This window comes from Sabethes cyaneus, chromosome 2 (assembly GCF_943734655.1).
Source record: "Sabethes cyaneus chromosome 2, idSabCyanKW18_F2, whole genome shotgun sequence".
Classification (NCBI taxonomy): domain Eukaryota; kingdom Metazoa; phylum Arthropoda; class Insecta; order Diptera; family Culicidae; genus Sabethes; species Sabethes cyaneus.
In genome coordinates, this window is record NC_071354.1 from 37864654 (window position 1) to 37924019 (window position 59366).

General features: G+C 39.2%; 7 protein-coding genes and 1 pseudogene across 9 annotated transcripts in view; 3 read left to right on the forward strand and 5 right to left on the reverse strand.

Moving 5' to 3' along the window:
* Positions 1-2811, forward strand: part of LOC128738620 (uncharacterized protein K02A2.6-like) — a 5684-nt gene extending 2873 nt beyond the window's left edge. For 2 of the 3 annotated variants that reach the window (XM_053833906.1, XM_053833907.1), the window contains one exon: positions 1-2811. This exon is cut by the window's left edge and continues 1723 nt beyond it. In XM_053833906.1, coding sequence (XP_053689881.1) covers positions 1-2459 — 2459 coding nt within the window. In that variant the 3' untranslated portion in view covers positions 2460-2811. The other variant, XR_008412124.1, reaches the window with a different exon arrangement.
* LOC128738621 (E3 ubiquitin-protein ligase mind-bomb) overlaps positions 1-3642 on the reverse strand; it is a 21673-nt gene extending 18031 nt beyond the window's left edge. The window contains exon 1 of the mRNA XM_053833908.1: positions 3239-3642. Within this exon, the coding sequence (XP_053689883.1) occupies positions 3239-3385 (147 nt within the window). The 5' untranslated portion in view covers positions 3386-3642. The remainder of the gene's footprint in view (positions 1-3238) is intronic.
* Positions 3643-8937: 5295 nt separating this feature from the next.
* On the forward strand, positions 8938-10291 carry LOC128737371 (28S ribosomal protein S31, mitochondrial). Its single transcript, XM_053831996.1, has 3 exons — positions 8938-9043; positions 9109-9668; positions 9724-10291. Exons 1-3 carry the CDS (start codon positions 9012-9014, stop codon positions 10260-10262), a joined length of 1131 nt encoding a protein of 376 aa, XP_053687971.1. The 5' UTR covers positions 8938-9011; the 3' UTR covers positions 10263-10291.
* Positions 10292-10561: 270 nt separating this feature from the next.
* On the reverse strand, positions 10562-50434 carry LOC128735301 (F-box/LRR-repeat protein fbxl-1-like). The gene is made up of 4 exons (XM_053829791.1): positions 50234-50434; positions 48983-50176; positions 10926-11129; positions 10562-10861 (listed from the first exon to the last, which is right to left on the reverse strand). The coding sequence occupies exons 1-4, from the start codon at positions 50432-50434 to the stop codon at positions 10562-10564; spliced, it is 1899 nt and encodes a 632-aa protein (XP_053685766.1).
* On the reverse strand, positions 23148-23893 carry LOC128734826 (general transcription factor IIF subunit 2-like; annotated as a pseudogene).
* On the forward strand, positions 32246-32995 carry LOC128734825 (general transcription factor IIF subunit 2-like). Its single transcript, XM_053829191.1, has one exon. It carries the CDS (start codon positions 32246-32248, stop codon positions 32993-32995), a length of 750 nt encoding a protein of 249 aa, XP_053685166.1.
* On the reverse strand, positions 39389-40138 carry LOC128734824 (general transcription factor IIF subunit 2-like). The gene has a single exon (XM_053829189.1). The coding sequence runs from the start codon at positions 40136-40138 to the stop codon at positions 39389-39391; it is 750 nt and encodes a 249-aa protein (XP_053685164.1).
* A 505-nt stretch (positions 50435-50939) lies between the features above and the next one.
* On the reverse strand, positions 50940-53049 carry LOC128735302 (F-box/LRR-repeat protein 7-like). The gene is made up of 4 exons (XM_053829792.1): positions 52957-53049; positions 51387-52889; positions 51117-51323; positions 50940-51038 (listed from the first exon to the last, which is right to left on the reverse strand). The coding sequence occupies exons 1-4, from the start codon at positions 53047-53049 to the stop codon at positions 50940-50942; spliced, it is 1902 nt and encodes a 633-aa protein (XP_053685767.1).
* Between the last annotated feature and the right edge of the window lie 6317 nt (positions 53050-59366).

Here is a 59366-nt window from a genome sequence, read left to right on the forward strand (position 1 = left end):
TTAATTTATCGGAGAAATCACGGAAATTTGTCGTTATTAATACATCAAGAGGACTTTTCACTTACAACAGGCTTCCTCAGGGTGCTTCTTCAAGTGCTGCAATTTTTCAGCAAATAATGGACACGGTTTTAAAAGGACTAGATATGGTCTTTTGCTATTTAGACGACGTGTTGGTTGCTGGAAGAGACTTTGAGGATTGCCATAAAAGGCTTCTATTAGTTTTAGACAGATTGCATGAAACTAATATCAAGGTTAACTTTGATAAATGTAAGTTTTTCGTGAAAGAGTTGCCTTATTTGGGACACGTAATATCAGGGGAGGGCCTCAAGCCAAACCCAGAGAAAGTAGCAACTATTCAGCAAGCTAAGAAACCAGAAAATGTTACCCAATTAAAAGCTTTTCTTGGCCTCATAAACTATTATGGCAAATTTCTTCCTAATTTATCTGCAATTTTAAGTCCATTGTATAAGTTATTGCTAAAAGATGTTAAGTATGTGTGGAGTTCTATATGTGACAAAGCCTTTAATGAATGCAAATTACAGCTGCTCAATGCTAGTTTATTAGTTTTGTACGATCCCAAAAAACCAATTATAGTCTGTGCTGATGCTTCATCCTACGGATTAGGAGGAGTGATAGCTCACACTATCGGTGGAGTAGAAAGGCCGATCAGTTTCACCTCTTTTTCGCTGAATACAGCACAAAAAACTTATCCGATCCTGCATTTGGAGGCACTGGCAATAGTATCAACGATAAAGAAGTTCCATAAATACCTGTACGGCCAGAAATTCACGGTATATACTGACCATAAGCCGCTTTTAGGAATTTTCGGTAAATCGGGACGTAATTCAATTTTCGTGACTAGGTTGCAACGTTACATAATGGAGTTGTCCATTTACAATTTCGATATTTTGTACAGACCGTCGGATAAAATGAGCAACGCCGATTTTTGTTCCAGATTTCCTTTAAGCAACGAGGTTCCTAAAGCTGTTGATAGTTATAGCGTGAATAGTTTAAATTTTTCTATTGAACTGCCTCTCGATTCTTCCGTAATAGCTAAAGAGACTCAGAATGACCAATATCTTCAACAGGTAATATATTTTACAAAGCATGGTTGGCCAGAAAGATTAGAGAGAAGTTTCAGAAATATTTATTCACAACATAAGGATTTAGAAATCACGGACGGTTGTTTAGTTTTCCAGAACCGTGTAGTAATACCATTTTCGCTCCAAAATAAGATGTTGAAGCTACTCCATGCAAATCACGTAGGGATTATCAAGATGAAACAATTAGCAAGAAGATATTTATACTGGTTTGGCATTAATAACGACATTGAGCGTTATGTTAAAAAATGTGACGTTTGTGCAAAAATGGTTTCTGTGCCAGGGCAAAACCTTACATTTAAATGGACGCCAACTACTCGACCGTTTAGTAGAATCCATGCGGATTTTTTCTACCATGAAAGAAATGTATTCTTGCTAATTGTAGACAGTTTTTCGAAATGGTTAGAAGTAATATGGATGAAGTATGGAACGGAAGCCGAAAAAGTTATTAAAAACATGCAAAGTTTATTCACTCGTTTTGGTCTACCGGATGTTGTGGTGACGGATAATGGACCACCGTTTAATTCCCAACAATTTATTTCTTTTCTTGAAAGACAAGGGATCAAGGTGATGAAAAGTCCGCCTTACCATCCACAAAGTAATGGTCAAGCGGAACGCTTAGTACGAGTGGCAAAGGATATTTTAAAGAAATTTCTCCTTGATCCCGAGATAAAGAGTTTAAGTATCCAGGATAAACTGGACTACTTTTTGTTTGGTTACCGTAATACTTGTCTGACAGAGGGAGGAGATTTCCCGTCTGAAAGAGTTTTGTGCTATAAACCGAAAACGCTTTTAGATTTGACAAACCCTAATAAAAACTTCAAAAAAATGATTAAGCAATCCAAATTTGACGATGAAGAAAAGCATGTTCAGTTTGAAAAGGCACTTAAAGATCCGTTCAATAAACTAGTTTCAGGAGACAAGGTTTATTACAGAAATCATAATATGAAAGAAACACAGAAATGGTTAGAAGCGACGTTTGTTAAAAGAATCTCTTTGAATACTTTACAGATCTCGATCGGATCAGCCTTGATCTCGGCCCACAGGGGGCAGATTAAGCTCAGTGAAACTGAACGCAGGCGCAATACGGCGCTTCAGTTGGACCGGTTTACACCTACGCTATGCCGGGGTTCAAAAAGGCGACATGAAGGCTCCGATGACGACGAACCATTCCGGGGATTTTCGCCGAACTTGGAACTACCTGTACCAACTAGAAACGAAGTACACCCGAATGTTTTACGATCAAAGGATTCAAGAGTTCAACACGACTCTTCTCGAAGCAACAGTGATAAAGATCTGCGTAGATCTAGCCGAGCTAGAAAAAAGAAGTTCGATGGAAGCTATGTTTATTATAAATGAAATGTTCAATATTCGATTGAATTCTAATGTTATAATTTCAATAATTTCGAATTTATTATGTTGTAAATAGTTGTAAAAATATTAAGCATAAGTTCGATCCTAAGGGTGAAGGCATTGTAATATATATACAGTTCGGTTAATAATCAAGTAGAGTGTAGAAGTTGATCTTTAGTCTAGTGGGCATAGATGTCCGAACCCATTGATGATCCAGCTGTCATTTCGATTGCTATTGATATTGTTCGCTCTTCGGTAAGAATTTAGCTGAAAGCTAAATTGGTTCGATATGTTAGAATAAACTCGATCGTCAAAGTGGAAAGTTTACTTTTCCCTTCGTTCCGCTAAAAAAGAAAGTCCGTGAGTTTTTTGCTAAGTACTTTAAAACATTGAGTACGCAAATAATATTTTTAAACATGGATGGAACTTTTCATTATTGTTTTTATAAATTATCTGATCAGATATCCTTTCATTTATCTTTTCGATAGTTTTTTTTTGTCGGAAGGTTAGACGACTTATCAGTGGTTAAAATGATTTTATGAAAATTTATAAGTCTTTCGGTATGATACGAAGCCTATTTACAATTCTACCGCCAGTAATTTAATTCTACTTGACTAATTAGTTTACAATTGGTATGGACAACGAAGAAACGATGAATCACTTTGCATAATTTGCTCAAGTCCTTAGAATACTGATTAGTCACTGTATCTATATAATTGTATCGGAATTTGCTGCTGGTAGTTTTACCACCGTGTTTCGGCGGACAATTTTAACTGGTCACTAACCTGCTTGCCCCACTTCCAGTCGGGTCCACGGATAACCCGCGATCCAACGCCCTCCATTGTGAATCGAGACGGCCGGGAGGCCACGGAAACGTTTGCTGGCGCTACCACATCCATGTTGCTAGCAGTCGTTGCGCTAGCACAAGCCATTATTCCAGTTTCAGTCTGAACAGTTCATGCAAGCACTTTTTTCTTAGTTCACTTCAATGGCAAAAGATCGTGACCCATCAAACAGGCGACAAATTAAGTCACACAATAATCTGACCAAATGTTTAACACGCTGCTCCGCCCGAAATCAAAAACTTGAGTGACTTGGACCAGGTAGTCGTTTTTGTTAATAAAATTCGCTACCTGAAATCGTCGAGGAAACCTTAACTGAATTTTCACTTCACAGTGAAATCAGCAGGCAAAAACGGAGCCACTGAACGCAACACAGACATCAATTTGAATGAATTTTTCATTGAATGAGTGCGATGTCTGCCCGTGGAACGGCGAAAACCGTGGCAACCAGACAGAAGTTTTAGCAGTTTCTCGCTCTTGCTTGTGCAAGTTGCTATATGTTTGTCTCGCTTCTATTACTCAATTTGCAGCAAGCACTACCACCGATGCAACTTGTAACCATTGAATAATAATGAATGGAGGAATGTCAAAAGAAAATCAGAATCTACACACTTGTCCATTTTTACCCAAACTGGAGTGCCATCCACCCAGTTTGCCGCATTCTCAAAAAATGTAGGGTTATCAACCTATTTGGGACTCCATCTGTAGCACGCAATTTGGATACTTCCATTTGATTTCGCTGTTAGTGTTCAAACTATGTGCATTTGCATTTGTATCCCCGATGACTATCTTTAGTCGTGCCCGCAACAGGATCTACCGCGCGGAACTCGCGCTTTCCCGTCTTTGGCTATCGGATGGCTGCAACTTTTACCTTCATCTGCTGCAGCTCTCTTGCCAGGATACCTGCCCGTGCCGGTTCAAGTAGAGTCCTGACATTTCAAGCACCAAGTTTCCAATAATCCTTGTCCTTTTTCTTTTACCTGGGTCCATACCGATTATTCTGCTCTAGTTTCTTTCCTGAATTTCTCCTAGCCTAAGTTTTTTTTACGCATACCGCCTTACTAGGCCTGCGATGCCTAGTCTCGCGGACAAAGTATAGCTGGCAAGACACAGAGTTTCATAAGTCAGCCGCCCGTTCCGGATCAGTCGCTGTTGTATGCCGCCCCTAACCTGAGATACAGCCGCTTACCTGGTACGGAAGCGGCGATCCACCGTGTAGTGGGATCACTGTCGTGAGTCTCCCCCAACCTAGAGACAGACGCTCACGGCTGGCAAGGCTGTTCCTTTTGCTACCACTCAGCAGAAGCATAAATGCCTCCTTCCCTGTCGGTATACGACCCGTGTTTCCACCGGGGTTGGTTACCCGACCTCCACTAAGGTGGCGCGTACTCCGGCTGGTGTCACGAGGAGGTATAGGGATAGGGCTACTGGTTAAGAGGCTAAAGACCACTGTGGGATCTATTTTATAACTGCAAGTACCTGAGGCATCGATGTTACGCATTACCCTACCATTTACTAGGATACACGTCGGACGTGACTGCCTCCATCCTACCACAAACGACAATGACCTGAGGTTAATCTACTTCGCTGCAACCACAGGAATGGCTATCTGTAGTACCTATTTTGCACGAACACACCTGGAAACACCCTAATGGAGAGGCTTGCTCTCAAACCAACCATGTTCTGGTTGATGGCCGGCACTTGTCTGATGTCGCATATGTGCGAGCCTTCCCGGGACCAAGCGTCGACTCGGATCATTATCTCGTAGTAAGCTAGATCTGCGACCGGTTGTCCAACGTATTCCAATCGATACCAACGAGAGAAAGATACGACTAAACATTCGGCGGTTATCAGCAAAAGGAGTTGCTGCAGAGTACTCTCGGAAGACTAATGAGCGGTTCGGTGAACGACTAGGAGAAATCCTGAACGACACGAGCAGTGGAGGCACATCCACGACGCGATCAGTACTACAGCACGAGAAGTGTTGAGTATTACTGCTGCAGCCCCTCCCGGTAAGTGGTTTGACGCAGAGTGTCAACGAGTGGCTGATGAGAAGAATCGAGCAAGAAATCACCGACATAAGAAACGCTTATTTAAAACGATCAACGGAATCAGGAACCGAACCGTGCCAACTCCTGTTACGTGCAACGATAAGGAGGGGAACCTGAATACCGAAAGATCGGAGGTGGGTAGGAGTTGGAAACAACTTTTCCATGTATTGTTGAACGGTGAACAAAATGAAGGGGTGTCAACAGAAACAGGATAACGATTGAGGATGATGGACAAAGCAGCGTATCCACCAACTTTGGACGAGGTTTGAAAAGAGCGAGAGAGCGGAAAAACGAGCAGCAGGAGAGGGCTGCATCCCCACCGAATTTTTGAAAGTCGAGAGCGAAAGGCTGTATTGTGCAATCCATTAGGTTATACTAAAGGTATGGACTGATTGGAAGGTCTCATATGCCAAAAGCAATGCAAAGCCGTGGGTATAAACGTCTTAAAGAACTTGATTTTTCTTTATCGACAGAGTTCGCAGTTGGTTATTAGAGTACAGAAAAATTACGGGGCTAGTGCAAAGAGCCTATGGATTCTATAGTGGCACCACCCAGTCGAGATTCGAACATGCGACGACTGGTGTGTTAGGGCAGCATCGTACTCCGGAGCTAACAGGGCGGGCAAACTGGTATTTACAAAAAGGGTCATCAACTTGAATGCAGACTACAGCTGTTACAAGAAACCTTTGTTGGTAAATACCAGTGCGGTTTTCCAGAGGAACTCCCCAAGTAACAACGGTAGCTGAATTGCAAGAGCAATGGCTGTTTACGGGTTGGTTTAAGGCGATCAAAGCTGCATAAAGTTAGCACTTAAATGATGTTTAAACAAGCGATATTTGAGCTACTCTAAGTTTTTCAAACCAGTTCTCTCCCAAAAGCTGATAAACAAGCTTAATAGCGGATTTTTCTGCTAAACAATCTGCTTCTAAACAGCCATAAATATCAAACCGTTTTACAGCTGCTTAAAGGTGTTAAAATGTAGAGTGAAAGCTTTCATTAGGCTCACAGCTTTCAAACTACTTTAAGGCTGCTTAAGGGTGTAAAAGTTGCTTTACAAACTTCTGCCAAGTTTTTTTTCGGCTCACAGCACACTTACTGTCAGATCATAGAATTTCGCAATTCGGCTGTCAGCAAAAGTTTGTCCGTTATCGACATTATCGACTGCTTCACGCTAGGCTGGCTAGGCATTAGTTGTAAAGATATTCTCACTGTCTGTTCTGCAGATGCAAATGGGGCGGATCATACGGTGAGTGCTTATGGATCAAAAGATGGCGGGTTCAATTCCCGGAAAAAAGGCATGCATTTTTAATTAGCTAGTTTACTTATACGAATTAAAGTTATTCGAAATTAAAAATATCCCGTTCACGGCGAAATAAAAATAGTGACGCGTTCCATTTTATTAAATTTAAAAATAGATTTTTTTGGCTGCACAAAGGTTGATGAAGCGTTGATTAAGCGACTAAAGTTCTAAAAATAGATTTGACAGCATTGCGCAAATTGGCTGTTTAAAAGTACAAAAAAGTTTCTATTAAGCTTCATTGCAGCTCTGAAAGCAGCTATTAATTAGCCTGAAGCTTGATAAAATCACCAGATTTAGATGTTTAAGTGCTGAAAAAAGGTTTTCATTTCTAAGCCTAAACCATAGATCAACCACAGGTTGAATAAAATTAGCTATAAAAACGTTTGATCAGCCTGAAATTGTTACTTGGGTATCCATGCTTTCATAGTTACGTAACTGCCAAAATGAATCATCTAAGGTTGAACCACAAACTATACAGACACCACGCGTAGAACAAAAAGCTCAAAATCTAAGGTACCATAAATTCATTTGAAGTGAGTGAATCTCGTCCCTTGCATAGCTCACGTATCGTGTGGCCACAAACTAGTTTGTGGTTGAACTCTTCAGAAACTTGCAAAACCTCGAATTTGTGACAAAGATCATCCGAGATTCATGATTGATGTACAACACAGTTTAATTTGTGTCAATATTTTTAAGGGTCGTTAATAAAAAAAAAATTGTGTCAATACGATACGAAGTTTGTCAGGTCAGCTAGTATTGCGGTTATTTACATAAATTTTCATCCTGTTGCGGCGGTAACCCGCATCGTCAATCACCGCAAAGAGAACAAGGAAAGGTGGCCAAATATTTTTTGGTTTATATGTGCAGTTGTTACTGATGCTTTAGCAACTAAAACTACATAAAAAAACGTCTTTTAGCCTTTTACATTCAGAAATATGTATTATATAAATTCATTGAATATCATAGGTATAAAAATATGTGTAAATAGTAACACAATTTAAGAAGTACCGAAAGGGGTTGGAAATATCTAAACAATAGAAATTAATCTATTTGCATGGCAGCTCTGGATAAAAGCACATCCTTCAATATTTGGCGAGGTCAGTATTGGGCGATAATGTATCGATATAACTGGTATCGATATGTGTTGACGAAATCTCGATATAGTTTTTTTCGAAATAGTTAATTTCGGCATGCATATAACAGCTTTGTAAATGTGAGCACGTTATACGGAGTGTTTTAAAACAAATGTCAAATGCAGATCGTTGGGTATGAAATGGAGAAGGCAACTAGGAAGAAGCGCCCAACATAGCTCTAGCCATCCCAAGCCCCTACCTAGCGCCTCCACGTGGCCATACCTGGAAATACTTCAATTTGTATAATTGAGTAGCCAAGCTAGGAGGTGCGGGGTCGTGCGGTTTTCAGTTCCTAACCTTACAAATGTAGTTTTAGGCAACCATTAAACCACACGACTTTATTTTCAAGTATTATATGATTTAAACTAATATTTTTGGCAAACTAATCTATTTTCAGAGAGCGAAATAAGGCGCTATATCCTTGGCCAATTGCAGCCTGGCTTCTGGTCTAAATACCATTAGTTCATCCCTGAGGGTCCGGAGTATCACTTAACCTTTATTAGCAAAGATACTCCCAACGATTGTAAATAAATCATTATCTATGTATACGGGAAGCGTTTGGTACGGGAGGTCCACGCTTTCTTCCTTCCCCTTGATTTCAAGGAGTTTAATGGAATTAGATATTTTTTTCTGGTTCCACTTGATTCCTTGGAATTCTCTCTGCGATACATGCTGCGTAGTTGGCCTGGCCGTTGACAAGAAAAATGATTGATTCAAGTAATCGTCATTTTCCAGGATGCCTTCAAGAATTGGCTGCGTTAGTGTGAGATTAGATTAGATTAGAAATGTCAAATGCAGATCGTCACGTGATTCGAGCAATTTTGCTGATTATGCTTTCAGCTGAGTATACGTATCGATATGTGAAAAATATCGATATTCAATTAACGAAAATTCGTCAGCTTCGCTCAATACAGAATTATTTTGACAGCTTGCTATGAACTTTCCGAGAATGAAAAGATTTCTTGCAAAGCACAATAAACTAATAAGAGTTAGGTAACGGAAATAAATATGTGTCCAAATTTTATTCGTTACCCTATCCTCTTTCTCTTTTTGCAGTTGTTTAAACTGGTGACGGACGTGAATTTAGAATTACAGATTCTTTGCTTCCTTTGCTTTGGTTGCATTCGTGATTCGTCGCTCATTCGTCGTGTGTAAAAACAACATAAACAAATCCACGAGACTGTAAATTATTTCTGTAATTCACTTCTATTGGTCAGGAAAGATTGGTAAAAATGTTACGGATTGTTCGTTATCATCTGAGCCGGTAAGTCAAATCTTTATCTTATGTTAAAACGCAGAATGAAACCCAAAACGCTTTACTATCCGTAGGTTACATAAGAACTATGCCGGTGGTACTCGGTTAATCGCCAGTAGAGATTTCTGTGATGACTCGAAGAACAACGCTGGTGACAAGCCGAAGGAGGAGAAATCAGACGGAAAAGTGAACGACAATAAATCTTCCGATGCAAAATCTGCAACTACGCTGAAACGGCTGAACGAATTACTGGCTTTGATGAGCCCAACCAACGAGGTGCAATTAGTGCAAAAGGTGCAGTTAGCGAAACCGGCGAAACAGCGCAGAGAGAAAGCCCAACAACCAAAGCAGGGTTTAGATTCGGATTCTGAATCTGACGATGATAAATCGACCAATTTAGCCGAAGCAACCCGTGCGGTTGCTAACGCCATGGGCGGTGACCCGAAGAAGACCGAGGCTGAGCTGCTGGCTAAGCTGCTCGGTAGCTCGTCAGATGCCGGCAGTAATTTGGGTGACGTTATTAGCGGGATGCAGATTGATAAAGGGGACGGTAAAAAGGATAAAAAGGATCGCGATATACGGTTGACCAGAAGCAATTTGGTGCGAAAGTCAATAGAAACGAAAACTAGAAAAGGTGAGGTAAATGTGCTAAGCTAGTGACCTTGGTTTTTAATTGTTTTGTTCGACAGAGTATTCAAAAGTATCTCGAGACCGTCAGCGACCATCGGTAATGGTACAGCCCACCGGGCCAAGTGTGAAACTATTTGAGGAAGAACCATTAAACATTTTTACCGATCCAGCATCTTTGAAAGACAGTCCGGATATTTTGGATACATGGAAAAGGCTGCAGGATCGCGAGCTGCGCTTGGCAGTGACACATCCACCGGCGAACTATTTCCAGAAAATGGCCTTGTGGAGTGAGCAGGGAAAGTTGTGGAAATTCCCTATCGATAACGAGCAAGGGCTGGACGAAGAAGCGAAAGTATCCTTTACAGATCATATATTCCTGGAGGAGCACCTGGAATCGTGGTGTCCAACACGAGGACCGGTGAGACATTTCATGGAACTGGTGTGTGTGGGCCTTTCGAAGAATTACTTCATTACTGCTCAGGAGAAAAAAGAACACATTCTCTGGTTCCGCGATTATTTCGAACAGAAGAAAGATTTGCTGCAACAAGTTATCGTAGAGAAAAAGGAGGCATCGGGCGAAAAACAAATTGAAACGTAAATCGGAAGCTAGTAACTGTAGAACAAGAATTTGACTGTATTATTACATATTGTTTATTTGCATTTTGGTGTAGATGACCGCCTGTGGCAGTAAAGTGAGTGCATCCTGCCAGCAGCTCTGTGAAAATAGTCAGTGATGTCCCAGGAGCATTTATTCTTTGCTGAAAGTAAGAAAAGAAACTCGAACTAGTGTGTATTTGGTACGATGTACCAACAAGTATACATAAACTTCACTTTGGACAGCAACAAACAGAGATTCTCTTGACACTGGACGCAACATGACGGAAACAAAACATTCGTCTAGTACTTGGGCCAATTTCGCAAGGTATGCAGTTTGCGCAGAAGATCGATTGCATCACGCGGTAGTTTGCTGCATCCACGAAGATTGATGTTTTTCAACATCTTGCAGTTGGCAAGGATCGAATTGATGCTGTCGATCGTTAGCAATGGCAGTCGAACCAACTTCAATACGCTTATCCTAGGTAAGTGCTTGCAGATTAAATCGATACAGGTGTCGTTGATATGATAGCAATCGCTCAGATCTATCGATTCCAGTGAGGGACAGTTTTTAACCATGCTTTCAATACCCTCCTCTGTAATCTGGTGATGAAAATTTTGTTACCTAACAGTATACAAGAATTATATGAAAAAAATTAACACTCACATGAACACAATGGGACAAATTTACTTCCCTCAGCTCGAGTAATTGGAACGATTGTTTAAGAGCAAAATCCGTTACTTTGAAGCAGCCAGAAATTTGCAATTCTTGCAAGCCACGTAGCATATCGATTGAGAATGTTTGCTGACTCTCCCATATTTCGATCGCCGCGCGCTGTAACTCGACACCAGTAAGTCCAGCATCCGATATCTGAAACAAAATTAAGCACGTCCTTTAAATCATCGGGTTTGCTTGAAATCTATACAAAAATGAAATGGCAAAGCAGGATTGTTAATATTTGTCTCTCGGAGTGCAGCTCCGGATGACTTCATGGCAAATTTATGATGGATCCATCTGGAGCTGCACATCGAGTTTTTCAGCGGTAAATCTTGTAAAAATCTTTTCCTCTCAATTAAGTTGTCTAGCAGCATGCTGCGTTCTGAGCGAAATGCGGAATAGGATCCCAATTCTTGGTGTTACGCGAACCCTGTCTAGGGATGAATGTTTGGAGGGTCTAATTAAGTTTCCCAAGGTCTACCGGAGCCTGCATGGTATCAGAGAATCCCAGGCAGTAAATTGCGCCCTTTATTCCAAGCTGGTAAAGGACAGTTAACTGTTCTTCTCAGCAGATTTCTAGTATAGCGAAAATATCTAAAATCACATGGGACTGTTATGCGTTTATGGGCAGTAATGGTAGTTATCATCAACACATGCATGTGTATGTAATATACTGATAAATTTGTAGAATATTTGAAATCATTCAAAAAATCGTGTACAAAGTTCTTGGGCAGGATTGATTTTTAAGGGGGGACCCTCACTGGAAAGTCGAAAAACTTGTTTGTTATGCACGTTCAGGAGCCTTTTACCTTCAGATATGTTGAGCCAAAAGTATTTTTCGGTACGTGGTCTCGTTGAGAATTTGCAATAAAATTGTGGGATGGCTTGAAGGAAAGTGCAGTGCTGTACAATAGTTTAAACGCGCTCTCCTCGAAACCATATGTTTTCAGCGACGGTGCGTGTATCTCAGTATCTAGAGGACCGATTTGGCTGAATTTTTTTTTTTGACGTGTAAAAATGAATTATCTAAATTGTGACGTGGCCGCTTTTCGATATCTCAATTTTTCAATTTTCGTTGCCTTTTTTTAAAAAAATCGTTACACTTTGCAACCAGTAAGAGATAGATAGTTACTATGTACAGCAAAGTTTCTTGTTTTACTGTGTTCTACAACTTTTGTAGAGATACTGTACTTTTTGGACGCATTTAAAAAAAAAACAAAAATTTGTAACACACTAATAGGTAGATTTACGGTCACCCTGATACTGTAGAAAGCCATATTTTTGCCTTTCTACTATATAAATATATAGTATAAAGGTATAGAAATCACTTGGAAAACCGGAAATGGAAAGAAGGTCCTGCGGGCCGAATGTCATATACCATTCGACTCAGTTTCGAAAACTGAGCATTTTCTGTGTGTGTGTATGTATGTGTGTGTGTGTGTGTGTGTGTGTGTGTGTGTGTGTGTGTGTGTGTGTGTGTGTGTGTGTGTGTGTGTGTGTGTGTGTGTGTGTGTGTGTGTGTGTGTGTGTGTGTGTGTGTGTGTGTGTGTGTGTGTGTGTGTGTGTGTGTGTGTGTGTGTGTGTGTGTGTGTGTGTGTGTGTGTGTGTGTGTGTGTGTGTGTGTGTGTGTGTGTGTGTGTGTGTGTGTGTGTGTGTGTGCGTGCGTGTGTATGTGTGTGTGTGGGTATGTAACGCTTTCAATCTCACTCACTTTTCTCGGAGATGGCTGGACCGATTTTAATGTTCTTAGTGTCAAATGAAAGGTCTAGGTGTCCCATAGGTTGCTATTGAATTTCATTTTGATCGGACTTTTAGTTCAAAAGTTATGTATAAAAATACGAAAAATATGGGACTTCATTATCTCACAGGTCCCTTAACCGATTTGAACAAAATTGATTGCATATAAAAGAGGAGTCTTGCAAACCCTTAACTTCCAAATTTCATGACGATTGGCCTTGTAGTTTGAAAGTTACATAAAGAAATGTGAAAAAATAGTATTTAAAACATATTTTTGAAACATATAAACATTAATTCAATGAAAAACATCACACATTTTATTATTATTTGAAAATTACTGCTGAGATCTATCAAACGAAACCGAGTTATTTAAAATCGGACGGTTCATTCAAAAGTTATTCAAACTTTAACACTTGAGCACCGTATATTAAACCGTTAAAACATGTGAAATCAAAACATATCAATCAAATGTTGATTGTATTCAATGTATGTATGTATGTATGTATGTATGTATATATGCATGTATGTATGTATATATGTATGTATGTATGTATGTACGTGTGTATGTGATGACAATTTGCAATTTTCTAATTTGCATTGAAATTCAAGAAAAGTGAGAAACATTTCAATTGTCTGAAGTTTTTGAAGCCTCTTAGTGGAATACGACCTCTGAAATTAAAGAAAAGAAAAAAACTTTTACCGACTAAATTCCACTTTTTAATATTCATTCGCGACAGATACGTATACGCTTTGAAATAAGACACTGATGAAGCCTGCACGTCGTAGGCGAACTACGTATCTGTTGCAAATAAATATTAAATAGTGGGATTCAATCGAAAAGATTTTTCTTTCTTTGATTTCAGATTTCAATTGTCATTTTTTTCACTTGCTGTTACTCACAATTGTACAAGAAAAGCAAAAAGCGAAAAAAAGCAGTTAATTTAAGCATGTCGGTAAAGTGGTGTATAGGATTAAAAATACTAGTGAGTTGATTTTTCCAAATAAATTTATACAAATTTCAAACAAATTTTGCGCATCAATAGATGTTCGGTACGTTGTGCACGGTAGTAATTTTGTAAGATTTGTTTTCGTTAGTGACATTTTAAAAGACAGATGTCTTATGTCATGTATCATGTTTTAATAAATAAATCCAAAATGACAAGCGCTGGAAATCATGTCGATCATATTTTTCATTCTCAACCATGTTTATGGCGCAGCTTTTGCACTATTTTTCGACTTCTTCTTGTTTTCCTAACCCTCTAACATTGTAAAAACGATGCGATCAGGCTAATGACTATCTTTTCATGAAAGTACATTCAAAAGAGGCTCAAGTTTTGATTTGTATGCAAAAATAATTATCTGAAGGAGCACCAGCTAAGAAATTTCTCTTTTTCATATCTAATGCTCTAATCAGTTATTTTTTCTAATTCAGATATGTTGCAAAATTGAAGCCAAACAAACTAATAGTAAAATTTTCAGATTAATCATTTTGTTGTACATATCCTATTTCTTCAAAAGTGAAGTATAATAATAATTTTTCTGAATTCTTGTTTTTCAAAGATGCTAACTTTTGAACGCATGGTATTAATATCAAAATATCAAAACATCTGCTATGAACACATATTTCATATTGTCAATTCAAAACAAACCAGTGTAAGTTAGTTAGATACTGATGAAGGTCACACGTCGAGACCGAAATACGTATTTATCAATAAAACACAGTAGTAGAATTAAAGGATATAAATAACTTTTTGTTTTTCTTCTTTTTTATCAATTCAAAACAAGTTTCGTATGTGGCTCTGAAGCCCGAAAGTTAAGGCCGTCTCTAGACCCGTTAGAGGATTAATTTATAATTTTCTATATATATTCATTCAAGTCTGCAAAAATTATCTTTTGTGTTAACATTATTTTTCTGTTCAGATGTTTCTGAGAAATTAAATAATGATTATTGTGGCAGTAGAAAGGCTAGGTCACGCCGCTAGATGGATTAATTCGGATTTTTAAATAAACTCTTCCAAAGACACACCACCTGGAAAGTTGAGCATTTTTGCGCAAGAGCACATGATCGCGTTTTTTTCTATTTGGTTCATATCAGTAAAGTTTACTGAAATAATTTCATCAATGTTTTTCAAATAACTTTTGACTGGTAAGGCCAATTTTAATAAGATTTAGCAGATATGTTCACAGCGTTAAGGCCTTTCGTTTGATACTAAAAAAAAAGCAAAGCCATGGGTTTATACCGTCTTTAGACATTACCCTTCTTTATCGACAGACTTCGCAGCCGGCTGTTAGAGTACAGGAAAATAACGGGGCCAGTGCAACGATCCTATTGACTCTAACTAGCAAGCCCCGCGTAGCCGAGATTCGAACATACGACGACTAACTTGTTAGACCAGCATCGTACCTCGAAGCTAACTGGGCGGGTTTGATACTAAGATAGTTGAAATCTGATTAATTATCTGGTTAAAATCGTTATGAATAATTGTAAAAATTTTATTATGCTGTACACGACTGCTCATAACTTTCAAACATCCAATCAGAAAACAAATCAATAGTGATCTATGAGGCTATATTACCTACCAAATGAGACTAATAGCGCATAAATCGGTTTGGCCATCTCTGAGAAACGTTCGACTAATTGACACTTTAAAAAAGCACATTTTTAAGCATAACTTTTGAACCGCATGATTGTTTTCGACAAAACTCTCCCAAAAAAATTGCAGTAGCAAGAGCTTTGATTTGATACTAAAATTGTTGAAATCGCTTGAGCGGTGCCGGAGAAAATCATGTCACGTAATTTTTACATTTTTGCTTATAACTTTTAAACAAAATGTCGGACCCCAAAACAATTCAATAGTGATCTACAAGGTGATAACACCTTTCAAAAAATCGTAATTGCAAACGAATCGGTTCAGCCATCTCCGAGAAACAGACGACTAAAGTCAAGCGTCACATACACACATACGCACACACACGCACACGCAATTAAACTATTGTACAGCACTGCACTTCCCTTCAAGTGATCCAACAGTTTTACTGTAAATTCTCAACGAGACCGCGTATCGATAAAAATACTATGGGCTCAACATTTCTAAAGATAAACGGTTTCTGAAAATGCAAAACAACCAAGTTTTTCGACTTTCCAGTGAGGGTCCCCCTTAAATATCAATCCTGCCCAAGAACTTTGCACACGATCTTTTGATTGCTTTCAAGTATTCTACAAATCTGTCAGTATATTACATATGCATGCATATGTGTTGATGATGATAACTACCATTACTGCCCATAAATGCATAACAGTCCCATGTGATTTTCACCACTTTTGAGATGAGCCTGGGAATCATCTTTAAATAATTTAAAGAGCAACATTTCAATAGGGCCCAAGTGCAAAATATAAAAAAAACTGGTTTTTTGGTTATATTTAAAGCTTTTTTAAGTATCTATAATAATACCAAACATCATAGCGATTTGAAAACTTTATGAGTCTTAAAAAGCTACTTTGAAAAAGCCTTATGTGAAAACTGGCAACAAAGTTTTCATTTTGTGCTTTGGCCCTTCTGTATGAAAAAGCCTATACGCAGTTTGTGTTTTGTTTTGCATTCGGCCCTATTTTTGTTGTGGGATTTCTGCTGCTTGCTGCTGCTGCGAAGATGATCCCCGCCGTACAATTGCGCGAGAGACTCGACGGACGACCGAAAAAAACAATACGATGCTACCTGCATAAATAACACGGTCATTCACAGACACGACATGTTTAGTACTTAAGCCTGCGCGGCAACAAAAATTTAAGTTACTTTTCGGCTTACACGAAAAAAGCTATTTCGCTGTATATATATATATCACCTGTGGAGGAACCGGACAGAGTTCGATAGTTGCGCGCCCGAGACATTTACTATCGCTGAACTGCCAAGGCGTGATGCACTTGCACGCTGTGGTGAGTTAAAAATGCTAAATGAATGAACTGCTGCTGCTTCACACTACCAATACAGCGGACCCCCGTTCGTTTGAACGATTCCTCATGCAAACTAACGGGGTTACTTTTTAATTTGAACAACTGGTAACCCGAAATATGCTGAAACCGCTGTGAACTGGCCGCCCTGCTCTTTGTGGTGAAGTTGTTCGGAGCGACAGCCGATTTCGATCGGGTTCGATCGATCGGTGTCGCCGGTGCACGTGTGAAGAGGCCCCCTAGCAACAACAACGACGACCAGTATGCTGCTGCTGCTGCTGCTATGCGCTAGAAACGCGACCATATGTCAAGAGAGCGCGCGCGTTCGCCACGCCGCAATCTCGGACCATATACGCGCTGCCAGCCATACGCGCGCTCAACCCCCCATACCGAGAGGAGTTTTGGTGGTTTGTTTTAGTCGGCAGTTGCAAGTGCGAATATTGCATTTTCCGATCGAATTTCTATCTTAATCGTTAGGAAAACGAAATGTGAAACCGATTAAACACGCTAGGTCAAACAAATCGTGTTTATGTGCATTGTCTGCATAAACAAATGATGTTATGTTGAGAATGACATTTGAACCATTTTTAGTTTGCACGTCGTGCAAACCAGCGGGGTTCAGATTAAAAAGTGTTCAGATTAAAAATGGTCAAACGAACGGGGGTCCACGGTAGCGACTGCCGCACTGCCGTACCTCACGGGTAACACGTTCCGCTTCACAAACCTGTTCAACGGTGGCAGATTTGCCGATGAAATTAAACCCTAACTTTCCTAGTAGAAATAATAAAGCTGATCGGTGTCCCAGTTACGAATTTTTAACCTTTTCTAGCCATTGCGCTTCAAAACAACGTGATAAAAAAAGGCCAAACGCGAAACGCTGTCTAAAAACCGGCCCAACACCAAAATCATATCACCACTGACAGTAAATAAAAGCCTCATGTCAAAGGCCCCATCAACAATTGATAATCAAATCAGCCTTATGAAAAAGTCGTATTACCGAATGATCTCCGAAAACGGCCAAACGCATATTTTTGCAAATTACAAAGTGTTGCATTACACATTAAACTATTATGTTTTTGCATCATAATGTGACATTCAATTCTAAGCAACACTGTTTATATCAAATAAGGAGTTAAAAAATGATGCTCAAGTTTCAACATCGATTTTCTCGAAACTGTCAGTTTTGACTTCGGCCTATTTGAAATGTTGCTCTTTATTGTTCATTCTTTCAATATTTCAATCAGTAATGTTATGTTTGTTCCCAAAATTTTGAAAATAATATCAAACTTGTCAGTCACAAGTTACAAATAAACGCATAACAGTGTCAGTAGTGAAAATATAACAATAAACATCTGCTTTTAGGAAATGCCTGGACCGATTTGACTAAATAACTACCAAACGCAAAGTTTTGTGGCCTAGAAGAATTCTTTTGAATAGAATTTGGAACGGATGTACGGTTCCGAAGATATATCTGGAACAAGTTCCACGGAGGGTTTTAGTTACGATATTTTTGGTTTTTGGATCAATATAAATTTTTTTTATCTCTCGAGATACCAAAACTAGTGTATTCTACACATTGCAATAAATGTTTGCTAAATTTAGCAATCTACACAATTGTGTGGGTTCGGGCTTATCTTATACCATTGCACTATGGGCAAAAACGAGCCGAAAAAACGGACGCAATTAAGATATGGCCGGCAGGCTGATACAATGTAGGTGATCTTATGTAAAATTTTCCGGAGAATCGCAAGGTGCCCACCGCTTTCCTGTTTGTCATCGGGAAGTGCCCCATTTTGCTTATTTTCCCCTATTTTTATCATTTTTTACCCTTTTTGGACTATACCAAGCCAAGCTTTGCAAAAACAAAACATGAAAACCTAATTATTTTGTGTAAAGAAGGCCACAGAATTGAAAAGGGTTGACGCAACTTTGTGCAAGTTAAGTTTTTACTAACCTTAATACAACAGACATACCGGAACGTCCAGAGTGGCTTAAAATATTCAAATGTTGATCCAAGAATTTGTCTTAGAAATACCCGTAGTTGAATACATCGTTTGCAACACTTCTTTATTATTTTACAATTTATAAAAGACCAGTGTTAGGTTCCGGTAGTACTCTAGACGGAAGTCCCGTAGTGTGGAGCATGAACGAGTGTTCTACAGTATAATGTATTCATTCTTACTGGCCCAAAATGAGATGGCAGCAGCAGATTTCGTCTTATTTCATCTGTTACTTATGACGTGAAAAAAAATTCCCTCTGCGACCTAAAATATCTCCGGGAAAATGGATCCAAAATTTGATAATATATTTTTTATTGAAGGTCAATCTAAGGTGATTCTTTGAAGACAAGTTGTATAAAAATCGGGGGCCGCCCATTTGGCATAAAGTCATTTGGCATAATGCTATTTGGCATAACGCCAATTGGCATAACCCATTTGGCATAATCATAAGGGGCTATTCGGCATAATGCCATTTGGCATAATTCCTCAAATATTATTTTATGACCTAATGGTCGCTTTCCTAGATGATTCAGGGCGAGCCGGCCCTAGGCAACGGCGAGTGTTCGTCGGTGACCCGCCGTCGGAAGCGCCGACCACTGCGGGGGGGGAGGCAGCCCTCCCGCAGAAATCACATCTATCTAGGTTTATTTGTTTTCCTAGGCTTACTGACCTCTAGTTCTTTCCTTCAGTTGGGTCCGAACGAGCGACAGCGAGTAAGGACGGATCACACTTTCTTTGTGAGGCGAACGAAGTCCATGGGCTTAATTAGGTGGATTACTGCGAAATATAGTTTCCGAAAAAAGTATATAGTTCGCGAAAATTTTCCTCGCAAAATGGTACTTTTTGCCAAATTAATTTCCACCAAACAATACTTTTCGCGAAACACTATAATCCGCTATATATTGCTTTTCGGCAAAATAGTACCCACGCAGCTACCATCACTAACGAGTGGTCCTCATTAATAAGCAGCAGAAAACGTTTTTGAATAATGGTTACCTGTAGAGAAATATACATAAATCACGTTTATTCCTACTCAAGAACTTATTTCCAAAAATATTATCAGTAAGACATAGACATAACGGTGAATAAATGTTTGTGCACGGTGAAAGACATATTTAGAAAGTCTTTATTTTTTCTTACAAGTGATAATTTGGGATATCTGCTGTCAAGGTTTCGTTGAAAAATAACAAAAAAAAAATTTTCTTATAATGACTAAAAGCTTTGTCCTGCTGGCTGGACATATACTAAAAACTTGACTTTGTATTTAGTGTATAGTGGATGGTTACTGTGTGCTATTTGAAGTGTAAGTAAGACTTTCAAATACAGCAATGACTCGTTCATAAAAAAATTCGTTTATTGGGCTGTTCGTTAGTTGGGTGTTCTCTAGTTGGGCCCTGCTCTAACTAAAATGCACTTGTATTTCAAAATTCTATCGTTTCAACGAATTCAGACTGTATAGGTATATGTAACGCACCGTTTTAGATTTCTTTCTATGGCAAGAAGCAACAAAAAATTTCTTGAGGTTAACGGCAGATAATCAATTACCAGAAATTTTGAAAAGCACAAACGTCAAAGACATTCTAGCATACTATGGAACAGGAAATTGGTACGCAAAGATTAATTATCAATTACCAATTGTCACTGACTTTTGCACTGGTGTTATAAGAATCGAGTTTAATGTCATAAGGTTTATGAGTGTTTGTCGGCGAACTTTTGCAGAAATCACTTTTGTCTATGCTTACCCCGGACCCGGCTAGCGTACTCGGCTACCCTAAAGCGAACTTTAACAATTGTCATAAAACATTTAAATTGATTTTGACGCAACAGGTGTCATTTGGTTCGTAAATTTATCTAGACACACAGGACTATTTGGCCATTAAAAGACAGTACCAGAAAATCCAGAATTACGACGGAGTGTCAGCTATGAAGTAGAAAACTGGTTGGATTACAAGAATAACTGTCATGATGTGGGTGTCAAAACTCTAGAAATTCATTTCAAGAACTTCTTCATATAATGCGATGAGTCAGGTTGAACATTCTGGAGTAGGTAGTAAGTTTTGTTTTGAATGGTCATTGCGAAACTGGCTTCTACAGGATCACAGATAATAGTTTAGCATTCGAAATAATGCTTAGCACTAAAACCATCGATTATTCGTTTAGAATCAGTTCCGATATGATCAATCAGTACTACGGTGACCATATAAGAAAAGGTACTCAGTAAATTGCTACACACATAAAGATTAAGCACCAAACAACAAAACCTGGCTAGATTATAAATTATGCCAAAAAGTTGGTATGCCAAATAACCATTATGCCAAATGACCATTATGCCAAAAGACCGTTATGCCAAATGGATTTATGCCAAATGGCGTTATGCCAAACAGCATTATGCCAAATGTCTTTATGCCATATAGGGCAGCCCCATAAAAATCGACTAAAAAATAGTAAAGATTGAGCCAAAAGTGTAACGGCAAGTACACTAATTTTTGAAGTCCCAGCGGGAACGTAAAGGTAAAAGTAGGTATACAATAAGGCCGAACCTACACAATTGTGTAGGTATGAAAAACAATGTGCATAAGTAAGTTATAAAAGTTATTTCCCGTAAATTTTTTATGAAATCAATTAGAAATACTTATTACCAATAATTTTTTATCTAAGCAATTTCGAAATACGGATCCAATAAGAAAATAGGACAGATAAAACTTTTTGCTGTTTTCACAAGATTTTGAAGACTAGACAATAATTAATCCAAGTACAAAAGAAAACTTCTTTTCAGCTATTTTCTATTTTTTCTGCGAGTTACGATGTTTACACAAGAAATTGGTGCCATATATGTAAAAGTACGACGTTTAGAAAGGAGAAGAAAATTTTAAAAGTAGTCATATCTCACCTACACAATTGTGTGGGCTCGGGCTTAAAGCGTTAAACATAGAAGCACTTTGAATCATTACAAACCCGTCATGCGACACCTCCAAGTACTCGAAATTGCAAAACTAGACGATTGGTAGACGTATAGAATGTTCAAGACATCATCGGCCACATCTGAATACGTCCGGGAATCAGGGTTGCCACATGCACAGATTATTCTGTGTTTAACAGATATTTGAAAGAAATCGCCTGTACAGAATCTTTATGCATAGAATACAGATTTTCGCCAAATTACACAGATTAAACAGATTTTTGAGCTTTTACATGAGAGTGAAAGAGACGGAAATATTCAGCAAAATGACTCTCTATCTCTTTCACTCTCATTGTTTTGTATTGGACAGATTTTTGCACAGATATTTTTCCTCGCCGTACAGATTGTCAGATTTTTCCAACAAAAACACAGAATTATATGTGGCATCCCTGCCGGGAATGTTCCGTATCGGGGATCAATTTCTGAATTGAACTAAAATACTACATGTGACATCTTTAAGTGCTCAAAATTGCAAAAGTAGTTCATTTGTCGTCATATAAAGTGTCCAGGGTTACATTGGCCACAGTCGGACACGTTCTGGGAACGTTCCGAATACATCCAGGAAAACGGACAGTTTCTAACTAAAACCAAACCCCAGAATGCCACTCCGTTCAAAAAAACAAATTATGCAAATAAAAGGGAGACATTTTTTGATTGCTTTGGAATATTATACAAATTTATCAGTATACAGCAGTCCCCCCAATAACGCGGTTTCGAATAAGAAGGTTTCCAATAAGGACGGTCTCGAGTGATTTCATTAACGCGGTCGAACGTCCTTATTGGAGTCTACGTAGCATATGGGAATTGACTTAATTGGTTCCAACATGGAATAACTCGTGATCCTGACCGTATAGAAGGTTGGTGTTTTCGACAACTTCATCAACACGGTTTCCATTAACGCGGTCCCTATTAGCGAAAAAATCCCCCTTATTGGGGGGATTACTGTATCACATAGGCATGCACATGTATTGACGATAACTACCTACCATAGTGTTATCAAAAAGTTGAGTTCCGAAGGCGTGTCGAATTCTAATTCAAATGACAAATGAGCTGGTATAACAAAGGTTCCTTTCACCAATAGGTGGATTAAATCGGGTTTTTTCCTTGGGCTTGTACGTCTTTCTAAGACATGGACCTTGTTTGTCGACAGGCTTCACGACCGGCTGTTAGAGTACAGGACAGTCACGGGTCTACCTACTGCCTCTATCTAACAGCACCGCCAAGCCGAGATTCGAACATACGACGACTGGTTATTAGACCTGCGGATGATGTGGGACACCCTTTGGACCTATTTAAAAATCAGGCCAGAATTAAACAAACTAAGTCAATGGAAAAAGCAAGAAGTACAACAGAAATGAGAAGCAATATTTTGATGCCAGGCACTTAATAATAAGTAATAAGCTTTAAGAATTTTACTGTAGGTATATTTCATTACATAAATTTGTTTACATTAAACATTAATTTGTTATTCGTCATTAAGTAATTATATGTACTATTATTTTATTTGTCACTATTGCTAACGGTGCCTATTTGTAGTGGCGATACTCTTTCTTAAGTTCCCACATATTTTTGTGGGGATTTTTCATATTGTAATCACAGACTTCTCGCAATATCTCCTTCAGATAGGTTATCGGCTGCCTAGTAATCGTAACCAAATCCTTGATGTTATAGTATTGATGCTTCTCGAATGCATTGAACAGTACATCCTGGACGGCGTTCTTGTCGGAGCAGCATTTTTTCCCTTCGGTCTTTTTGCGTTGTTTGTCCTCGATGTTATGCTTGTGATCGGAAATGGGTTTGAAATTGTTCACTATTTTTTCCAGCGATTTAGTCTGGCGTACCGGTTGCGCTGCTCTTCGGATGGATTCTAGCTTCATTTTCATGTAGCAATCGTCAGCATAAGGGCGACACTCTAGTTTCTGAAAAATGCGTCCTACCACTTGCTGTTCCGCCTTCCGGTTCCAACTGTTGGAACACTATGAGAAAACACACCCAACGTTTGCTTGGCAACGACCGACGGTTCCAGCCGGTGGTGTCTTGGAATTTTCTCCAACGGATCCATGTTTATCAAAGCGTCGGAGAGCGAAAGCGACATCTGCGTTTTTTGACCTACTTGTCTGGCAATCTTCAGTTTGCCAAGCTCAATATTCCCTGGTGCTTTCTCCCATTTCTTGGCCATGTACTTGGGAACTTTCACTAACCAAATGGAACGACCTGCGTTGGACATGTCCAACTCTTTGTCCACTTTGACGGTTTCGTTTGCCTTAGACATATTGTCGTATTTCAGGATACTATTCAAAACTGTGTAGAACTATACTTTCGAAGGTTTCGACTCCAACGCTAGCGTTAACACTTTGACAGATCTTCGTCTGTGCAGCTGTTTTTATATATGCAGATTTCAATCTACCTACACGAGCAGAATTAGGTACCCACCTTCAGATGGAGCCCCTAGGTAGCTCCGGTAATACTCGTGCGTGTCAGGTAGCACCGGTGCACAAATTAACTACGCATTTCTTCGGTAATTTTTTTAAAATTTTTGAACCGTAAATCGTAAAGACTGATTTGTTTGTTCTGCGTATCATGGAAAACCTACCAACCCCCATATTGTATCACCAAGCTATGAAATTATTAATTATTTTAATTATTTTATTATTAACACCTTGTTGCCATCTGCTGATTGTCCAAAAATAGTACACATCAATTTTCTACAACTCACGCAATTTTGGAGCAAGAAATCGACGCTGAACGGACTCGATTCTTTCAGCGCTGTTGATAGTTATGATTTGATAGTTAGATAGAACCTATTTGAAGGAGATATTAGGGTAATTGATCTTGAATGGACCTATTTTGCGCTTTTTAACACCACCACTCGCACTCCTGCTCAATTTACTCGTCATTTATAAATAATATGTGGTGATGTTACTATTTGTTGGAAAGTACCACCTTTTTTCTACATTATCAGTACTTTAAAAATGTATAATTGATGAAACTTTTATTAAATATATCGTTTTTTGCCAAAGCCTTTTTTTGATCTTGAATGGACCCAACATGATCTTGAATTGGACCTATTTTTGATTTTGAAATGGACCTAAATTTGGATTGTCATAGTTTCTTCCATGTAAATGAACAAAATAATAACAAAGAATTTTTTTTAATAGTACAACTATACTACTGTTATTTATTAATAGGAAACAAGGTTGAACAGCTTTTACCTTTCTTATACTCTGTTAGAAAGGTATGAAAGTCGGTTGAAAAATTTGAAATCAGTCACAGTCGCCGAGGGTCTTGTTTTTATGTCAGCCCAACAATTGAACAATGTTTCAGTGACTTGATATGCGTTATGTATGTATCTGTGTGTGACATTTGTATATTGGGAATTTATTATTACCTGTTGTTCAGATATGGTTGAAACGATTTCTACGTCATAAAAAAATTATGTCGCCTATTAGTTTCAAAAATTTTAACCATTCATTAAAAATATGTAATATAACTTGTATTAAACGTAGTTTATCAAGTACAGTGGGGTTCGAGTTTTTATTTAGTGACTACATATTTCGAAAGGCCAGATTTTTACTGACGTAGGACTACGTCTTACTGCAAAGTATCTAAAGGTTTGCGACAGCCCCTGTCGAACATTTTGAATATAAAACCGTTGCAATCGTGAAAAATTCGTTAATTAGTGGTAATTATTCAATTTTTGACACATTTATATGCAATTTTTTCAGTTAAAAATTGGTCTAAATTTTGCCACGGTTTCGATTTTGGCAACATAGGTGACACGCATTTGTTGTCAAATTCGAAATCATACTGTAAATGGTGCTTGAAAAAATTAGACTTGGTAATTTTACTAGGTTTAAAGGTAAGGTTAGATACTAGGTTTTAATTTTAAATGACAGTCGATGAAGAACTGTACCAGATAGAAAATAGGTGAACCTTCCTATTTTCTATCTGGTACAGTTGAATATTTTAGATCTCAGGGTCACTCAATTTCGGTGGACAAGGAGGTATTAATTTTGTCACAAGTCAGAGGGGAGAGGTACTTAAAGAAAACTTTACATCCCCCAAGAAAAAATCAGAAGGGTTGTGCATAAGATGCGACCACGGATGACGTAGTACAACGTTAGTCGGGTTGCATGATTTTGAATATTTTACTAAACTGATTTTTAATCTATCTGTCAATCGATCAAAAGGTGATGTGAAGTCAGCCTGCTTACTTATCGGCGGAATATAAGGTCTTTGCAAAATATTTAAGTTTTTGTCAACCCCCCCCCCCCCCCCTTTGGAAATTGGCTTGAAAAATCGGGGGGCTAAAAAAAATTTGTAGGCTATGTAGTGCTCTACAGCCTGAAAAACTCGAAAAATGAGTGTACTTAACACTTCTAGCACGAAACAGAAATGGAAATTCGAATTCGGAGTCTCCGAAAATCGCCCAAAAAAATTCTCTCGTTTTTGTCTTCTTTTCGTACATTTTTGCATGGAAAATAATAACATATATATTAAAAGCAAGAACAGATTTGGTTTCCACGCTTAAACTTTAAATACAAATGCTTAAAACTTTATTTTTTGCTTTTCTTTATTTTTTCTCGATAACGCGAAAGGCAAATTGAATCGGGTTTTTGCATTCGAAACATTGCATTTTATACTAATATTTGCAATTTTGTTTTCATAAGGGAACCTCTTCCCCTTGCCCCTACGGCTCCTTGAAGATAGTCGTTCAAAAAAACCATGAATTGCGGTACCATGGATTGGCGCTGGGGGCTTATCCGAATTGAAAAATTCCAAAACGACATGAAAGAACATTTAATTATCTCGTGTTTGATCCATCCTTTTTTAAAATCCGAACACATAACAAAATGGCGGACATTGATACATAAAAGTATGGTTTTTAAGCGAAAAAATTGACTTTAAACATTTCTAAAAAATACAAAAATTACAATATCAAGAAAAGGATGGGTCAAACACTAGATAATTTTGTTGGCTTTCAAACTAAAAAAGAATCATAAGAATTGCTTGAGCCGTTCTTGAGATATTTATGGTACCGACTTTCAAAACCTGGTTTCGAGAAAAACGACGTTGAAGTTTTTATTCGTTGTTTAATCGCTCCAGACATGCGCGGTACAAATAGCTGTAACTTTGTCAATATTTGGAATTCATGCAAACGACTTCAAACACATATGGTCAAAATGTTAATCTTTCGAAATAATCAATAAAAAAATTTAGGTTTTAAAAAATTGAAAAGGTACTATGCCCCCTTAACAGAAGGCAGTTAGTATCCCTCTTATCTTTTGATCCATCTTATCTTTTAATCAATGATGGTTAAAATTTTTGTACAATACTGAGAATAAATTAAGTTTATATTGTTTTAAGCATAAACTGACATATGTTAGCTAACTAATTAGGAAGACTTTTTAGTTTCAAAACTAGAGGCTACAATGTACAAACACTATGAAGCAACTACGAAAAAGGATGAGTGATAGTTAGTTTTATCAATATAATTAAGTTTTTATTTAGGCTATAAATCAAGCCTACTTTCAATATCCCGTGCTTATAGATTAATTATAAACGGAGATACTATAGTGACGTGACAACAAGCAGTTTCAATGAATATACAACAACGAGTTCGTTAGTGGTAGGCAATGATAGCTACCGCCAGTGATGTCTCGGAGCGCAAAACTAGGTCCATTCTAAAATCAATACTAGGTCCATTCAAGATCAAAAAAGGGGGTTAACATTTTTAAGGAATTTGAAGATTTTACTGGTTTTACTGAACTTTTAAATACCTAAATTGAAATTACACATATTTTAGCATCATTTTAAGAATATTGTTTTATTTCAAACCAGAAGGGTTCCGGGTAGTAACAGTTTGAAAATACTCTATGGTGACTGCCAAAACGCTGAAAAACAGTAACTTTTAAATACGCGGCAATAAAGTAGTTTTGGCTAAAATTTTAATTTAATTTTAGTATATTTACGTTCAGAAATGATTAAAGATAAACATAAAAGCTAAATACAGTACAAAGACTTGATAATTATATCCTAAAATTCTTATTTAAAAATAGGTCCATTCAAGATCAGAATTCGACTAGGTCCATTTCAAAATCATTTACCCTACGAGAAATGTGTGATTACAATATGAAAAATCCACACAAAAATATGTGGGAACTTAAGAAAGAGTTTCGCCACTACAAATAGGCACCGATAGCAATAGTGACAACAAATTAATATTATTATAATAATGACAAATAACAAATTAATGTTTAATGTAAACAAATGTAGTATAATGTAATGAAATAAACCTACAGTAAAATTCTTAAAGCTTCTTATTTTTGTTGTACTTCTTGCTTTTCCCATTGACTTAGTTTGTTTAATTCTGACCTGATTTTTAAATAGGTCCTAAAGGGTGTCCCACATCATCCGCCCAGACCAATAACCAGTCGTCGCATGTTCGAATCTCGGCTTGGCGGATTTTTGCACTAGACCCGTAACCGTCCTATACTCTAACAGCCGGTCGTGAATCTGTCGACAAACAAGGGTCAAGTCTTAGAAAGACATTCAAGCCCAAGGAAAAAAAGTTATAGAACGTTTTATTAGAAAGTTCTAGTACAAATTAGTTTTTCATGCTTAACAGTTTTCAGTAAAAGGCAAACGAAATCGTCAATGTGGACCAAGAGTTGGACCTGTCTAACGCAGGTTGTTCTATTTGGTTAGTGAAAGTTCCCAAGTCGCAGCTCGGATACAAACAACAGTGGTGAGTACTCACTTGAATTTTTTACTTCTCACGATGTCAATGTATAATCAATGTAAGGAATAATTCCACTTTTGTAAAGGCTAGCAGACAAGAGGTCTAAGACCTTACTCTATGCAGCGTCTTCTTGGTCGTCATAAACTGACATGTTTCTGATAAACCAAGTTTATTAGACCGTAGACATATCATTTTCGACATCAAGGTTAATCATCGAAAGAAAGAACAATTCGGCAATCTGATGGGAAGTTTTGAATGAAGTGAAGTTTTTTAGGGAACATCTGATTGACTCGCGTAATTCCTGTCACAATAGTAAACAGACTCCAATTGAACTGGATATCGCCGCTAGTGACCTGTATTGTAGGATCACGGACGCGTGTCGTAGACCCGTAGTTCGCTTGACCGTGTTCTGGTCAGAGAAAGTCAGTATCAAGTATCCGTTCTTGAAACAGCAGCTCTTGAACTTGTTCCTAATGTTTGGAGTCTTCAGGAGTCCTATTCTCACAGTCACCTTATTCAAATTTTTTAGGTGTGAGCACAATTTGCGACTCTGAGAGTCACCTAGGTGTCTCCGCTCCCTGGATGACTGTACAAATCAATAGGGCCCTTGGTCAGCAGTAATCCAGAAAAACGGCTGCAGACTGTCTGCAGCTGATCCGTAGTGAGCAGCGGAATGGAATAATCAACCGTAGTTAAGGCTACGCTGAAAGCATCCACTATTACCCCGTATGTGCACTCCGAGGGTTGTTTTGGTGCAAAAGGATACGCGCAAGATCGGTTGCATGCTCTTTTTAGTGGGACCTTTGTTGTTGACATTCGGCGACGCCGTATCAGCTGACCGCTGCCTCTTGGTAACGTCCAGGTCCCGCCTCATCCATTGAGTAATGAGTAACCCCTACTACGATACCACTTCTGCCATCGTCGTTGCGAGTTGGAGAGTTGCTTAACCGCACCGCCGAAGGTTATCAGTGCAACTCTCCTCATTCCCTCTTGGTAAGTGCAGGATCAGATTAAACTAATCTTTCATTCCTACGTCCATCAATCCACCAGCAACGTCCGTACCGATTGGACAACCTACTTCCAGTTTACCTCCGTGCGCCACCTTATAACTTTAAAAGTGCAAAACAGCAATGCAGCAATGACCGAGGCATTACTTTCCTCAATTATGCATACAAAATTCTCTCCCGCATCCTGTTTCTCAGAACAGACTGATGCCGTTACATTTGTTGGCGAATACCTGTGTGGTATTCGAGAGGAACGCTCCAAGTCGGACGAAATGTTCACCTTGCGACAAATCCTCGATAGATTCCGGGAATTCAACTTGCAGACTCGCCATTTGTTTATAAACTTTAGGGCGGCGTACGGTTCAGTTAAACGTTATGAGTTGTAGCAAATTATGCTCGAACATGCTTTTCCAACAAAACTGATAAGGCTGAAACGTTCTATTGTTAATGGTTCCAATCCAGCATTAGGATAACGGGTGAAACATCTGACGCATTTGTGGTTTGAAGTAAGATGACGGGCTATCGAATTTGTTTTTCAACATTATATTGGAAGGTGCTATTCGAAGGGCAGGCGTGTAGAGAATCGGTACCATCTTCACGAAATCTCATATGCTCCTAGCGTTTGCGGGCGACATCGGTATCATCGGTGTTAACCGTAGAACTGTGGAAACAGTGAACACGCGTCTTAAATCATGAATCGCATGAATCATAAAATCTACCAAGTAAACCAAGATGCGGATATTGTGAAGAGACTAAACCACGGCAGGCTAAAATGGGCTGGTCACGTAGCAAGGATGTTGAATGAGAGACCAGCGAAAACAAACCGCGTACCCGTTGGATGAGCGCTGTTGACGTAGCTGCTAGAGTAACAGGTGTTAGGGGTTACTGGGAAGCGGCAGCCCAAGACCGAGAAATTTGGAGACGGTTCCTGAATTCGGCATGGATTCGATAAGTGGATTGTCGCCAAAAAAGTCAAGTAAATAAAGGATGAAGGAGGTGTTATTGGACACAGTTGAAGATGACAGAGTTTTAAAAATTAATTCGTGGTGCGGTTATAAGCAAATGATGGATAGCCGCAAATCGCTCGGAAAAAATTGAAAATCACTGGGCCACTGTCGAACCAGGGAACTGCGTGTTAATTAGAATTCCCAGTTTCTCTGGTGGTAACTTGAGACACCCATCCTCGTTTTCTAATTGCCCTAGACCAGCGGTGGCCATGATATAAGCATGGTGCGGTTCAAATCCGATCTTATCATCTGATCCGTGGCCCGGAATGCCTTCTGACATTAATAAATTTAACCATTAGTTCCCGTCCACGGGCCGATGTTTAGCCATCACTACCCTAGACCATTGTGCTGTGGTCCTTGGACATCGCTTTCTGCCTCTGGCATAGTTGGTATGCTATCGTAAAATTTAACTCTGGATTTTCTTTTTAGACAATTTGTATTAACGCGTTCTACAATACAGGTCACTGGCGACGATATCCAGTTCAATTGGAGTCCATTTACTATTGTAACAGGCATTACGCGAGTCAATCAGATGTTCCCTAAAGAAACTTCATGGTTCCCATTAGATTGCCGAATTGTTCTGTCTTTTGATGATTAGTATCGATGTCGAAAATGATATGTCTACGGTTTGATAAACTTGGTTTATCAGAGACATGTCAGTTTATGACGGCCAAGAAGATGCTGCATAGAGTAAGGCCTAGACCTCTTGTCTGTTAGCATTTACAAAACTGGAATTACTTTGATTACATTGACATCGTGAGAAGTAAAAAAATTCAAGTGGGTACTCACCGCTGTTGTTTGTATCCGAGCTGCGACTTGGGAACTTTCACTAACCAAATAGAACAACCTGCGTTAGACAGGTCCAACTCTTTGTCCACTTTGACGATTTCGTTTGTCTTGAACATTTTGTCGTTTTCCAGGATATTACTGTTAAGTATTAAAAAACTAATTTGTACTAGAACTTTCTAATAAAACGTTCTATAGTTTTTTCCTTAGGCTTGAACGTCTTTCTAAGACTTGACCCTTGTTTATCGACACACTTCACGACCGGCTGTTAGAGTACAGGACAGTTACGGGTCTACTGCAAAAATCCTGGGTTACGGGTCTGGGCGGACGATGTGGGACACCTTTTTGGACCTATTTAAAAATCAGGCCAGAATTAAACAAACTAAGTCAATGGGAAAAGCAAGAAGTACAACAAAAATAAGAAGCTTTAAGAATTTTACTGTAGGTATATTTCTTTACATAACTTTGTTTACATTAAACATTACTGTACATACCGTTCGCTGGTGCGGTCAATTCTGGAATACGGTTCGTCTGTTCTATCCTAACTATCAAATCATAACTATCAAGAACAGCGCTGAAAGAATCGAGTGGGTTCAGCGTCGATTTCTTGCTCCAAAATGATATCTAAACGTGAGTAGTAGAAAATTGATTTTTCAACAATTTTGTGTACTATTTTTGGACAATCAGCAGATGGCAACAAGGTGTTAATAATAAAATAATTAAAATAAATAATAATTTCATAGCTTGGTGATACAATATGGGGGTAGGTTTTCCATGATACGCAGAACAAACAAATCAGTCTTTACGATGTACGGTTCAAAAATTGTACAAAAATTACCGAAGAAATGTGTAGTTATTTTGTGCACCGGTGCTACCTGACACACACGAGTATTACCGGAGCTACCTAGGTGGCTCCACCTGAAGGTGGGTACCTAATTCTGCTCGTGTAGGTAGATTGAAATCTGCATATATAAAAACAGCTGCTCAGACGAAGATCTGTCAAAGTGTTAACGCTAGCGTTGGAGTCGAAACCTTCGAAAGTATAGTTCTACACAGTTTTGAATAGTATCCTGAAATACGACAATATGTCTAAGGCAAACGAAACCGTCAAAGTGGACAAAGAGTTGGACATGTCCAACGCAGGTCGTTCCATTTGGTTAGTGAAAGTTCCCAAGTACATGGCCAAGAAATGGGAGAAAGCACCAGGGAATATTGAGCTTGGCAAACTGAAGATTGCCAGACAAGTAGGTCACAAAACGCAGATGTCGCTTTCGCTCTCCGACGCTTTGATAAACTTGGATCCGTTGGAGAAAATTCCAAGACACCACCGGCTGGAACCGTCGGTCGTTGCCAAGCAAACGTTGGGTGTGTTTTCTCATAGTGTTCCAACAGTTGCCACGGAACCGGAGGCGGAACAGCAAGTGGTAGGACGCATTTTTCAGAAACTAGAGTGTCGCCCTTATGCTGACGATTGCTACATGAAAATGAAGCTAGAATCCATCCGAAGAGCATCGCAACCGACACGCCAGACTAAATCGCTGGAAAAAATAGTGAACAATTTCAAACCCATTTCCGACCACAAGCATAACATCGAGGACAAACAACGCAAAAAGACCGAAGGGAAAAAATGCTGCTCCGACAAGAACGCCGTCCAGGATGTACTGTTCAAAGCATTCGAGAAGCATCAATACTACAACATTAAGGATTTGGTTACGATTACTCGGCAGCCGATAACCTATCTGAAGGAGATATTACGAGAAATGTGTGATTACAATATGAAAAATCCACACAAAAATATGTGGGAGCTTAAGAAAGAGTATCGCCACTACAAATAGGCACCGATAGCAATAGTGACTAACAAATTAATATTAGTATAATTACTTAATGACGAATAACAAATTAATGTATGTAAACAAATTTATGTAATGAAATAAACCTACAGTAAAATTCTTAAAGCTTCTTAGTTTTTTTGTACATCTTGCTTTTCCCATTGACTTAGTTTGTTTATTTCTGGCCTGATTTTTAACTAGGTGTCCCACATCATCCGCAGGTCTAATAATCAGTTCGTATGTTCGAATCTCGGCTTGGTGGTGCTGCTAGATGTTTCATAATTTTGGTTATTTTTGTAATTTTAAGATAGGTTTGAATATTTGCGTTGCGAAAACGAAACGCTAGGAAGAAACTATATTCAAAATTTGCAACGGGAACGTTTGATTTCGTTCGGTCACTGGGGTATTTCATTTCATGTCGTTGCTTTTTAGTGAACGAATGATTGTAAATATTATCTTTCGCTTGTTCAAAATATCCCGGAAACATTATAAAAGTTTACATAACATAGAATTCGCAGCTTCAAACACTGATGGCAGATGGAGCAGCCGTTGTAATAAGAGCGCAATAAAATTGTTAAAGTACCTTTGCCTCCAGAATATCTGGAGGAATTGAGTGACAGTAACGGCAGTTTCATGGACTCAACTTTAATGTTACAACCTTTCCGGAACGTGTTGGTAGGCATTTAATCAGCTGCGATGACATGCATTTAGCATTCAAACTGTATACTATGCGTCTAGTGCAAAGATGGTCTCTAACCCAAATGTTTCGCTATCTATCATAAAACATAACATGTAATACTCTAAGTCGTTCATTTAATCTTTATTAATACTTAAAATCGCAAAAAAAAATCCAAAGTTCGATTTAACGGTAAAAAAGTATGAAGTATTTATGTGCATAATAATGAAAGTATGCAAAAACGGTATACCCTTAATGCCCAGCGTTGCGTTACGAGACACAGGGTCAAAATTAAAAATACATGTCAGCGACTTTTTCTTAGTTGACCCAAAAGAGAATTTTCCTGAAAGTTTCAACTTCCTATCCTTGCTGGGAAAAGTTTGGGGCTTAATGGGTTATGCTTCAAAATGAAGCACATGAAGCAAAAGCAAAATGAAGATGAGATGTTGCATTAAACATTAATTTATTCCGTCCGGTTTTTTTGGTTCGACGCAAAACACTAACAAGGAAACATCACTATCGGTCACAGGCTTAGAGCTTAACCATATACACCATAGTGCAGTCCTGTCGATACAGCACTTCACTGCACTGTTCGTGTATAGGTGTAGCCTATGGAACTTTTTTGAGAAAACTTAACTTGAAATTTGTATGGGCATTTGACTTAATGGAGGCGCATGGTACATTGTGAATATCCTAAATCGTTTAAGTAACAGATCAAAAGGAAAATGATATTGTTTGAAAAGGATAATTAGATTATGCAACAAGCTTTTCTAAAATCCCTTTTTCGTCCACTTGAAAGTGTTATTAAACTTTACTTCTCGTTAATTCCGGTATGCATGTTTGGTGTTCTGGATTGAAACTACAAATGTAATTGAAAAAGCAAAAATTCAAAGCAAAAAAAAAGCAAAGATTGTTTTTTGCATGTTGCGTATCTTCAAAAATCAAGACAAAATTGCGCTGGTGTATTAAATTCATATGGATGTTCATCAATGACGACGTTCCGATACCATGAATACCATGATACCATAAAAACTTTCAAGCCTTGGTACCAAAGCATGTCTAGAATTGCCAATACATTGTTCCGCTTTGTCAAGATTGTGATGCCATTGAAGTTTATTACATACGTTTCGTATGAGATCCTTAAATGGTCGATTAATTTATATATCTGCCGTTTACAGAACCGAGGTTGAGTCAGGCGGAAGTAGAATGATTTTCAATTTTTTCCGAGCGATTTGCGGCTAATCCATCATTTGCTTATAACCGGACCACGAATTAATTTTTAAAATTCTGTCATCTTCAACTGTGTCCAATAACACCTCCTTCATCCTTTATTTACTTGACTTTTTTGGCGACAATCCACTTATCGAATCCATGCCGAATTCAGGAACCGTCTCCAAATTTCTCGGTCTTGCGCTGCCGCTCCCCAGTAACCCCTAACACCTGTTACTCTAGCAGCTACGTCAACAGCACTCATCCAACGGGTACGCGGTTTGTTTTCGCTGGTCTCTCATCCAACATCCTTGCTACGTGACCAGCCCATTTTAGCCTGCCATGGTTTAGTCGCTTCACAATATCCGCATCTTGGTTTACTTGGTAGATTTTATGATTCATGCGATTCATGATTTAAGACGCGTGTTCACTGTTTCCACAGTTCTACGGTTAACACCGATGATACCGATGTCGCCCGCAAACGCTAGGAGCATATGAGATTTCGTGAAGATGGTACCGATTCTCTACACGCCTGCCCTTCGAATAGCACCTTCCAATATAATGTTGAAAAACCAATTCGATAGCCCGTCATCTTACTTCAAACCACAAATGCGTCAGATGTTTCACCCGTTATCCTAATGCTGGATTGGAACCATTAACAATAGAACGTTTCAGCCTTATCAGTTTTGTTGGAAAACCATGTTCGAGTTCAACCAATTTGCTACAACTCATAACGTTTAACTGAACCGTACGCCGCCCTAAAGTTTATAAACAAATGGCGAGTCTGCAAGTTGAATTCCCGGAATCTATCGAGGATTTGTCGCAAGGTGAACATTTCGTCCGACTTGGAGCGTTCCTCTCGAATACCACACAGGTATTCGCCAACAAATGTAACGGCATCAGTCTGTTCTGAGAAACAGGATGCGGGAGAGAATTTTGTATGCATAATTGAGGAAAGTAATGCCTCGGTCATTGCTGCATTCGAGTCAAAGTCCTTTTTTGTAAATAGGGAACATGAGACCTTCTCAGTTCCCTCACCTCACCTTTTAGTATAACCTGATGCATTGCACCCGTTCTTTCAAAAGTTCGCTCCCGACTTTCAAAAGTTCAGCAGGGATGCCATCCTTTCCAACTGCTTTGCCATTTTTCAGCTATCTCGCTGCTTTTATAACCTCGTCCAAAGTTAGTGGATCCATATCTTGTCCATCATCTTCAGTCGTTCTCCTATTTCTGCCATTCCATTCAACAATGTATCGGAATGTTGATCCCAAAGCCTAGCCACCTGCTTCATCCATTGCTTGGCAATTTCGCTGCCCATCAAACCAGATTTGCTGGAGTATATTTGCAAATTTCCAATTGCTGTTTTATTCAATATGATACGTAACAAAGAAAAGGTAAAAAGAATGCTTTTTTCGGTTATCCAGCAGCAAAACTATTGTAAACATCTCTGAACGTTTGTCTAAAATATGCCGCCGTATTTAATTAAATAGAGAGAAAATACCGCCCTGTATCGTAAACGAATAACTTGAACCGCAATTAACGTATTATCAGTATGAGAAAAGTTTTACAACACTTTCAGGTGAACAAAAAAGGATTTTAGAAATGCTTGTTGAGATATCAAATCATCCTTTTCCAAACCATATCATTTTCTTTTTGAACTATTACTTAAACGTTCCTGATATTCACAATGTACCATGCGCCTCCATTAAATCAAATGCCCATACAAATTTCAAGTTAAGTTTTCTCAAAAAAGTTCCATAGGCTACACCTATACGAGCAGTGCAGTGAAGTACTGGATCGACAGGACTACACTATGGTGTATATGGTTAAGCTCTAAGCCTGTGACCGATAGTTTCCTTGTAAGCCAAGCCGGGGGCCTCATACGTTTCTGTGCTCGACCACCGAGGGATACGCCTAGGACACACTTACACACAGGTCTAGATGAATAAATCTGTTGAAGATCGCAATTACCAGTCTTGTGATTCAATTTGCCAGGATCAGGGATTAAAATTTTCACTCATATGTAGGATAAACGTATTTCGCTCACCTATTCTTCTCACATGACAACTAGATTTTGTAGTTATCTGTTCGTATAAAGCGGAAGAAAAACATTTTTCTGCTAAAGAAAGAGAGTTGATAATATTTCGTTTCCTTTTTCGATGGAAAACATTTATCCTCTCTCACTGAAGGCATGATAAATAAATATCGCAGGTAGACTTTGCGCGAAAATCTAATGCAATAATAGGGAAACCATGGTTATACTCAAATACATAAGCTCGGTTGTTTTATTTCACTCTCTTGTTGGCTGGTTGTTTGGTAAATTCAATAGTAACCTGTGCATTTTCGTCTCTGAAACACGGCTGATACAGTTTTATCCTCTCACACAAAGAGAGGATAAATTCGTGTTACGAAAATTTAAAAATAGACAAATCATGATCGTGTATTCCTTGGGATAAATGAAAATCCAGGTAGCCGATGCTCATGAACGACAATAAATTATAGTTACTATATATATAGTTCGGCGGATAGAAAACCAGGCGAATTGGCATCCCTGATTTATGAAATTAAATTTGAAATTATGGTGAAATGTGCAGGTTTTTACGAAAAATAATCACTGGCGGGTGTTGAAAATGACTAGTTCTATGAAAATAAAGTGCATTTTTTTAACATTACTCCTGCATTTTGGATTTTGAAAAGCTTTTGGCTCCGCTTTTGACGTTTATTTGGCTCCCGATTTTCTATCCGCCGAACTATATATATATAGTAACTATACAATAAATGGGTATAAAATATTCTCGTTTCACTTTTGTTCAGTTTTTATTCGTAGTAGGCAAAATTCATAGATCATCGCGCGTTTGAGAGGATAAATTGAATGCCTGGCCAGGATATTCTACAGTTTGCTGAAATCGGACCTGAACAAAGGAAGGGTAGGTTCCAATTCACCTCTCAAAGGTAAGTGAGCATTGTGAAAAGCATATTATGTTGCATTCTCCTTACCCAAGTTTCATGTTCAAATTGATAAACAAATAGTAATATAACCCTTGCGGGCGAGCCCAAGTCAATTCATGACGGGTTTTGCACTTTTAAAGTTACAAGGTGGCGCACGGAGGTAAACTGGAAGTGCGTTGTCCAATCGGTACGGACGTTGCTGGTGGATTGATGGACGTAGGAATGAAAGATTAGTTTAATCTGATCCTGCACTTACCAAGAGGGAATGCACTGATAACCTTCGGCGGTGCGGTTAAGCAACTCTCCAACTCGCAACGACGATGGCAGAAGTGGTATCGTAGTAGAGGGTACTCATTACTCAATGGATGAGGCGGGACCTGGTCGTTACCAAGAGGCAGCGATCAGCTGATACGGCGTCGCTGAATGTCAACAACAAAGGTTCCACTAAAAAGAGCATGCAACCGATCTTGCGCGTATCCTTTGGCACCAAAACAACCCTCGGAGTGCACATACGGGGTAATAGTGGAAGCTTTCAGCGTAACCTTAACTACGGTTTTTCTGGATTACACCTGACCAGGGGCCCTATTGATTTGTACAGTCATCCGGGGAGCGGAGACACCTAGGTGACTTTCAGAGTCGCAAATTGTGCTCTCACCTAAAAAATTTGAGAAAGGTGACTGTGAGAATAGTCAATCAGATGTTCCTTAAAGAAACTTCATGGTTCCCATCAGATTGCCGAATTGTTCTTTCTTTCGATGATTAGCCTCGATGTCGAAAATGATATGTCTACGGTCTGATAAACTTGGTTTATCAGAGACATGTCAGTTTATGGCGACCAAGAAGACGCTGCATAGAGTAAGGTCTTAGACCTCTTCTCTGTTAGCATTTATAAAAGTGGGATTATTCCCTACATTGATTACATTGACATCGTGAGAAGTAAAAAATTCAAGTGGGTACTCACCGCAGAGGTTTGTATCCGAGCTGCGACTTGGGAACTGTCACTAACCAAATAGAACAACCTGCGTTACACAGGTCCAACTCTTTGTCCTCTTTGACGATTTCGTTTGCCTTGGACAGTTTGTCGTTTTCCAGGATATTACTGAAAACTGTTAAGTATGAAAAACCAATTTGTACTAGACTATCTAATAAAACGTTCTATATCGCTTTTTTCCTTGGACTTGAACGTCTTTCTAAGACTTGACCCTTGTTTATCGACACACTTCACGACCGGCTGTTAGAGTACAGGACAGTTACGGGTCTAGTGCAAAAATCCTACTGACTATCTAGCAGCACCGCCAAGCCGAGATTCGAACGTACGACGACTGGTTATTGGTCTGGGCAGATGATGTGGGACACCCTTTAGGACCTATTTAAAAATCAGGCCAGAATTAAACAAACTAAGTCAATGGGAAAAGCAAGAAACACAACAAAAATAAGAAGCTTTAAGAATTTTACTGTAGGTTTATTTCATTACATAAATTTGTTTACATTAAACATTCGTCATGTTATTCGTCATTAAGTAATTATAATAATATTAATTTGTTAGTCACTATTGCCTTCGGTGCCTATTTGTAGTGGCGATACTCTTTCTTAAGTTCCCACATATTTTTGTGCGGATTTTTCATATTGTAATCACAGACTTCTCGCAATATCTCCTTCAGATAGGTTATCGGCTGCCGAGTAATCCTAACCAAATCCTTAATGTTGTAGTATTGATGCTTCTCGAATGCATTGAACAGTACATCCTGGACGGCGTTCTTGTCGGAGCAGCATTTTTTCCCTTCGGTCTTTTTGCGTTGTTTATCCTCGATGTTATGCTTGTGATCGGAAATGGGTTTGAAATTGTTCACTATTTTTTCCAGCGATTTAGTCTGACGTACCGGTTGCGCTGCTCTTCGGATGGATTCTAGCTTCATTTTCATGTAGCAATCGTCATCATAAGGGCGACACTCTAGTTTCTGAAAAATGCGTCCTACCACTTGCTGTTCCGCCTCCGGTTCCGTGGCAACTGTTGGAACACTATGAGAAAACACACCCAACGTTTGCTTGGCAACGACCGACGGTTCTAGCCGGTGGTGTCTTGGAATTTTCTCCAACGGATCCATGTTTATCAAAGCGTCGGAGAGCGAAAGCGACATCTGCGTTTTATGACCTACTTGTCTGGCAATCTTCAGTTTGCCAAGCTCAATATTCCCTGGTGCTTTCTCCCATTTCTTGGCCATGTACTTGGGAACTTTCACTAACCAAATGGAACGACCTGCGTTGGACATGTCCAACTCTTTGTCCACTTTGACGGTTTCGTTTGCCTTAGACATATTGTCGTATTTCAGGATACTATTCAAAACTGTGTAGAACTATACTTTCGAAGGTTTCGACTCCAACGCTAGCGTTAACACTTTGACAGATCTTCGTCTGAGCAGCTGTTTTTATATATGCAGATTTCAATCTACCTACACGAGCAGAATTAGGTACCCACCTTCAGGTGGAGCCACCTAGGTAGCTCCGGTAATACTCGTGTGTGTCAGGTAGCACCGGTGCACAAATTAACTACGCATTTCTTCGGTAATTTTTGTACAATTTTTGAACCGTACATCGTAAAGACTGATTTGTTTGTTCTGCGTATCATGGAAAACCTACCATGGTATGGAATTTTCGAGTTTAGAAATTTCTAACAACTGTCAGTCGGCCCAATTAGCGAATCAGCTAGAGTGCAGTCGTGGCCCAATTAACGAATTCAGGCTGTATATGTCAGAGAATTATTTCCCGATCCTAAAGATAAAGCCTAATGACCTTGAGGCTGTAGCGACAACATACGAGATATGATGCTTATACGTGATGCGTCCTAGCGATAAACATACTTCAGAGAAAATGTGTATTTTAGCATTTAGGTTGGAGATTATCGATCCGATAGCCATCCAGCCTCATCTGGCATACCTCAAGGAAGGCACCACGTTTGTTTACCTTTTAAGATTCAGTGGAAAAGCAAAATTGAATGTACTATAATTACTTAATGACGAATAACAAATTAATGTTTAATGTAAACAAATTTATGTAATGAAATATACCTACAGTAAAATTCTTAAAGCTTCTTAGTTTTTTTGTACATCTTGCTTTTCCCATTGACTTAGTTTGTTTAATTCTGGCCTGATTTTTAAATAGGTGTCCCACGTCATCCGCAGGTCTAATAACCAGTTCGTATGTTCGAATCTCGGCTTGGTGGTGCTGCTAGATAGAGTCAGTAGGATTTTTGCACTAGACCCGTGACTGTCCTGTACTCTAACAGCCGGTCGTGAAGTCTGTCGACAAACAAGGGTCAAGTCTTAGAAAGACGTTCAAGCCCAAGGGGAAAAAGACGTTTTATTAGAAAGTTCTAGTACAAATTAGTTTTTCATACTTAACTTTTTTTTGGTTACGTTTTAGAAGAACACGTCATTCTAGGCAATTATCGTACTTGTTGTACTCACCCATCCTTATTAGCGTACGGAAAGCATATTAGCTCAAGCATTCTGTGAACTTATTGTTTTCCTTTCGTTTTCGAAGCTTACAATGTTCTAGAAGATTATTGAAGCTATAAATTTACTTGCTTTTTATGTTTTTTAAAATGGTTCAATAGTATGAGTGTATTAAGCTGAAGGCGTACGCAAAACGCATAAAATATATGCTTGCCGTACACTCTTATGAATGGTTGGGGACAAGCGGCACCTACGTAAGTTTGTAGCACCTGACTTAAGCTTCAAAATGAAGCACATGAAGCAAAAGCAAAATGAACGGTTAATAAACCAGAAACAAGTGATAACTTTGTAAAGATAGGTCCTACACACTTAAAAAAAAGTGCCGAAGTCAGCAAAATTTTGCCGAGATTTGGACAGCCGAGCGTTCGGTAAAATTTTTTATGATTTTTTATGACGTTAGTAAAGATCCGTAAGCGTCGATTTGCAAAACTGAAATTTCCACCGAACGCTCGGCTGTCCAAATCTCGGCAAATTTTGCTGAGTTTTTTAAGTGTGTAGAGATTTGCGGTCTTCTGCAGAAACGAAAATGGGTTTTGCTGGAAATGGGATTGGCATTAACGTGTTGAAGACCAAATACATGAATGATAGAAGAACGATAATGATAAGAAGAACGATAATGATAAGAAGAACGTCCCTTTTTCGCGGACGGTAATCTTTGACGGCGACAAACAAGAAGTAGTAGTTGAGTTCATGCATGTGGGATCGCTGGCAGCCGCAGGCAACAACACAAATCAGGTGATCCTGCGACATATTCAAGCAGAGCATCGAGCCTACCCTTGCTAACACTCCAGGAATCCTGCTTTTAGAATATAGTGGATTCTTATTTCATAGTGCAGGCGATTCCTTTACCGAGTTATAAGTATCCCGTGGATTCAACTCTTGGATTCCCATATATGAATCCTGGTTCTATAAACGAGGCATTCAAAGCGAATCCTCTACAGAATTCCTTCACGCGATTCCATTGTCATTGTCACTAGCGTCGAAATGAAAAGGTTCCCGAGAAATATCAAGAAATGGTACTTTGTGCTTTTCTTGATATTGAAGGCGCTTTCAATAACACATCCTTCGCATCCATTAATACAGCTCTCTGCCAAAAGGGAATCGACCACACTACAATGAGCTGGATTCAAGTAATGCTTTCGAACAGACAAATCTCAGCATCATTGGGAGAAACGTCGGTCACGGTTTCGGTGATCAAAGGAGGAATTCGGTCCCCTTTACTCTGGTTACTGGTGGCCGACGCAGTCCTTTACAAGCTACGGTTGCAAAGAAATAAAACTGTACTCGAAAGCGGCCAAATCGATCATCTTCGCATACTTCGGAACTTCAATCTGACATGCTTAATAACTTCAGTCTCTGACTGCATGGAAGCAAGGCCCAATATGGACGTTTCATATGAGGTGATTGAAACAGATCGCTCAATGTGGAATAATGGAGGGCCCGATCTTCCATCTGGAACTATCTGATTTTTTACAGATGGTTAAAAAATGGGGGCCTTTAACGGCTTCAGAGTCTACGGACCCGGCATCAGGGAAACTATCTCATTAGGAATGTGGCCCACCGTTTTTGGGCAGAAGTATATTGTATATAGATCTGTGCAAAAATATGATTCAAACGAAAGTACAGTGTACAGGCATGCGGAAATCGGTATCTTTACGAACAGCCAAGCAGCACTACTGGCAGTCAAGTCCACTAAATCCACGATACAAACGAACTGGTTAATTTCTTCAACTCTCATGTAAAGCAGATTCATGATGATTGTATCCCGCTTCGGCTGTGCAAGACCCGCAAATCATCCAATTTGTGGTACAACAGTGACATTCGGAAGGCTAGGTTGGAACGTGATTTGGCGTACGCAGACTGGATCAGGGCACCGAGAATAACCAAGGATGAAGCGCGTCGACGGTATACTCTTCTGAGAAACCAGGCAAATACGATGGTAGCGTTGGCAAAAACGCGCCATTTAAACCAACATTTAGACGACAGGATTCCGTCTGATGTTCTCTAGAAACGGCTTAAAAGTGTTGGAGTAGGTAAAAATAAATTGTCAGCTGTGTGCGAGTACCATCCCGACGAAGTGAATGGTACGTTCTTGTCGAGCTACATTCGAGACGATGAAAACAGAGAACGAAGAAGACCGATGCCAGACCTGCCCTACAGCTTTTCCTTCCATCCAGTGCAGTCCTGGAAAGTGGTGAATGCAATATGCAATATTACATCGAATGCAACCGGTCTGGATGGTTTGCCAATCAAATTCGTAAAAATAATTCTGCGGTTGGTAGTCCAGCACATTACGTACATGTTCAACCGCATCATCGTAACATCCTCCTTTCCCGTATACTGGAAACACGCCAAAATATTGCCACTACGAAAAAAGCCGCATTTAAATGCTTTGTCCAACCTTAGACCTATCAGTATTCTATGTGCCCTGTCTAAGGTGTTTGAAAAACTTCTGGAGTAACAAATGTTTACGTTTATCAGAGAGAACCACTTGCTATCTGAGTATCAAGCTGGTTTTCGTAAAGGGCAAAGCATTCAAACAGCAGCGTTTTCGATGATCTAGCAAAAACAATCGGCAGGAAGGGTTCGGCCATATTGCTACTACTGGATTTTTCTAAGCGGTTGACACCATCAATCGCCGTAAACTTTGTTCGAAGCTGGAAACTCAGTTTAACTTTGCCGTTTCTGCTGTTAACCTAGTAGAGTCGTATCTGAAGGAACGAGCCCAAACCGTGTTCTGTGGAAATCGGCAGTCCGAAGTGGGGTTTCCCAAGGCTCAGTGCTCGGACCTCTGCTTTTTTGTTGCTATGTCAACGATTTACCCTCCGTACAAAGATGTTGCTCAATACAGATGTATGCGGATGACGTTCAGCGGAATATCCGCCGTCTTGATCCCTGTTCTCATAAATTGATTAGGATGATGAACGAAGATCTAGCGAGAATAATGAAATGGTCTCAACGTAACCAGTTGTTCGTCAACCAATCGAAGAGTACAGCAATGCTTTTGAAGAGTCGTCATAGAAACACAGATCAGACCAAATTTTTACCTTCTGTCACTATGGACGGGCAAACTATTGAGTGGACAGAGAGTGCGCAGAACCATGGATTCATTTTCCAGACAGATCTGAAATGGGACAGCCTAGTAAATCAGCAATGCGAAAAAATATACGCAAGCCTTCGTACGCTCTACGGTTCTGTTTCTGCTGCTCCAACCAGCACACGCCTGAAATTGTTCAAAGCGTTGATTTTACATTTCACATTTGGCGTGCTACTTCCTGTTAGACCAAGTGCGGGTTCCATGGACAGGCTAAATCGCGCTGAATTCATGTGTACGTTTCGTTTACGGGTTGAACCGCTACGCGCATGTAACCCAATTGCAGGAAAACCTGATTGGATGCCCACTGGAGAATTTCTACGCGCACCGCTCATGTGTGTTCCTACGCAAGCTGATCAGAACGCAATCTCCACCAGTACTCTTTGAGAAATTGTTGCCATCTCAAGGGCGTCGGCTACAGAACCTGATAGTTCCTCCCAACAACTCGACTAGCTACTCAAGCTCACTGTTCGTTAGAGGTGTGATAAACTATAGCGCAATATCTCCGATTGTTAAACGCTCAACTTCTGAAACAGTTTTTAAGAGGGGCTGCCTCAAGCAGTTAAGTATTTTGTTAAAGTTAAGTTTAATGATGTACAATACTAACACATCCGCAGGTAGCAAAAAAGGTTTACCTTTACGCTACTGGGTAATAAATAAATAGTAAATGCGTGTCCAAAATAGTTTTGGAGTCGGAATCGAGGGCAATGAATGTGTTGAAAAGGATCCGTTCAGCAATTTATTGGTCCTGAACATGATCGCGGGCATTTCCATATCTGTCGTGAGAGGTGCATTATCTACCTAAATCATGCAAACGTGCTAGATCGCTTGGTCAGGTGAAAACCTGTCTTAAGTGAGTCGAGACGCTCAACGAATTGCGGACGACTAGCCTCGGTCCTGAGCCTCGGTCCTGAGCTACAGTGGAGAAAAATTCTTGATACGACATACACCATCCCGGTTCTATGCTGTTAGAAGTAAAAAGTAGTAGAAATGTTGGTGGTTGGTGTAAGTAATGAAAAACCCGATTTAATCCACCTAGTGGTGAAAGGAACCTTTGTTATACGGTCTTACTTGTTATTTGAGATAGAAATCGACATGTTTTCGGAACATAATTCATCTATTGGTTGACGTTGCGTAATGCGTTGGTTTACATAAAATTTTTGAAAATTGAATAAGTTTACAAATTTTGAACAAAATAGAAATACATTTAAATTTTGATAGATCCTTTTTTCATAAAATTGCTGAGTAAGGATAAGTAAGTTGTTATTAATTTGAGTAAGTGGAAATAAAAGTAATGTGTATGTGGAAATCTTATTCTTTAACATATACATTGCCTAGTAAAGGTCCTGTAATGCCATTCTATTTGATTCACATCAATAGAGTTTTCTTGAATAATTTCCATCAATTTTTATTAACCTTCAGTTACTCACGCTGTTGTATTTTGTACAACACGTGTAGGGTTTTCAACGCCATATTGTTATAAAGTTACAAATCGTTGATTAACTAACGTATATTCTTCAATAAACTTATTGTGAGCAAAATGTCATAATTATTCAATGCATTAATAATTTAAATTGTTGGGAAAATAGATCAGCATAAACCGCCATCACAGAAACGAAACAATCAGCATGCGAGGTGTACCGCAATTTACCCCAAGTGGAATTTTCTCTCGTTTCTTCATATGGAAAAATGGTGTCTGTATGCAGCAAAACTAGCCAATGTAAAATGTTTAAAATATATCCGTCTGCTGGTAGTCGAGAAATTTGTAGTCAAAATTAAGGTATTTTTTATAATCAATGTTCTACAGTTCCTAAACAAGCAAACATAGAGGTATACTATATTCAGCAAAGCTGTGTATTTTTATCATTTGTACAACTTTCTAATACAAGAAAAAGTCATACAACCATTACAAAAAGAACAAAAATATAAAAACTGAGTTTACAAATTCGTATACAATAAATAAGATTTTTCTATCTTAGCTGCAGAGATGGAAGGTTACTGTCTCTAGCAAAATTTCTTGTAATAATATGCTCTATAACTTTGCAGAACACATCAATGTGTTATATTGATACTGAAGAAAATTTTTTTTTATTTCACTTTTAGGGGGATTAATCAAAGTTTAGATTCCACCAGACGATAGAGCTTTTAATTTCAAGAAACTATTCTAAAAGTTCGATAAACCTAAAACCAAGTTTTCCCAGTCAAACCTCTAGTGCGCACGTTTTCTTTGGTTTGGGGTTATAGTGCGCACGAGTAATTGTGTTACAAAAGTAGGCGCGAGTGTTCGAGGGTTAATATCTTTTGACCGGTACAACCAATTCTTATAAAATTTTGCATATATATTCGTAGTGTCAAAACCTCTCGTTTGATATTAAAATAATTGAAATTAGGTAAATTATCTTGTTTAAAATCATTATAAATTATTGTTAATTTTGGTGTGGTGTATACGGTTGCTCATAACTTTCAAATTAAACGTCCAATCAAAAAATCATTCAATAGTGATCTATTAGGATATATTACCTTTCAAATGAGACCAATAGCGCATAAATCGGTTTGGCCATCTCTAAGAAACAGGCGATAATTATTACCTTGTCAAAACAGGTTTTTTAAGCATAACTTTTAAACTACTTGTTTGTTTTCAATTAAAAATTCCTGAACAATTTAGCTTTAATAAGGGCTTTCATTTGATACTAAGATCGTTAAAATCGGTCATGTAGGTCTAGAGAAACCCATGTCACGTATTTTTCACATTTTTGCTTATAACTTTTAAACGAAAAGTCGTGTCACGAAGCAACTCAATAGTGATCTACTAGACAATAATACCTTTCAAACAAAAGTAATAGCGAACGATTCGGTTCAGCCATCTCTGAGAAACAGGCGATAGAAAAAATCATTACATACATACACACACACACACACACACACACACAGACATTGCTCAAATCGTCGAACCCTATCGATTGGTATATGTGACTTGGCCCTCCGGGCCTTGGATCAATTTCGTGTTTTTCGACCAATTTTTAAACCTTTGTTATAGTATAACAAAGGTAAAAACATTTAAATTTGAAAATTTTCGTTCCAGAACAGTACAAATCCTATTGTCATTTTCACAAAGTGCCACGTAGGGAACAAATTTTACAAATTGGGATAATTTATTTGATAATTAATTCTTTAAAATATTGAGACTGTATTGGATGTTATCTTCAAATTATAGAGTGGTTCAATAAAAAGCCAGCTAAAATATATACAGTAAATACCGCCATCCGGGGTGAGATTGTGCCACGGGGGTGAGATTGGGCCAAAAACCAAAAATGTTTATTTGTGAAAATTTATTATATCTATAGAAACTGGTGACCTAAGTTCAAACTGATGATGAACATAACATATTTATTCATAACTTAGAGTGGAACACAGATAATATTAGCAAACTGTTTAGCCCAAACAGGGCTTCAAAGTTCGCGATCAAAAATACTCGGAAATAACGCTTGTAAAAAGTGTCCCCCATAAACCAACCCAAACAAGAAATCGCATCAACTTGCTATTTTGAAGGTATATAAACTAATCATTTACAATATATTGAAAGGTTATTATGCGTTGGATATGTTTTGATTACGAAAATAATATTTTTCGAAACTTTGTACTTTTCGAGCTTCGTAGGGGTGAGATTGTGCCAAGCCATAATGATCGATCCTATTTGTGGATTTCACATACACAACAAAAATACGTCAGTATACACCAGTACACTCACATTCCTTACTATTGAGCACAATATTTTGACAGATTAGATAGCATCATCCATTTTAGAGCAAACAGCATCATATGTCTGCTGAATAATTTAAACTAATTTTTACTTTTTCTCTGGAAATTTCAGATACTTTGAATAAACTCTCTAATATAAGACGAATATATTATACCGTGTATAAACTGCAAGTTTTAAGGAGGAGGAGGGGCGTGGGATGTTCTGCGGCTGCGGGTTCTCGAACGAAGTAATGGTTACTGTTGTTAAATGATCAAATAGGTATGCCCCCTTGGGATACACCCCTTCATATATCTCCCCTTTGTTAACCCTCGAAACGCTACTGGCTATATAAAGGCTGTCCATTGAGTACGAACTCATTTTTAGTTATTTCAGACCTCCCCGGGTTATTTTCGTTCATACTTTTTGTATGATGCGTTGTTTTTGGCCGATCCCCTGCCCCTAATAGTCCACTTAGTTCATGGACAGCCCCATATGAACTACTTTATACTGATATTTATGTGTATTGTTTATAAACATGCTAATGTTCACTGTTTAGATTTTTAGCCTAACTTTATCTTTTTGGCACAATGTCACCCCCTAGAAGGGGTGAGATTGTGCCAAAGTTCATGCACTTCCAGTAAAATAAGGTTTCATTGTAACTAAACCATCTCTACGGTAGTTGTTAATTGAACAATTTAGTATAATTTTACAGGTTTGAAATCAACTTAGTTCCTAAATTGCGTGTATACTGAGCTAAAGAACAAAAACATATGCTTTTTTGGCACAATCTCGCCCCGGATGTCGGTACGCTTACCTTAACACATCCGTTTAAGCGCAGGACCTGCATACGACTCAAATAGCAAAAAACGTACTGTATGGAAGTATCGTTAATGCAATCCGATCCACATAGATCCAGCACGGTGAGGTTGTTCAATGCAAGACAGATCTTCAGTATAACACTTTCCGTGATTCCCGGTAGCATACTCAAATACAGTTCCCTCATGTTGATTCTTTTCTGTTCTACAATTGCCTTCAAAAAGCCATCGTCCGTCACGCGATCGCAGTCCGATAGGTCTAGCACGGTTAGTTTGCGCAGCTTCTGAATTTCCGCTATCCCAAAATCGGTCAGCAGCCAACATCCGTTTAGTTTCAGTGTTTTTAGCAGCGGCATCGAATGGGCAATTGCGATGAGTGCAAAATCCGTTAGATTGAGAAAGGATGTTAGATCCAGATGGACGAGATGGGTGTGTTTCTGTAGGATATCGATTATGCCAGGGTCTTTGATGGGGGCTCTTTCGAAGAAAGACAGACTGATGTTGCTGAGGGACATGTTTTCGATCTCGGCAAACTGCTTGAGGAACAGATCATCGTACATGGTGTAGCTGAAGTTGACCGATTTCATCTGATGTCTGTGCAGTTTCAGGATGCGGAGAACGTGGGTTAGAATCTCCACCCGCTTGGTGGCTTCTAGTTCTTTGAGACATTTTGAGATTTCCAGCGAGGATATGTTGGGAGCCATCTCGACCAGGTAATACAGGTGACTTTCATCGACAGCATTGATTTTTCGCAGTCCTAGATGAGTGAGTTGATAGCAGATTACAGAAACGTTTCCCACACCCGTGGGATGCCAACCTTTGAACAGGTCATCGCAGTCGACTATATTTAATCGTTCTAGATTTGGCATCGTGCCTAGGATGTTGTCTAGTTTCTCTTTGTTCAGTGCACAATTATCGAACGTTATCTCCCGTATGTGTTCTCCAAAGTAATTCCAGAAGTCGGTTTCACCGCTGAATCGCACCTTGGTCAGTTTGATGTTTGTAAAGTAACGGAAACTGTCCAGAAAGACCTGAATCGGTGATTGGTCGTCGTTTACTTCGATTCGTTCGAAGTGAAAGCAGGTGGCGTTAAGGAACGTCGGATGTCGCATGGCTTCGAACCAACGGCGACACGTCAGGACGGCCGAATTGCGATCGCTCGGTCTTATGAATTCAAAGATATGAATTAAAATCTGAAAGCAGGGATGGCTTTGAGAGAGTTTGACATACAGAAGTGGCGAGTTAGTTACCTCCATCGGTAGATTGTCCCATCCCGTTTTTGCTCTTGGTGCTTTGAGATTGATATAAAAGACGTCGTCATCAAACGGAAATTCACGATTATCAACTTCCTCAACTTCTTCCTCTGAACTGGATTCACTTTCAGATTCACTTGACTGCGGCTTATAGCCGTAGAAGTGCATATTAAAGTAGCTTTCGATCATCATCTCCATTTTGGACTGAAAAATTGTTCTTATTTTCACTGTCGCGCAAATTATTCGACCGTCTTCGACGGGCACAAGCAAAAAATAAGTACTTCCGCTAAAAATACTGCGACATACCAGGGTGTGTCCCAAGCTTGCTGGTAGATGGCGCTTCGATCAGCTGTCGAACCATTTTCAAAAGTGTTCGTGTTGCTTTTACCATCTACCTACATTCACCGGTCGACTGCTCCCGCCGGCGCGGCGGTGAAACTGTTTATCAACATTGTCCGACATGTCATCGAACCCCGTGAATTGATCGTGAAATCAGCGTTTCACGATCATCCATCAGCTGAGCGCGATCGGCTGACATACTTTCGAGCAGACGCGACGCCTACCGCATCTTTCGTTGCATCACACAATAGACAAGAGGTGTTGTTTTGACTGTGAAGCTCAAATAAAACACGCGCTTAAGCTGATTTAAATTTAGACAGTGATTTTATTATGGCATCCTAGTCTATGAGTTAATCGTTCAAACTTAGCTAATGCATTTACTATCGATCGTCTTCATTGTACCTAATCGGGACAAGCGCTCTTCTGCCCGGTTCAGCTTGATGCATCCGTTCAACGAAATGTGCTGTAATGAAACTTCAAACGGTTAAAACTTAACTTCACGCACAAATATCATACGAAAAAAGTGATAACATGGTAATACCTTCAAGTAGTGGCAGTTGGTACTGATATAGTACAAACTATCATCCGTAAGCAGTGGACACTTATTCACCTTTAGAACTCTTAAACGCTTCAGATCGGCCGTGATCAGCTGGATACAGTAATCGTTTATCTGGGGACACTCACTCAAGTCTAAATATTCTATCGATTTATTGTTTCTCACCAGTGCTTCAATACCTTTTTCTGTGATCTGTGTTGGGATCAAAGGAAACATATAAATTATGGTGTTGCTGCGTAAAACCATGAAACTTACTGACGAACACCTGGCAAGATGAAGTTCCTTTAGCTCGCTAAAACAAAACCCTTTCTCTAGTGATAAGTCCGTAATTTTGTAGCATCCAGTCAGATTGAGCACCCTCAGCTTGAACAGTCGATCAATTGAAAACGATTCCGAAATGTCCCATATTTCCAACGGGTTGTACGGCAGATCGATTCCCGTGAGTCCCGAATCGGTCACCCTTGTGCAGCAGTACAAGATCAACCGTCTCAAATGTATCAGGTAAAAGTTGACGTATTGCAGCGTAGCATCGGTGGCAGCATTCGGAGAGCTGCTCAGATCGAGAATCTGGATCAGTTCGAAATTGAGCGTGACTTGGATCAGTGAGTAGTCGCTTAGGTAGGGCAGTTCGCATAAGTACAGTTCCTTCAATTTCTTCATTTTTCGTCCAATGACACCATTGAACATAGCTTTATCGGAAATTTTCTCGCAGTTGGATAGATCCAACACTTCCAAGTGTTCCAGCTTGACAATATCCATGATGCCTTCGTCCGTGATTAAAATGCATCTCCTAAGCTTCAGCGTTCTCAACTTTGGCAAAGTGCTGGTGATTAGTTCCATTATTTCGTCCGTAACTCCCAGTGAAGATGACAAATCAAGATGCACCAAATTCGGCTGCATAGTTAGAAAACTGATAAAACCAGGAGTTTTGATAGTCTTTTTGGTTTTGTTCACTTTAAATTGCAGTGCTTGGGTGATCTTCAACTCTGGCTGCCGTCTTAGCAAATCTATAATGGCCGGCGGAATTTTGTCGCAGAAAGTAAGACTTAAACTTTCTATGGCCAAACCGTCCAACATGGCCAGCGTGCTGAGACAGATGTCATCGATCGAGAGCGTTCCACTGAATTTCAGTGTCTCCAGCTGAAAACGTTTATTATTGATGAAACGCATCACGTGATCAACCATTTGAACGCGCCGTTGAGCTGTCACCATTTTAAAACAATTGGATATATCCAAGTGGGCTATGTTGGGAGCAATTGTCATTATCCAGTTGAAGTGCATTTCATTCACAAAATCATTATTCGCCAGCGAAACATCCACCAGGTGTTCCAGCACAAACCGAGATTCACAGCAGTAGAAACTTTTATCGAAATGCCACATACGGAACAGTTCATCACACGACTCGATCCTCAATATTTTAAGTTTAGGCACATGCTGCAATATCCAGTACAGTTCCGTATCCCGAATGAGACAGTTTCTAATGGTCAGCTCCAAAATGAACTCTCCAAAGTCTGGCCAGAAGTCACTGTTCCCGTAGAATGTCACCGAAATGATTTCGATTCGCGGAAAAATCCGAAACCCCTCCAGAAAGGTTTTGATCGGTGGTTCGTTGTCGCAGAAATTAATGTTGGAAAAGCGGAATATCAGCAGCTCGTTAAAGGGTGTGTAATAATGGGACGCTTCGAACCATCGGCGACACGTTTCTCCTGCGGCGATGCGATCGTTTAGCGTGATCAGCTTCATGATCTTCAGCAGTAGCTGAAGTGAATTGAAGGTTAAGATTATTACGCTTTGTCTGGTGGGTGATTGTATAAGAGGAACTTACCTCCATCGGTAGATCGTTGAAGCCCGGTGGCTCCGGTTCCGGAGGAGGCGTTGGCATTTTTATGTGGTTACTAGCTATGAAGAAGTCCATCATCACCACACTGTGAGAGAAGGCTGTGATTAGGCTTGAGAAAAAATTGGAACTACGGTTGTGCTTCTCGTTCCTAAGCTGTTGGCAGTCGAATGTGAAATGATATAATTTCGAAGAAAGGGACAGTATTTTGGTGAAAAGTAAAAATACTGTGGACTGTAGTTCGGTGCGGTGGTCGGGAAATGAGTTCCTCGACGATAGCTGACGGAGCTGTTGTGTTTTGATTTCCCTTGCCAAGTTTTGCAAGCTGCGTTGAATTGAGCCAACAAACAAGCTTACATTGTTGAAATGAATTTTCGAAACAGAAAGGCTGTTATGAGCTCGAGCTCTTCGAAGTTTGACTACGGTTCGGGATTAGATTTATAGATGGCAGATATGAACAACTACTGAATTACTTATTTGTAAGGACTATTAATATTTTTTTCACATCTTTGGGGGTGAAGAAGCCGTTGTAAGTAAAAATAACACGTTTCATGACATTTTCTGTGGAAATTTTAGACAGGCGTAACTTTTTCGTAGCAACTCGAACGGAAAAAATGGCTTGTGGTTAATGGTACCTACCAACTTATGATTTTTGTCATCGTACGAGACGAGACACTTATAGTGTAGACCACTTCTACTTATTACCGCGCGTGAGGTTCAGACCTTCGTTTGTTTCTTGTTGCTGCGCGAGTTAGTCAAAATGCCGTTCCAGAAGGCACATAGTTAGCATATGGCATACAAGCTCCAAGTATTGTTTCAGGCCAAATCTGAATTTCATCCCTCCATCGGCCTTTTTAAAGGTCACCAAGTAATAGTTGCAGATAATATTGAATTTTCTTGAATTGAATGATTGGCGATGATTTCGCATTTAGACAATTTTTGCATGACTTCATTGTGATAGATTGATTTGATGTATAATTGTTTTACAACTAACATGTAAAATATCAATTAACTTACGTCCTATCTTACTAGTTGCTTTCGACACTCTAGTTTACAGCTATTTACAAACTTGACAGAAATACAATTAAAACTATGTAAAGAATTACAAGCAACTACCTGACGCAAAGCAGCAAATGAAACGCTTAAAAATTATTCTCGGATAAGACAGTCGCTGATTTTCCTCGCTTTGCTGCGTCAGGTCACATGCACAATTGTCCCTTCAGCTCTGTTTCCGTGGAAGACAACAGTTCTGAACCAATTCTTGCAGTATATGGATGCAATCTGGCAAAGGGAAAGTATGAAAGGCTCACTTTTCTATGACGCTTTTGACTTTCAGGACATCAAATTGAACTGGATTCCAAGTGATAAAATCGGTTGAAGAAAAGTAGTGGTTTTGCACTCTGGCGTGCTTCAAGCATAGATATCAAATTAGGTATTGGTTTTAACGTCGTAAAGAATCGTCGACTTGTTGGGACGTGGGAGTTTTGTTACTTTTTTGACATAGGACTATGTCTTACGGCAAGTTTTGAGATAGGGTGTCATTCCAAAAAATCGAAAAATGCGAGCGTCACGAAAAATGTTAGGTTTTAAGCGCTAATAGCTCAGCGGTTTTCCAACCGATTTTCAATATTCTTACACCAATCGATCGGAAAATCTTCTAAGAATTGACCCAAATGAAGAAAAGTATGGATTCTTGATGTTGAACTATTGAAAAATTGAAAATAATGAACCTATGTTTTACCAGAATTCTCGCTTCGTGATTGGTTGTTGGAAATGACGTCATCAAAGTAGAAACGTGTTTTCACCGTATTTACGAAGAAACCTATTTACACGAATTGATCGGAAAATCGATTTGGAAAATATTGAAAATATAGAAAATTATTGGTTTTCAATGCGCGTCTTTGAAAAATTGAAAATAACTCTAACTCGGTCCTACTAGAAATTGTCGCTTTGTCGCTTTGTGGTCGTAATAATTTCCAATTATTATCGAACAAATCTTGGTACAATTCAGGATGCACCGAGAAAGTTGATGTTCAATGAGTTCAATTTAATTCTACTATAACAAAGTTACAATGTTGATTGCTCCTACCCTTTCTCGTTGATTGCTAATTGGCTTGAGAATTCCTTATTGAGATGTACCACCAACGGCAACACGAGCGGTGAGTCGGTAACGCAGTCGTGCACGTCTGCAGTTCATCGGTCGTATTCATCAGCTGCTGAGGAAAGGAAAGCATGCTGAGCGTGTGTTGGAGCTGGAGCACTCGTTTCGCTGTCGTGAAAGAATATCTGGCTGCTGAAGTTCTGGAATTGGCAGTAAATATGCTGCTCGCGACAACGAAACGATCGGAATTATCGTCACTTGCAGCTGGCCATCCGCAACAACGAAGAGTTGAACAAATTGCTGTCCGGTGTCACCGCTGCGCAGAGAAGTGTTTCCGAACATCCAACCTGTTTTGTTGCTGCCCAAGAAGACGGAAAAGAAGGCTTAAATTTCCAACATATCACGTCGACAAAAAGTTCTTTTAAGGACGAAACATAATGTTCATGAAGATTTGAGGAATTTTCGCTCACTGGTTTTAATTCTATTTAATTCGATTGATTCTAATTCTTCGCTTCTTATCAAATAACTAGCTGTAACCCCCGCGCGTTGCTCGCGTCTAATTGTGAGCAAATTGGTGGTACGCTATGTAACGCTGACGCTATGTAACTCTATGAGGTGCAACTACGTTACGTTTGCTCGTCTTGAATGTAATCTGGTATGATTGGTTTGAGTCTTTGCTTAATCTGGGCGATTATTACCACGAAAATACACATCGCGCCCCTCGTTTTGGCGACAGACATAAGCCTCTTATAATTATGATTTTAACCGATCAACTCTCGCGCTTCTGTTCGCTTGTTGCTGCTGGTTGAGTTGGCCGTCTCGGAAGGTACCAAAGCAGCCAACAAATATACCAGCTCCAAGTAAATGTGTTCGTTCAAGCGTCAAAATGCATAAAACCATGGGCTTAATAAAATGAAATAGTTTTAGTAACATCTTTTGCATCTTCATATAAGAATTTGTTCGTTATTCAAAGAACGGTTTTTGGTTATTGATGAAACCTAGGAAACTTGGAACTTAGGGCTTTTCAATCGGTTTTCTCTAGCAACACAAATTTATCCATCATCAATGCTACAGTAATAATATGTAGCGTAATTTTTCTTTGGCAGGAAAAGTCGAACGGCTCACTGGTAACTTTGCTCTTTTGTTCAGACTGAAATTGAAATGCTTCATTTTATTTAAAGTACATCATAGAATGAAGGACCTTGAAAAATAGGTGTGGCCGATTCTTGTTGCTTGCTCTGGTACATAACACGAGATAAGCCGGCGAACAGCATTATTAAAACGTTAGCTGAGCTACTGCCAACATCTTATTGTCTGGACGCGATAAAGGAGGAAGCACCAGAGAATCATGTTAAGTGCGTTAGTGTAAGTTTATTGTAAGCTGGAGTTATAATAATCAAACAATCGGCCCTTTTAAGGGCCACAGAACGAACCACAGAATTGAAGAGTTTATTATATTTTCTTGCCCAGTTGATACCATAATAACACAGGCAACGAGGGAAAAGTTTAATTTTTCGCCATTGCGGACGACCAACAAATGACGGAAATAAGTTTTCTTGTCACGGGCGAAATTTTATGCGACTTTCAAAACGTCTGCAGGTAGTAAATGCTTTATTATCAGTGTTCTTTTGTAAGCCGAAGAAAAGTTACGCAAAATTTTCAACTTTTTGAAAACTCGCGCGTACCGTCTACCGATTACCAGAGGAAAAGCACTATTCAACGTAGAAACAGATCATAAAAATTTATTTACTGTTTGGCTTAGTGTGACTTGGTTTCGTTTTAATAAAATAGATTCAATCAATTCATGGATATAACTCCAAAATCGGTTGAGGATTGAATGTATACAATGTTACTACTTTGATAAACGTTACGTATAACGCATGTAGCATGTATACATGAAGAATCGTATTATTACATACATGGATACATCCTACTATCGCTACATAGAGACTTACGTAGTCCTACGTCACCTATGCGGTCGTATCTTGTGCACAACCCCCCTGATTTTTTTTTTAAAAGGAACCACACTAAACAGATGGTTTGTTTAACTGTCATCCCTGCCTGTGAAACAAGGTAATCGCGAATAAAACGGATGGGGAAATTTGATCTAGAAACTTTTCGTCAATTTTCACTATTTAGTGATTAAAAATGAAAATTGTAATAAAAACTACAAGGTATACAGCCCTAAGGGTTGTACGAAAGGGTGACGTAGGACTATATCAGACTATTAGATCAAAGACTAATGTAAACTGCATTTCTGGCATATGTAAGTTTATAAGAATCTGCGAGTGCCATTGTTTAAGTGAATGTTTAAAAGAGAAGAGCGAAATATTCAGATCCAATTCTTCATTGAATGCAATGGTGGCTATGAAAATACGTAGACGGGAGCTCATAAATATAACGCCTGCAACCATTGAGACATAGAGATTTCTTTTAAAAATCACCTGTGTGCATAATCATCATAAAAGTTGAAATATTAAGGAATGAACAGCCCACAGATTATTGTATTCAATATGATTATGCGTAGCTTGACATGTTTCAATAATCTTACTTTAACTCGCTTGTGGCCTTTAAAAGGGCCATTGGTTACAAATAACATTAAAGCTAAAGCACGTTCATCGCAAATATGACGTGCCATTCGAGTGTCGTTCTCTTTTGACATGAATGGCAACAGGAATGTAAGTTAGCGGCGTCGATTCTCTGTCTCTTGCTCCAAAAAGGTATTACTAATTTACTTTCACAGCTTAGCGCTTATTACATAGTAGAAAATGTGGTACAAACGCAAAAATTTCAGTTTTATTTGTATGATAGCCTTTATCCTCCTACCACAGGGGCGAGGGGTCTTAAACCATCATAAAATAAATTCATGCTTCCAAAAACTCCCACAAGCCAAATTTGATTCCATTTGCTTGATTAGTTGTCGAGTTTTGAGGAAATTTGAGTTTCATTAGTATAGGAGCCCCCTCCCTCTTACGCCCTCCATAAAATTGCTCTCTCACCCCCTCTATAAAATTGCTGTTTATTTTACCTATCCAACGACATATAAATGGTTCAGTTTCGTTCAGTAGTTTAGTAGTTATAACCATTTGAAATCTTTCATTCAAACGTTACACTTCTATTTTCGTTTTCACAAAGTGCTACCCAGTCCCAGTATAGTAAACAAAGACGTAGTCCTACGTCAAAAGTGATAGTTAATGAGCATTATGTCAGCGACTTGTTGAGATACGAAACTGGCTGTCGAACTCGAATCGAGTACTGTGGGAGTTGGAGCGTAAATTCCAGCGAAAAAAGTTTGAATCTGTTGATTAAGATGGCGACCGAGAAAGTTCTTGGCTTGTGTACACCACTGCGACCGACACTTTCCCATTCAAGACACCTCCGAGAATCAACGCCGAACTACTGCAAGGCGAAAAGGCAGATTTTAGGCACGTTGTTGTCAATCTATGATTTGCTGGGACTTTCTAATGTTCTTGAAGATACTACTGAGAAAATTTGGCACAGTGGTGTAATCTGGGAGGATCCTGTCAAGAACGAGCAGCTCGAGAAACGACAGTCATGGTTACGCGTTCTTCCGGAATCGGTCAGCGTGCTAAAATGTTATCGGCTGAAGACAGGAATATGATCCAGCTGGATGTGCTCGTAGATGCATAGGAGAACGGTTTTGCTGCAGTCATCCATTCTGTTGAACGCGCCCTATTCCGGTGGGAAGATTTCTCGAGGTGGAAGCAATTGCTGGAGTATGTACCCTTCGTTCAATGATTTCCATCGAATCTATACCGAAAGCTTTCGAAGAAGTCCACCATTACTGGATCTCTAACGCAAGAGAAACTTGAGAAGGTGCAGTTAGCCATCCTAAAGTCGGTTTAAGATGCGTAGTTTACCAAAGCGAGAGCATAAGCCGAAGTCATTGCCGTGGAAGAACGCTTTACAGTTACTTTACAATTCGCTGTACAAACTTAGTCCATTCACTGGTGAGAGCGAAAAGGTCGCATAGACAAATACCCCTATGTGGACGATTGCACAAAATATCCAATCCTGTTGTTAACCAAAAATAGCCACATGAATCACCAAACAACGCTTTACGTAATGAAGTCCTACACAGATTTCACGTTTCGGGAGTGAAATCGGCTTACAAGCACGTTCGAGTACAATGCCAGCTCTACAAGATTCAACAAGCGAAGCCGGAAGCCTCGTCGGTATCGAATAAGGACCGATCGTGGTCATCGGTATAAGGACCGAAAAACGGATGTGCGTTTTTGTAGCCTATTTACCTGTACGAGTAGTACATCCTGAAATC

What these genes read in the sequence shown, in the direction of transcription:
- LOC128735301 (XM_053829791.1), bottom strand. Translation starts at nt 50,434, where the DNA reads ATGGAGATGATGATCGAAAGCTACTTTAATATGCACTTCTACGGCTAT. An exon ending in GGGACAATCTACCGATGGAG is followed by an intron (nt 50,177 to 50,233) that starts GTAACTAACTCG and finishes CCCTGCTTTCAG; the next exon opens with ATTTTAATTCATATCTTTGA. An exon ending in GCTTAAACGGATGTGTTAAG is followed by an intron (nt 11,130 to 48,982) that starts GTAAGCGTACCG and finishes ATTTTGTTTCAG; the next exon opens with ATATCGGATGCTGGACTTAC.
- LOC128734825 (XM_053829191.1), top strand. Translation starts at nt 32,246, where the DNA reads ATGTCTAAGGCAAACGAAACCGTCAAAGTGGACAAAGAGTTGGACATG.
- LOC128735302 (XM_053829792.1), bottom strand. Translation starts at nt 53,049, where the DNA reads ATGATGGACTTCTTCATAGCTAGTAACCACATAAAAATGCCAACGCCT. An exon ending in TCAACGATCTACCGATGGAG is followed by an intron (nt 52,890 to 52,956) that starts GTAAGTTCCTCT and finishes AATTCACTTCAG; the next exon opens with CTACTGCTGAAGATCATGAA. An exon ending in ATCTTGCCAGGTGTTCGTCA is followed by an intron (nt 51,324 to 51,386) that starts GTAAGTTTCATG and finishes ATCCCAACACAG; the next exon opens with ATCACAGAAAAAGGTATTGA.
- LOC128737371 (XM_053831996.1), top strand. Translation starts at nt 9,012, where the DNA reads ATGTTACGGATTGTTCGTTATCATCTGAGCCG. An exon ending in GTTCGTTATCATCTGAGCCG is followed by an intron (nt 9,044 to 9,108) that starts GTAAGTCAAATC and finishes TACTATCCGTAG; the next exon opens with GTTACATAAGAACTATGCCG. An exon ending in AGAAACGAAAACTAGAAAAG is followed by an intron (nt 9,669 to 9,723) that starts GTGAGGTAAATG and finishes TTTGTTCGACAG; the next exon opens with AGTATTCAAAAGTATCTCGA.
- LOC128734824 (XM_053829189.1), bottom strand. Translation starts at nt 40,138, where the DNA reads ATGTCTAAGGCAAACGAAACCGTCAAAGTGGACAAAGAGTTGGACATG.